Genomic DNA, 72089 nt, shown 5'->3' with positions numbered 1-72089 from the left:
CCGGAGACTTGTAAAACGTTAGGTGCCGTTTACCACGGTCGAACCCTTGAGCCACTTTCGGCTATTTGAAGTGTGAAGTCAATCAGTTTTATTCAGTACTTAAAAGGCCACAGGCCTACAGTACAATGCGTATTTACATGTAGGTGACGTGGTTGTTAACTAACAATTCTGTGATCCAATAAATGTGTAATCTCCACGTCCTGAGTCGGATCCACATCTCCCGTTCATGAGATGTAAGTTGAAAATTGAACACTAATCTAGTAAAGATCTACCAAAGGCATTAATGTTCTTATCCACAGAGTAGCGTGTTTCTTTAAAATAATCTAGTATAAAGTCGTAACGCGACTGGCAATGCTTTTCTGTTTGTTCAACTAATACATCTTCAATGAAGTCAGCCTTTGTTCCTGTGTGGGCATTAAAGTCTCCACCACAGAGAATATACATGTCATTTTCAGATGTTAAAATATTATACAGATTCTCGTGAAATATATCGATTCCATTTTTACAATCTGCTGACATCTTAGTGTACCATGTGGAACCTTCTGGATGGATGTAAGCACATGCATATAAGAAATTGTGATCCAAATCAATCATAGACTGGTCAAATACAAAGAAAATAGCATTTTATGTTATCTTAATAGAGACGAGATACTTATAAAAGATCTTTTTAATCAAAATTGTAATTCCACCAGAGAGTCTTTCTTGGTCTGCTAATATGTCTGCACTTTTATACACATACCCATATTCATATTCAGTAAATATATCTGATCAATCCTGGTCGGTGACCCAAGTTTCTGTGAGGCCAATTATATCATACTGATGTAGGCATGAAATAACGTCATTGTCCATTAACCTCTATACAAGTCGTGAAACGTTCCAAAAAATGAAACTAACAGTGGCTGTGTCATCACAGTCCTGGTTACTTTCACTGTCACTGTGAAGTGTCGTAAAATTTACCTCGACACCATTCACACCTTTGCCCTGGCCACACCCCTATTCAGTCTGTCCACTCCCGGAGCTAGCCGGTCGTGAGTGTGATCTCAGTTGTCTCCTGGTACCTCGGGAGGATTTCCAGGGCACTCGCTGCTGACTGGGTGCTGAGTTATCAGCTCTATCCTCCTCCTTCTCCTCTTGCAAGGCGCCGCGATTCGCTGTGCAGGGTTGCGTCCCTTGGGCACGCCAGAAACCTATGATTGTGGGTTCGAACCCCGGTTCGCCTCAATTATGTTTCTAGGTTTGTCAGCACCATACCCGTGCTCGTGGGTTTCCCCGTAGTGGTAAACGTCTGAGACCTGCATCACTTCGGGCTTTCCTCCCACATTAAGCTGACATGCCGTGTTATAACTTGAATACTGTTGAAAGCCGCGTTAAACCCAACTCACTCACTCCTCTTGCACTCATGTGTTTCCCTTATAGTAAAATCTGAAATTTGGTATTTCAGTTCAAAGTCTACTTAACTCATTACGCTGAAGGCACTCGTGAAGAGCAACCTCCTCGTGGTGAGTGCTGGGTAGCGCTGATATCTCTTCCCCCGTGTGGAACCGGGGCAGAATGTTTCCACAGCACCCCATTTCTGGTCGTAAAAGGCGACCGAATTGGGCAACCTGTTTGCCGTGGGTTGCGCCCCTGTGTCGGTGGAGGAAGGGATTCTGGTGGTTGAGGGCACTGGAGCCAGGAACAGCCTTCCTTTTGCCCAACACACCACTTTGACCCTGACTTCACCTAGACGGGTGTTAGAATGGGCCCGATTCTATCAATCGGCTGGTCACGCCATACCCTGTGCATGGAAAACTTGATAATTTAGATGTATCTTATCTTACAGTTTTGATCAAAATATATGATGACCTTGATTTTGTAAAATAAAATTTTGGCTAGAGTCCTATGCCAGAAGGCGGTGGCTCATGGGCCAATCTGGTGATACGGACCGCTGAATTCTGTGTTTTTATAGGAAAATGCCATGGGCCGAACCAGTCTGACATTCTTCCTTTTATTAACGACAGCTATTTATGTCTTTATTTCTGGAGTATAACACCCCTGTAGCCCTGGTGTTGCAGCCTAGTTTCAACTGTAAAACCGTCCTTGTTGACACTCCATGGTGGGTGGGGAGCAGGGTTGACGAAATTTCTTTCTCTCATTATGGATACCCCACAAGACATGTTGACTTAGATACTATTTCATCTTCTGATGATGAATCTTCTCCAACCAACTTGACTCGTGGCCAAGATTTCTAGTTGTAGAAGGCATTGATGGTGTGCCTCTCAAGATCAACCCTTTTGTAGTTTCAAAGGCAGTTCAAGGAATTTGTGGTGACGTTAAAAACGTCACTCGTCTCTGGTCTGGTTCTCTCGTGATAGAATGATCCAAGAGACAACAATTAATTTGTTAAATGCTCATCATTTTTGCCAATACCGCAATTACAGTATCTATTCATAAATCTTTAAATTCCTGCAGGGGCATTGTCCGCGACCGAGCGAAATGCCTGTCTGACATGATTGTCAGGAACTAAAATCTCAAGGTGTAACAGCTGTTAAATGCTTTACAAGAAAAGATCATGATAGTGTTGTAAACCCTCACACATATTTATTTACATTTGCTCTTTCTAAGCTCCCAACCTCAATCAAAGCTGGTTATTTTAACATCGGCGTGGATGTGTATATACCACATCAACTGCGATGTTTTAAGTGCCAACAGTTTGGCCATGGCGCCAAGTCCTGTCGTGGCTCTGCAGTCTGCTCCCGTTGCAGTAAGAATCATGACAGCTCTGATTGCACAGGTGACATCAGATGTGCGGACTGCAACGGTGAGCACATGTCCTCCTCCAAACAGTGTCCAGTCTTTAAAAGAGAAACCAAAATTATAAAGATCAAATACACAAACAATATTTCCTTTTCTGATGCAAAATAATTGGTAAAGGAACAACCTCAAAACAGTTCACGATCCAAATCTTACTCTGCCATAGTCTCCTGTCCTCAGCAAACTGTTGATCATGCTTGTCAGACAGCTATTTCCTGGGTCTCGGATAAACAGACAATGTTATATTCCACAACCGAGGAATTAATGTCATCATCTGAAACACAGACTGATATCCAATTAACCCCTCCCTCTCTGGAGCCTGAGCCTGAACCACAGCCTAAGCCTGAGATTGAGCTTGAACCTCATCTGTTAACAAGGAAAGAGAGAAAACAAATGCGTAAAAAGGAATTAAGGACCCTGAAACATCTGAAGGCGCCTTCAACAATCCCTGTCGAGGTTCACAACACCTTTGAACCTCTCGATATGGAAGTGTCTCCATCGTTGTCGTTACAGCGTAAGGGACCTTCACCCCGTTCATGTTCTCCAACTGAGCCTCCATGAGTTGCTCTCAACATTTAATACAATGGAATTGCAGAGGACTTCGTAAGAATTTTAATGAGATACAAGTACTAGTTCAAGATTTTAAGCCATCAGCTATATGTCTCCAAGAGACATATCTTAAACATACGGATACATTTGATCTGAGGCAGTACAATTGTCATCATTCTTTTTCTCCTCCGGGTGACAAAGCCACTGGAGGCTCTACTATTTTGGTCAGGCAGGACATCATAAATAGTGCTGTTCCTTTAAATATTATCTTCAAGCTGTTGCTATCCGCCTTACCTTGCACATTGCATTTACTTTGTGCTCTTTGTATATTTCACCTTCATCTGCACTTCGACTGTCTGATCTTCAGCATTTATATGATCAGCTCCCAAAGCCGTGCATCATTATGGGCGATATAAATGGGCACAACCCTCTATGGGGAAGTACGACTACAAACGATAAGGGGGAAGTTATTGAGGATTTTCTATCTGATAATAATTTATGTTTATTTAATGACGATTCCAGCGCCTATTTACATCCTGCCACAGGAACTTACTCTGCACTCGATCTGTCCCTCACTGATTCACATGGTTTACCAATGAGTGCAAACAAGCAAGGAAGTGTAGGAATAAAGCGGAAAAATATTTCCGTAAACACCCTACAGTACATAACTTGAATACTGTTAAAATTACTAGTGCCAAGACACGACGTGCTTATTAACATAATAAGCGTCAATCTTGGAGGAATTATGTCTCCAGAATTAATTCACGGACACTCATGTCCAACATGGTTAAAAAAATAAAAGGTAAAGGTTCTAAATCGTCTGTACACCATCTTAAAGACGGTGACAAATTAATAACTGATAAATCTGCCATTGTAAATAAACTTGGCGAAACTCTTGGCGAAAGTTCTTCATCATCAAATTATGTTCCCGAGTTTCAGAGATATCAGAAACAACAAGAAAAGAAAAAAGTTACTTTAAATTCAAATAATGGTGAAGACTAAAATGAAGTATTTTCATTGCAGGGCTACATACTGCTCTTGAGCAAGCTCATGATACTGCTGCAGGAGATGATAATACCCATTATCAGTTACTCAAGCATTTGCCTGAATCATGTCTTGAGACGCTTTTAGATATATTTGACCACATATGGACATCAGGGAATTTTCCTGCTTCATGGCATAATGCCCTTGTGGTACCGATACCAAAACCTGTCCAGGATCATAAAGATTCTTCAAATTACCGTCCTATATCGTTAACCAGTTGTGTTTGCAAAACCATGGAATGAATAGTAAATAATAGATTAGTATGGTATTTGGAAACCAACAATTTTCTTACCAATATTTCATGTGGTTTCCGAAAAAATCGAAGTACTATCGACCATTTGGTACGATTGGAGTCCTTTGTTAAAAATGCTATTGTAAATAAGCAACATGTAGTATCGATTTTCTTTGATCTTGAGAAAGCATGCGATACTACCTGGAAGCATGGCATTTTAAAGGATTTACATGATTTTGGTCTGAGAGGTCGTTTACCTCATTTTATAGCACAATTTTTAACAGACAGACAATTTCAAGTCCGAGTGGGTACCACCCTGTCTGACCATTATAATCAGGATCAGGGTGTCCCACAAGGCAGTATTTTGTCTGTCACCTTGTTTAGTATTAAAATAAATAGTCTGTCCAACGTTTTAAGTGATTCGGTGGATGGATCACTTTTTGTCGATGATTTTAATATTTCTTGTTGTGGTAAAAATATGCATACCATAGAGAGGCAATTACAAATCTGTCTCAATAAAATTCACAAGTGGTCTCTTGAAAACGGATTTAAATTTTCTAAATCAAAAACTAATTGTATACATTTCTGCAGAAAATATAAGACGCATAAAGACCCTGAACTATGTTTAAACGGCACCCCTATCAAAGTGGTAAAAAGGAGGCCAAGTTCTTGAGCCTTATTTTTGACAGCCATCTAACTTTCTTGAAAATGGATTTAAATTTTCTAAATCAAATCTAATTGTATACATTTCTGCAGAAAATATAAGACGCATAAAGACCCTGAACTATTTTTGAATGACACCCCTATTAGAGTGGTAAAAAGGAGGCCAAGTTCTTGGGCCTTAATTTTGACAGCCATCACAGATCACTGATCCGTTCAAAACTTGATTACGGCTCCATCGTTTATTTTGGAGCCTGTAAAAGTAATTTTAAAAAACTTGATACTATCCATCACCAAGGACTGAGGCTTTGCTTTGGAGCCTTTCGCACTTCTCCTATTCCAAGTCTGTCTGTTGAAGCGGATGAGTCTTCTCTTAAACAACGCCGTCTGAAACTATCTTTACAGTACATCACTAAATTATATTCCAATCAGTCAAATCCAGCTTTTAATTGCGTATTTAATAAACTTTACGAAGATATTTACAATAAGAAAACATCTCTTGTTCCACCACTAGGAATAAGAATTAAATAAGTCGTTTCTGCTGCGAACATTAACTTTCAGGATATAGCTCCCACACAACTTTTTTATCGCCTCCTTGGCAAATGGTAAGGCCAAATGTAGAACTTACATTAACTAGTCGTAGATATTCTAGCTATGGGCTATTTCTATATCCCTGGGAACAAGTGGAGCCATGTCTTTTGTGACTCTAGCCTAATCAAGAATATCTAATACTTTATTTTGACACTCAGATTAGGTTTCATTAGGCGACTCACTCACACCATACATTATCATGTTGTTCCGTCTGCTTCTGCGTTCTTGATCCTCACCTCCTGCGTCTAAATCCTTGTACATGGTGTCCAGTTCATCACATCTGTAACTAACAGCATCAATGTCAAGTCTGTGGACATCTAAATGGCCATTGATATCTGATACCTCATGTCTTAAATCGCGGAGTTCGGACTTGAGAGATTTTACGTCCTCCTTCATTGACTTGATTTCAGTGTAGAGGTTACTTTCTGATTCTTTTATTATATTGTAAATTTTGTCTTCTGACTCTTTTATTTGTTTTAAAATTACGTTCTTCATTTCATCAAGTTTTGTAGTCAAAGGCCCAGGATTCAACTCAACATCGCCGGATCTGATTATAAGCAACGGTATGGATACATTAGCAGTGGCAAGTGTCTCATGTTTTCGATATGTAACCAAACTGGTCCCCACGGGAGAGATCACACAGATCTCATCTGGGGTACACAAGTTTGAAGGGAGTATCAACATAGGTACAGCCTGTGGGGTCCACACTGCTGCAGCAGAGTCACAGATACACACAAGAGACCAGATGGACATACTCAACAGTAGTCTATAACCCATCTCGGTATATGGCGTCAATTGAGAATGGGACGTGTATGTATGTATAGTTTAAACTTGCCTTGTTCCTTTGGGAGGTGTAAATCGGCCAATCCGTCGTCTCCAGGCATCAATACTGACCCCCATCTTTCCACCAATGTCTTCCTTGCTCCCAATTGCTCAAAATTTCCAGTCAATATTGATAATTTTCTCGGAGCTTGGACAACCTCGTCCCTGTTAGAAGGATAGATAAGTCACATGGACTGGTATTCTACAGTTTCTTACACATGTCATTGTTATACAACTTAAACTGCCTCCGTGGTGTATTTGATAGAACATCTACCTAGACAGCGGATAGTCAGTAGTTTAATTCCGTGACTGCTGTATAATCGTTTTCAGACTCAGTATTATAGCTAAAATTGATAGAATTATCATTAAACCGGACGCATGTTATCAGAAATAAACTTGATAATGCCCTCATATTGCTTGACGACGGGCCATTATCATGCCCGTTGTTAGGTGACGTCATAGGTAGGGATAGGCGACGTACCGTTCAATAGTGACGTCATCTGGTTTGTTCTCTGACGGTTCCATATTTGTAAATGTGGGTCAGTGACATTAGTGTTGAACACACAAACAAAACACACACAAACATGATTACATTAGAATTAGCCAATACTCCAATTTACTCGCCTACTCTGACAGGAGGGAACTAAAATTATTGTGAAAAAAATTACACACTTCGAAGTTTTAAGAACCTTTACTCAATTTAACTCAATGACAAAATCAAACTATCTGTGAAAATAAGTGTGTCCCACGGGACGGAACATATTCTATTTTGTCTGCGTCCTTTCTTTACATTTCTGCATACTGGATACACATTTCTGAGTCACGTAAAACCCTCTTGGTAATTTCAATGCAAGAAAAATATAACAAATATAATTGGCATGCACGTTAATTAAATCTGCCAACGAATAGAAACATAACAAGTTACCCAAATGTCTTACCATAACTAGTTACAGCAATGAAATCAGACGGCCTGAAGTGGGAATGACACACAACACTGTGATGTGACGGTTTCCACATCTTGCCTTGGTTTGATTCGTCGCTCCTCCGAATACCAATCAACCATTGTTTCAGCAACATGGGTTCTCTCGGAAACGACAAAACACCTCGATTGCATCATCCCGGGACACAGCAGCACGTCGAAGGCATCGTAAATACTTCGTTGTAGTTGTTGGTCGTGCAAATATCTGTGAACCGCGTAATATACTGGAAGTACGCGCAGGACCGTAGCGTTTGGCGCCATCTATTGGCGAAGTAGTTAAGGGGCATAACTGAGGAATGTTGGCCATTAGTTCATGTTTTGTTCTTAGACTAACATTTCAACCATCGATTGTGTTCACATGTAGACTCAAACTGGTATATTAAAAAAATGTACACAGACAACAAAAACTGTATTAGAAACAACAAACTCTGTATTTAGGGATAGCACTTTCATAAGCATGATAGAATATTTTGGAAAACAAATTCAAGGTCAATTGCTTCAATACATCATTTTCATTGGACATGATTTCTAGTTTAAATATGTCAGTGTTAGGTTTGTATTTACAGTAAAACTTTCGGTTACACATCTACACCGTGATGATCTTTGACTTCGGCGTGCGTCCACATGTCACAGTCTTAGGAAAAGGACGGACGTCGTGTTCGATCAGGCACTGCACTTGGTGGGGTCTCATCTTTGCAATGTCGTATCTGCAGGAGTGCAAGCTGTTACCTAGGGAAAGTTCAACTGCATTAGCAATGGCAAAGATGCCACAGTCTGAACCATTTGTCTGCAACTGGCAAGGAAGAAGCTGTAAGGTTACCACTACTGTCACATTAATTTTGGAAGATCTGCTTCAACTGTTTATTGATGAGGTCGCCAACAGCTCTCTTCGTGATGTCAGCATACATCACGCCACGATGGTTGCTTGTTTACCGTCACCCAGTGGTCTCTGTCATGGAGGATCTGCACGGTATCGCGATGGATGGGCTAAAAAACTGTCTGTGCGAGAAGAGTCGACTGGTTCACTAGCCCGGTGCTGGATGTCACAAGTTTAGATGCAGCGTCAATGACTCGGTCATTTACCCACTGCCCGGACTCAATGTTATCTCTGTCTGACAATCGTAAGTTTAAGTCCTTAGCTGTAACGTCTGTAGCAGCGTCATCAGTCGTAACGGGGACTATGTCGCCTTCGGCAGGGGCATCTGTGGTGAGCGGATCATGCCATATCTTAAGGTGAGTGGCGTTGTAGTGTGACTTGAGGACTTTCTCGCCGTTGCAAAGGGATTCGTGAATGACGTATGGGCCGAATTACCGGGGAGAGAGCTTGTCTCCCATCCTTGTACATGTGTCTCGTCTCCTGTTGATGATGGTGACTCTTTGCCCGACCTGTTACACAAAGAAACTGTCAGCACCACTGATTTCTAATAACTTTATATCATAAGGATATATCTGCATTAAACAAGAATGATTTTTATTCTTAAGAAAGTAATTATTCTAAAATAACGCAGTCCAATACTTGTTTTGTTACTTTCTATTCTTTCCCAATCACTGTTTAACAGTAATCCTTCCCTCTATATATTTTGACATGTTAATTTAAGAGTTTGTAATCATTAGTTTTACACACGCTATGCTTTCTCCTAAGCTGCTACTAAGGGTTACTAAAACAGATGAGTATTTTGATATAGAGCTTAAAAATCCTACCTGGAAAACGGGCGAGCTGTGTTTAAGATCGTAGCGCCTCTTCTGTTTTGACTGCGCCTTCTCGATGTTGTTTCTAGCTGTTGCACGGCTTGAGGGCATAACGTCAGCAAGTTTCTTCATGCGGTAAGCGACGGCTTCGACGTCAACATCCCAGATAGCTTGGTCATCCTTCGCTTCTTCAAGGTCGATGGGAAGTCTTGCTTTCTGGCCGTAGAGGAGCTCAAACGGAGACGTCTTGGTAGACGCCTGGATGTTGGTCCGGTAGGCAAACGCAACGGGTTGAAGGAATTTGTCCAAGTCGTCTCCGTCCTTGTTAACATCTTCATCAGCTGGGTGATCATGGTCTGGTTGAATCTTCCGGTGAGACCATTGGACTGGGGTTGATACGGGGACGTCGTGGCTTGGTCAGTAGCTAAAATGTCACAGAGTACCTTCACAAGAAAATTGCAAAATTCCCTTCCCTGGTCGTGCAGGAGTACTTGCCTGACCCCGTTTCTGTATAGTAGCTGCATCAGAAACTGATGAATGCTGATGGCTGTCTTGTCTGGAAGTACAGCAACCTCCACCCATCTGGAAAGGTACTCGGTGGCAACGATGATATACCTGAACCCATCTACAGTTTCTTTAAGTGGTCCAATAAGGTCAAGCCCCATCGATGAAAAAGTCCTTAACAGGGACAGGGTGTAAGCTTGCCACTTGGGGTCTGTTGTTGGGGTTCGCTTTCTGGCAAGCAGGGCAACACTTACAGAACTCACGGACGGCATTACTCATACTGCGCCACGAGTACCGAAGAGACAACCACCGACAATGCTGCTGTGGAGAGTCTCTATTATCTTCATCTTCTCATCTTCACCAACGACGACCTTCTGCCTCTGACTCTGTCAGCATCTGTGAACACCTTCTGCCTCTTCACCCCATTGCCTAGATGGTAGAGAACTCTGTCAGCATCTGTGAACACCTTCTGCCTCTTTCCCCCATTGCCTAGATGGTAGAGAACTCTGTCAGCAACTGTGAACACCTTCTGCCTCTTCTCCCATTGCCTAGATGGTAGAGAACTCTGTCGGCAACTGTGAACACCTTCTGCCTCTTCACCCCATTGCCTAGATGGTAGAGAACTCTGTCAGCAACTGTGAACACCTTCTGCCTCTTCCCCCCATTGCCTTGATGGTAGAGAACTCTGTCAGCAACTGTGAACACCTTCTGCCTCTTCACCCCATTGCCTAGATGGTAGAGAACTCTGTCGGCAACTGTGAACACCTTCTGCTTCTTCTCCCCATTGCCTAGATGGTAGAGAACTCTGTCAGCAACTGTGAACACCTTCTGCCTCTTCCCCCCAATTGCCTAGATGGTAGAGAACTCTGTCAGCAACTGTGAACACCTTCTGCCTCTTCCCCCCATTGCCTAGATGGTAGAGAACTCTGTCAGCAACTGTAAAAGAGGCGGCCTTCTCACGTAGACGTCTCTTTTGATCTTTGGTGAAGTCTTCTGGGTACTTAGTAGAGGCGATGTTGTCTACAAGGCGAGATACTTCGCTGGCATCCATCACGAGAAAATATGAAGATTCGGTAACACTGAAGAACTGTATGACAATGTGTTGACGAACGATACAAGCAAAATGATAGCAATTGTTCTAACTCTTTAGGGATTTGTACACGTATTATGTGTGAGGGGCAGCAACTTGACATGCCCGTTGCCCACAACCACCCTCCCTACATGAAAACACACTGGCGTGACACGCCAGGCCCATTTTCTCAGGGTGACACCAGCAATGACACCCTCACGAAGTGACGGTTAGTCATCTACGGACATGTTGGAATAGATCGTTTGAAAATGATTTTTTTTTACTACATTCTATAAATTCATATTACGTTTATAAGCTTACTTTTCAATAATACAAGCAAACAATAGCTATATTAAAAATCCTAAATCACATATTTCAATTAAGAATAGATCTTTCTGACGTGTTTATTTTGAGTGAAAAACACTTTCATTCAGCCACGCGGTTTGGGGCCCGTTTTGGGAGGCGGTTGAAATGTAATACAAAACTCTGTATAAATTCAAACCGCTATGCAATGTTTTTTTCAAAGGAAATTAGGCCTTATTCTGTAAAATTACCATTGGCTCGGGTAGAACCGCTTGGCTAACCACGAGGTTAAAGATAATCGAGCACTGTTCGATTTTTTTTTAGCCGAGCGATCCCAACCGCGCCAATGGAAATACTACATCATAAATGAACTGTTTCGATTTGCGCGGTTTTACCAACCGCTTATCCCTAGCGGTTTGCAGTTGGTGAAACCGCGCCAAACCGCGCACTATGGAAACTAAGTCGCCGAACTTTTAAGCATAGTTTTTGTATAGCATTTCAACCGCCTCCCTAAACGTGCCCAAAACCGCGTGGCAAACCGCGCACATGGAAACTCAGCCTAAAGGGCGGCGGCTTTTACATAAGCCAGTTAAGCTTGTTTGCCAATCCCCATTCATATATTTATGTATAAAAATCTGTTGAAATAAAATACATTGTAAAGCCTGGTTTGTTTGCATTAAAATCAAAACAAAGGAATCTGTAATTAAAATGTGTAAGGTGTAAAAGCTTTTACATAAACGAACAAAATAAATGGGTGAGATTAAATACATAATTCTATATAACTTTTCTTGAATGGAGCACATTTGAAAAAAAAGATAATCCAAGCATATTCGATATTACCGTGTTTAAAGAATTTATATCAGTCATATATTTCTAACTTAGATCATCCGTATGTAACCCAGGTAAAGCATGCATATCGGGGAACATTGTAATGTTGGTACAGTTTATTGTTTCGTGCTGTAGCATTACACATTGGCTTATCATATTCCTCTAGGTTTTAATGTTAATTTGTTTATGCATTTTTTATTATTTTTTTTCGCTCCTTTAGTTTTTTGGGTTATATATTTATGTAAATGTACATTTAGTAACTTGTGTGTGTGTGTGTGTGGGGGGGGGGGGGGGTCGTTTTTTTATTTATTTATTGATTTTTTTATTGATTTTGCAGGGGTTTTTTTCTTTTCGGATGTGGGATTGTCGGGGGCAGGGTCCCCACTTTTCCTTTCGTTTTTCATAATAATACTTTTTTAAGTTTTTAACGTATGAATCCCTTCTCAGATCTCATTTCTATATGAGGTGCTATTTTACTTCTCTGTGTTGATCTTGTTTTCTCTTCAGTATGAGGTTATACTGTATCATTTTTACTATTTTTATATTTTGAAATATGTTGTGGTCATCAGTTATGCAAATCAGTTTCAGTGTGTCTTTTTATCAAGGTGTTCTTCATTAAGATTCACCGCCAGCCCGATTGTAACAATTACATGTACACTTTGCTTTGACGATGCCGGTTGATGTTGTTCAATACAGGCAGGCGGTGTGTGTTTTTGAATCTATTCTACATGCTAATCATTTCGGGAAGATGATACACATTTCTCTATATTTTGGGTTACTTTGCTTATATAATTTCCGATTATCATTCTTAGGTTTACTTTTTCACTTCTGCGGTGATATCCATCCGTATCCAGGACCTTTGCGTAGTCCAGATTTAAAGATTATACATCTAAACGGACGCAGTCTTAAAGACAAAGTAGATTTAATCAGTGCTGAATTAGATGGCTATGATGTTGTATGTTTAACAGAAACCTGGTTGCACCATGATATTCTAGCCATTGATATTACACTGATACCATTTTCAAATCGTAGCCTGTACTAAGCAATATATTTTAGATCTTAAATCAGAGTATAACGGACAGCCTGAGCTTGAGGCGCGCGTGGATACGTTGACAGTTTTTACGTAGTTAGTGTTAAAACCGAATGTTTGCGAGGATTAATGCCATTTCTGAATTCAGTTACAACAGTAACCGTACATGTTACATTAAGTCATTTCATTCAAATTTTTTCATGACCATATTTCATAATCTATTTTTTAAAGTAACCCTCCTTACATTAAAGATAACTATTTAAAGAATATAGTACTTAAAGACACTGCAACAAACCGAATACTCAGGTGGGAGACTTTATACTGAGGGGGGACGCGAAATATATCCGCCCGGGGGAGCATCTGTACCGATATAAAATATCCGGGGGGAGAATTTGTAGGGGGAGAGTTTATACCGGGACACTGGTAGTTACACATTACATTTATCTCACGTTCCCCAGTTTCACACACCCAGTAATGATACGTATATTGTCCTAACATTTTAATTGGAATGTATGTGTTTGATGTTTGACGCCACACAGCACTACTCCTGCCATACGATGGGGTTCTGAAAAGGCAGTCGAAAATACCGGTGCTAGTATCTCGTGCATCAGTTAGTCTCACTGGAAAAGGCTTGTCTGAAAGGAATAGGACAGAGTTTTAGTCTAATGTTTCGTGTCCGTCACGCCCTGCCGGAGACTTGTAAAACGTTAGGTGCCGTTTACCACGGTCGAGTCCTTGAGCAACTTTCGGCTATTTGAAGTGGGAAGTCACATGGACTGGTATTCTACAGTTTCTTACACATGTCACTTGATATACACTTTAAACCACCGTTGTGGTATATTTGATAGAACATCTACCCAGACAGCAGATAGTCTTTAGTTCAATTCCCTGACTAAACAGACTCGCGTTGCCTCCTGACGTACAAGAAGGAGCCGGTAGTTACACATTACATTTATCACACATTAAAAAAAGGTGTTTAAACACGTTCTCTGATGAAGCGTGTGTCACTGGGTGGCAACGTGGAACAGATGTTAGCACATTTCTTGGCCAATGAGTGCAGTGCAGTACAAGTCAATACAGATACATGGTAAGGGCTGAGAGTTTTCTGATACAGTTATGGAACATGTCTACTATTTCAATTTACACACATTACCTCTATAAAAGAAAGGTATACTGCGTTACCACATCATAGTGTAGTTGTAAACCACATCACTATTGAGTATCAAGAACATTGTATCAAACATGAGTCGCAGATTTACTCTCCACTCAGAGGTCAGCAGTATTTCAGAAGAGGAAGATAGCTTCAACCTTGCTGTTATTGGAGATAGCAGTGTAGGAAAGTCAACCTTGATCTGCAGACTCATCAAACACTGGACAGAACAGAGCAGCAAATCCCACAAGAAAAGTAAGAAACGTGGTAACGCTCGAGCTGATCTTGGAATCAAAGGGCGAAGTCTGACAGTCGATATTGTGGACACATCCACAACGAAAACCTGCACCTTCCCGCAGGGACTCCCCTCCATTGATGTATACGTGTTGGTGTACTCGCTGGTGTGTGATGACTCCTTTGAGTCTTTGGTAGCAGCCAGGGACCAGATCCTCCAGCAAGAGGGACCTTCAGTCCCTATAGTGTTCGTGGCCAACAAGACAGACATCGCTGGCTCTGTAGATAAGACCGAGAGAATGTCCCGAGATCTGAACATTAAATGCGAATGGGAACATGGACACGTGGAGATCTCGGCTGAGAAGGACCTTAGTGTCTTGCAGGTACTGGAACAGATTATGAACCGACATCATAAACATGTTTCTGTGACTGATGAAAAAAAGACGCACTCACGTCTTTCTAAAAAGTTGCGATCAATCAGAAATTTCTTTTCAAGGAATAGACGACGTTAAAGTCGCATTTCTATTGAGGGACGTTCAGTGTCCAAAATAACACATTAACTGAAATTGTATGCATAATATATGTTCATGTCTTTTAACAATATGTCATACTCATAGTTACATAATACCAATAAATCATTGAATATTTAAATCTGAATTTGTTTTTTTAAAAGGATGTTTGATTTGTTCAAGTAGGGTACCATGTACGATGACACGCTATAAGTCAAATCACAGAATCTGACCAGTATTTTCAGTCTGTGTAATCCACAGAGGGACAGTATGTGTCATGAGTTCATGAGAATCGGTGCAAATTGTATGGTCGATGTGGGCTAGTAGCACTTAGACACTTGAAGTCAACAAGGCTAGATAACTGCTTGGAATGGCATGAAAAAGGGTCTTTCAGGAAATGATTGCAGTTTAAAAATGAGTGATACTAGTTTAATCTCATGTTTCTTATTTGACAACATACCTACCTTTGAACCACTCATCATGAGAATAACTTCCAAAATGTTTCCTCAAAATGTATTTACTATGCCTGAAGGTCAATAGTTGAAATCAGTACCCCCAAAAATAAACACACACGTCGTCTAGTAGTATCTTTCATATTTTTCAGTGTTCCATCAGGGTTGAATAGCAACCTGCTATCTGAGAGTATTTATTTCCATTTGCTGTTTCTAGATTGGACAGTTTTTAGAGAAAGATATTTTGGGGGTTCTGAAAAGGCAGTCGAAAATACCGGTGCTAGTATCTCGTGTATCAGTAAGTCTCACTGGAAAAGGCTTGTCTGAAAGGAATAGGACAGAGTTTTAGTCTAATCTTTCGTGTCCGTCACGCCCTGCCGGAGACTTGTAAAACGTTAGGTGCCGTTTACCACGGTCGAACTCTTGAGCCATCTTCGGCTATTTGAAGTGGGAAGTCACATGGACTGGTATTCTACAGTTTCTTACACATGTCATTGTTATACACCTTAAACCGCCTGCGTGTAGTATTTGATAGAACATCTACCTAGACAGCGGATAGTCAGTAGTTCAATTCCCTGACAGCTGTATACCAAAATATATGTTAATATGTTATAATTACTTGTTACCCTTCCGGGTTTAGGGGGATTAGTCAAGAACTTGTCGGCCTGGAGTGTAACGTACCCGGATGGGGTATCAATATTAATCTGACGCACGTACGCACGAACGCACGCACGTACGCAATAGCATTTAGGTGACGTCACGTTCAATAGTGCCGTCATCTGGTTTCTTCTCTGACGTTTCCATATTTGTAAAATTGGGTCAGTGACATTTGTGTTGATTGCAGTAAATGTTTTAAAACCGATATTGTTGTTTCTTTTTATTTGATATAAAATTCCATTTTTCAGGGCATTATCATTTGCAGAAGAAGCCAGTCTTCGTCAGGCAGTTAATGGAAGACCTCGGGCTTCTGCAAATGATGATGCCCTGAAAAATAGCGTTACCCTTATAATACTAATTGGGGCAGTCGGTTAGCCTAGTGGTAAAAGCGTTCGCTCGTCACGCCAAAGACCCGGGTTCGATTCCCGACATGGGTACAATGTGTGAAGCCCATTTCTGGTGTCCCCTGCTGTGATATTGCTGGAATATTGCAAAAAGCGGCGTCAAACCATACTCATTCACTCACTCACTATAATACTAATCAACTTAACAGACTCGCGTTGCCTCCTGACGTACAAGAAGAAGCCTGTACTTACACATTACATTGATCACACATTCCCCTGTTTAACACACCCAGTAATGATACGTGCTTCACACTCTCTTAGGTGTTTCCATTGCAGCTTTATTCCAAACTGTCTCAGGTGTGTCACTTGACTCAGAGAAGTGACTCACTACTCCATCATTAGTTTTCAGGATGTGTGAAAGAATAAATATTGCTTTACGCCGCATCAGCAATATTACAGTTAGTCGCCTCGAGAACCAGTATGTGCATATAAAGAACTGTTATATAAGGATCATGTTATATAAGTCCGTGTGACAGTTTACTGATGCTGTGGCAACTGGCAAATTTGTAATTTTAGTGGTTGTTTCAGAAGGCGTTCTGGTGAATGAAGCATAGGTTTCTTTAGGTTCTGAGGTTGGCATCGACAAAACTAAGTTTTTGAATTGTATTTTGTTTATTTCCATTTGCTGCTTCTAGATTGGACAGTTTTTAGAGAAAGATATTTTGGGGGTTCTGAAAAGGCAGTCGAAAATACCGGTGCTAGTATCTCGTGCATCAGTAAGTCTCACTGGAAAAGGCTTGTCTGAAAGGAATAGGACAGAGTTTTTCGTCTAATCTTTCATGTCCGTCACGCCCTGCCGGAGACTTGTAAAACGTTAGGTGCCGTTTACCACGGTCGAACCCTTGAGCCACTTTCGGCTTTTTGAAGTGGGAAGTCACATGGACTGGTATTCTACAGTTTCTTTCACATGTCACTTGCTATACACTTTAAACCGCCTCCGTGGTGTATTTGATAGAACATCTACCAAGACAGCGGATAGTCAGTAGTTCAATTCCCTGACTAAACAGACTCGCTTTGACTCCTGAGGTACAGGCATGAGCCGGTAGTTACACATTACATTTAACACACATTCCCCTGTTTAACACACACAGTAATGATACGTGCTTCAAACACTCTCTTAGGTGTTTCGATTGCAGCTTTATTCCAAACTGTCTCAGGTGTGTCACTTGATTCAGCGAGCTTTCTAAGGTGTCACAACTTTGATTCACACATTTTAACGCGTGACGAAGATTCATCAGAAAGATGATATTTCCGGCAGCTGTCGGTAAAGTAACCAGAAATAAATGTGCAAATATGGGTCAAGAGTTGAATGTTCTTCAAGAAGCATACATGTTTTTCCCACAAAAGATGCACCATGGCTGCTTCCGTGAAACTAGCAATCGTGTCCTTGTCCAACTTCTTTCCATAAAGATTTGTAAAAATATATATTTTAAATATTACAAAATAGCAAAAGGCACCACTTCAGCATATGACTGATACATCTTTCAAGTTTCGATCAAATATGCTGAATGGCTTACGAATTCTGCCCCGAAAACGAACCCCATCCCAAATGGAGTCTAAGTCCAACTTCTGTCCCTAAAATTAAAAAAAAAATTTTTTCGAAAAATCCCATGATAGATTTTCCAAGTTTCTATCAGATACACTTAATAGTTTTCGATTTCTGCCCCAGTAAAGGAAATGATTACGGACAGACAGACGGATAGACGGACGGACGAACAGACAGACTGGCGTCTTATAGAAACAGTTAGCATGTGTGAATGGTACTAATGAAAGTGTTTTCTATCAGTTCCATAAAGTCACAACTTTTAACAATAGTGAGAAATAAACATCTGAAAGAAACACCAGAAATTGGATGAAACAATTGTTGGGATTGAATGGAAAATAAAGTAAGTCTTCTCATGGCTAAACTTCACAATGCAAGATGAGTGACTTTAATTTCGTTGATTAGTAATGCTCTACACGAGAGGAGACCATCAGGCCATATCATTTTATAAGGTATCCCAAAGTCTTACTATATAGATCAAATTTCCTCAGGTATCCCAAAGTCTAATAAGGTCATATTTCCTCGCGTATCCAAAAGAGTAATAATTGTCATATTTCCTCAGATATTTTGAATTCAAACAATTATGGGTAAATAAAGTCACGTTAAGGGATCGACCTTTATTAGATATTCAGTTATGGTGTGGTAAAATATATGAATACTTATTTTGTCACTGCTTCAAGGGGGACACAGGTGGCCAAGTCGTCTAAGGCGCCGCGATTAGCTGTGCAGAATTGCGACCCTTGGGTACGTCAGGAACCTATGATTGTTGGTTCGAAGCCAGATTCGCCCCGATCATGTTATTAGATTTGTCAGCACCATACCCATGCTCGTGGGTTTCACCGAAGTGGTATACGTCTGAGACCTGCATCACTTTGGGCTTTCCTCCCACACTAAGCTGATACGCCCTGATATAACTGGAATACTGTTAAAAGTGGCATTAAACCCAACTCACTGACTGCTTCAAGACGCAAGGCGCGAAATAGTTAAATATTAAAAAAAGGTGTTTAAACACGTTCTCTGATGAAGCGTGTGTCACTGGGTGGCAACGTGGAACAGATTTTCGCACATTTCTTGGCCAATGAGTGCAGTGCAGTACAAGTCAATACAGATACATGGTAAGGGCTGAGAGTTTTCTGATACAGTTATGGAACATGTCTACTATTTCAATTTACACACATTACCTCTATAAAAGAAAGGTATACTGCGTTACCACATCATAGTGTAGTTGTAAACCACATCACTATTGAGTATCAAGAACATTGTATCAAACATGAGTCGCAGATTTACTCTCCACTCAGAGGTCAGCAGTATTTTAGTAGAGGAAGATAGCTTCAACCTTGCTGTTATTGGAGATAGCAGTGTAGGAAAGTCAACCTTAATCTGCAGACTCATCAAACACTGGACAGAACAGAGCAGCAAATCCCACAAGAAAAGTAAGAAACGACGTAACGCTCGAGTTGATCTTGGAATCAAAGGGCGAAATCTGACAGTCGATATTGTGGACACATCCACAACGAAGACCTGCACCTTCCCACAGGGACTCCCCTCCATTGATGTATACGTGTTGGTGTACTCGCTGGTGTGTGATGACTCCTTTGAGTCTGTGGTAGCAGCCAGGGACCAGATCCTCCAGCAAGAGGGACCTTCAGTCCCTATAGTGTTCGTGGCCAACAAGACAGACATCGCTGGCTCTGTAGATAAGACCGAGAGAATGTCCCGAGATCTGAACATTAGCTGTGAATGGGAACATGGACACGTGGAGATCTCGGCTGAGAAGGACCTTAGTGTCTTACAGGTACTGGAACAGATTATGAATCGACATCATAAACATGTTTCTGTGACTGATGAAAAAAAGACCCACTCACGTCTTTCTAAAAAGTTGCGATCAATCAGAAATTTCTTTTCAAGGAATAGACGACGTTAAAGCGGCATTTCTATTGAGGGACGTTCAGTGTCCAAAATAACACATTAACTGAAATTGTATGCATAATATATGTTCATGTCTTTTAACAATATGTCATACTCATAGTCACATAATACCAATAAATCATTGAATATTTAAATTTGAATTTGTTTTTTTAAAAGGATGTTTGATTTCTTTGAGTGGCATTTGCAAGTTGGAGTGATGAAGTAAGACGAGTTCTATGGATTAACAACTTCTTTATTACAATTAGTGCGACGTTTCGGTGTAGATCCTAACACCTTTATCAAGCAAGTGATGGATAGGGCTAAACAACATAGGTATATATACACTTATTGACATCTAAGATGTTACAGTGACTAGTTGATGGACACAGAGAGGTGATTAAGCTAATTGGAAGCCAGTGGATGACTAATGAACACAGAGTATACTAGCATAGTAAACAAGCAGACTGATGGAGATGATGGAAGCCACTGTATTATTTGGATGGACAAAGGGATTTAGCAATTAGATGTTTGATTTGTTCAAGAAGGGTACCATGTACGATGACACGCTTTAAATTAAATCACAGAATCTGACCAGTATTTTCAGTCTGTGTAATCCACAGAGGGACAGTATGTATCATGAGTTCATGAGAATCGGTGCAAATTGTATTGTCGATGTGGGCTAGTAGCGATTAGACACTTGATGTCAACAAGGCTGGATAAATGCTTGGCATGGCATGAAAAAGGGTCTTTCAGGAAATGATTGCAGTTTAAAAATGAGTGATACAAGTTTAGTCTCATGTTTCTCATTTGACAACATACCTATCTTTGAACCACTCATCATGAGAATAACTTCCAAAATGTTTCCTCAAAATGAATTTCCTATGCCTGAATGGTTTCTGTTCGTAGTACATTACATTGAAACCTATAAAGGGTGTATTTGTAAGTGGCCATGTCAATAGTTGAAATCTGTACCCAAAAAAATAAACACACGCGTCGTCTAGAAGTATCTTTCATATTTTTCAGTGTTCCATCAGGGTTGAATAGCAACCTGCTATCTGAGAGTATTTATTTCCATTTGCTGTTTCTAGATTGGACAGTTTTTAGAGAAAGATATTTTGGGGGTTCTGAAAAGGCAGTCGAAAATACCGGTGCTAGTATCTCGTGCATCAGTGAGTCTCACTGGAAAAGGCTTGTCTGAAAGGAATAGGACAGAGTTTTAGTCTAATCTTTCGTGTCCGTCACGCCCTGCCGGAGACTTGTAAAACGTTAGGTGCCGTTTACCACGGTCGAACACTTGAGCCACTTTCGGCTATTTGAAGTGGGAAGTCACATGGACTGGTATTCTACAGTTTCTTACTCATGTCACTTGCTATACACTTTAAACCACCTCCGTGGTGTATTTGATAGAACATCTACCTAAACAGCGGATAGTCAGTAGTTCAATTCCCTGACAGCTGTATACCAAAATATATGTAAAAATGTTATAATTACTTGTTACCCTTCCGGGTTTAGGGGGATTAGTCAAGAACTCGTCGGCCTGGAGTATAACGTACCCGGGTGGAGTATCAATGTTAATCTGACGCATGAACGCACGAACGCACGCACGCACGCAATAGCATTTAGGTGACGTCATAGGGGATAGGTGACGTCACGTTCAATAGTGACGTCATCTGGTTTGTTCTCTGACGTTTCCATATTTGTAAAAGTGGGTCAGTGACATTTGTGTTGATTGCAGTAAATGTTTTAAAACCGATATTGTTGTTTCTTTTTATTTGATAACAAATTCCATTTTTCGGGGCATTATCATTTGCAGAAGAAGCCAGTCTTCGTCGGGCAGTTAATTGAAGACCTCAGGCTTCTGCAAATGATGATGCCCCGTAAAATAGCGTTACCCTTATAATACTAATTGGGGCGGTCGGGTAGCCTAGTGGTTAAAGCGTTCGCTCGTCACGCCAAAGACCCTGGTTCGATTCCCGACATGGGTACAATGTGTGAAGCCAATTTCTGGTGTCCCCCGCTGTGAAATTGCTGGAATATTGCAAAAAGCTGCGTAAAACCATACTCACTCACTCACGCACTCACTACAATACTAATCAACTTAACAGACTCGCGTTGCCTCCTGACGTACAGGCATGAGCCGGTAGTTACACTTTACATTTATCACACATTCCCCTGTTTAACACACCCAGTAATGATACGTGCTTCACACTCTGTTAGGTGTTTCGATTGCAGCTTTATTCCAAACTGTCTCAGGTGTGTCACTTGACTCAGAGAAGTGACTCACTACCCCTCATTAGTTTTCAGGATGTGTGAAAGAATAAATATTGCTTTACGCCGCATCAGCAATATTACAGTTAGTCGCCTCGAGAACCAGTATGTGCATATAAAGAACTGTTATATAAGGATGATGTTATATAAGTCCGTGTGACAGTTTACTGATGCTGTGGCAACTGGCAAATTTGTAATTTTAGTGGTTGTTTCAGAAGGCGCTTGGTGATTGAAGCATAGGTTTCTTAAGGTTCTGAGGTTGGCATCGACAAAACTAAGTTTGTGAATTGTATTTTGTTTATTTCCATTTGCTGTTTCTAGATTGGACAGTTTTTAGAGAAAGATGGGTGAAAACCTCAGCAGTTCATGCCTTTTTTTATAAATGCTGTCGCAATCTTCCGTTACGTGTGTTTTCTCCCAATGTGCAAGTACTTACGTGATGTCCACACTTTTGACATTTGAAGCACCTCAAAGGGTTAGGAATGAAGATGCAAACCTTATGAATGCAATAGTCTGGTTTCACTGATTTCTATGCAGTAAGGGCAGAAAACGAAAAGATGTATGTGTTTGTTTCAACAGTCTCGTTGTCTTTTCGCATTGTGAATCGTTTGGCATATGCCACTCCTTGATCTTTCATTTCAGAAGCAATATCAATAATATCAGCAAACAATCGATCCCAGTCTCTTACAATACCTTTGCTGGTGTTCAGTGTTCTGTGAGGAGAGACCAGAACAGGGACTGCAACAAATCTATTGCCAACGGATTAGTTGCTTGTTGTTTTCCATTACATTCAAGTGATAGGGACCTTGTGTGCAAGCGTTTAATGTTCTTAACTTCTCCTGGAGTGTCATGAAGACGAAGCCAATGACAACTTGATCTTTGACTTGCAGCACCAAGAATATCCGGATGACATTCACATTGAGAAAAGTCAAAAGATAACTTTTTAACCAGATCGGCCTATACGCCACAGCCTTCTGGCACTGACATTTAGGTAATTTTTGCATTTAAGAAGTAGAGTTAAAATAAATGAACATGAATAATCAAACATTTCCATTTTACATATACACTTCCAAGTCAAATAGTGATAGAACAAGAAGAGTAAGGTGTCCATAGCATGACCAGCCAATTGATAGGTCGGGGCCTATCCTAACAACCGTCTAGGCAACATAAGGGTCACGTACAAGGGTGTATTGCGTAAAGGGACCAGTACCTCAACTACCAGAATCCCATCCTCCACCGAGGACTTCGTGTGAAAAACTTAGCAATTTTGGGGGTGAGAAACTATAGAAACTTAGGTTAATCTTTCGTTGATTGGTAATACCCTACACTGGATGAGTTCACCAGTTAACGATCGTAACGATCACATTGCCCTCGGTATCCAAAAGTACGATAGTGGCCATATTGGCGCAGGTATCAAAATGGCTCTAGTATCCTTAAGTCTGATACTGGAGATATTTCCTCACGTATCCCAAAGTCTCATAATTGTCCTATTACCTCAGATGTCTTGAAGTCTGATACTGGTCAATGACCATATTGAGCAACGCGTTGCTCTCCCTATTCGAACTTTGACCAGAGTAGCGTGGGCACTAGTGGCAGAAAGCTCACTATCTCAGCTTTCTAAGGTGTCAAAACTCTGATTCACACCTTTTAACGCGTAACGAAGATTCATCAGAAAGATGATATTTCCGGCAGCTGTCGGAAAAGTAATCAGAAATAAATGTGCAATTCTGGGTCAAGAGCTGAATGTTCTTAAAGAAGCATACATGTTTTTCCCACAAAAGATGCAAAATGGTCGCTTCCGTCAAACTAGCAATCGTGTCCTTGTCCAACTTCTTTCCATAAAGATTTGTAAAAATATATATTTTAAATATTACAAAATAGCAAAAGGCACCACTTCATCATATGACTGATACATCTTTCAAGTTTCGATCAAATATACTGAATGGCTTACGAATTCTGCCCCGGAAACGAGCCCCTTCCCCATTGGAGTCTAAGTCCAACTTCTGTCCCTAAATTTTTTAATTTTTTTAAAATTCGAAAAATCCCACGATAGATTTTCCAAGTTTCTATCAAATACACTTAATAATTTTCGATTTCTGCCCCAGTAAAGGAAATGATTTCGGACGGACGGACGGACGAACAGACAGACTGGCGTCTTATAGAAACAGTTAGCATGTGTGAATGGTACTAATGAAAGTGTATTCTATCAGTTCCATAAAGTCACAACTTTTAACAATAGTGAGAAATAAACATCTGAAAGAAACACCAGAAATTGGATGAAACAATTGTTGGGATTGAATGGAAAATAAAGTAAGTCTTCTCATGGCTAAACTTCATAATGCAAGATGAGTGACTTTAATTTCGTTGATTAGTAATGCTCTACACGAGAGGAGACCATCAGGCCATATCATTTTATAAGGTATCCCAAAGTCTTACTATATAGATCAAATTTCCTCAGGTATCCCAAAGTCTAATAAGGTCATATTTCCTCGCGTATCCAAAAGAGTAATAATTGTCATATTTCCTCAGATATTTTGAATTCAAACAATTATGGGTAAATAAAGTCACGTTAAGGGATCGACCTTATAATAAATTCAGTGATGGTGTGGTAAAATACATGAATATTTATTTTGTCACTGCTTCAAGGGGGACACAGGTGGCCAAGTCGTCTAAGGCGAAGCGATTAGCTGTGCAGAATTGCGACCCTTGGGTAATTCAGGAACCTATGATTGTTGGTTCGAAGCCCGGTTCACCCCGATCATGTTATTAGATTTGTCAGCACCATACCCGTGCTCGTGGGTTTCACCGAAGTGGTAAACGTCTGAGACCTGCATCACTTTGGGCTTTCCTCCCACGCTAAGCTGATACGCCGTGATATAACTGGAATACTGTTAAAAGTGGCATTAAAGCCAACTCACTGACTCCTTCAAGATGCAAGGCGCGAAATAGTTAAATATTAAAAAAAGGTGTTTAAACACGTTCTCTGATGAAGCGTGTGTTACTGGGTGGCAACGTGGAACAGATGTTCGCACATTTCTTGGCCAATGAGTGCAGTGCAGTACAAGTCAATACAGATACATGGTAAGGGCTGAGAGTTTTCTGATACAGTTATGGAACATGTCTACTATTTCAATTTACACACATTACCTCTATAAAAGAAAGGTATACTGCGTTACCACATCATAGTGTAGTTGTAAACCACATCACTATTGAGTATCAAGAACATTGTATCAAACATGAGTCGCAGATTTACTCTCCACTCCGAGGCCAGCAGTATTTTAGAAGAGGAAGATAGCTTCAACCTTGCTGTTATTGGAGATAGCAGTGTAGGAAAGTTAACCTTAATCTGCAGACTCATCAAACACTGGACAGAACGGAGCAGCAAATCCCACAAGAAAAGTAAGAAACGTGGTAACGCTCGAGCTGATCTTGGAATCAAAGGGCGAAGTCTGACAGTCGATATTGTGGACACATCCACAACGAAGAGCTGCACTTCCCCACAAGGACTCCCCTCCTTTGATGTATACGTGTTGGTGTACTCGCTGGTGTGTGATGACTCCTTTGAGTCTGTGGTAGCAGCCAGGGACCAGATCCTCCAGCAAGAGGGACCTTCAGTCCCTATAGTGTTTGTGGCCAACAAGACAGACATCGCTGGCTCTGTAGATAAGACCGAGAGAATGGCCCGAGATCTGAACATTAACTGTGAATGGGAACATGGACACGTGGAGATCTCGGCTGAGAAGGACCTTAGTGTCATACAGGTACTGGAACAGATTATGAAGCGACATCATAAACATGTTTCTGTGACTGATGAAAAAATGACCCACTCACGTCTTTCTAAAAAGTTGCAATCAATCAGAAATTTCTTTTCAAGGAATAGACGACGTTAAAGTGATATTTCTATTGAGGAACTTTCAGTGTCAAAAATACACATTAACTGAAATTGTATGCATAATATATGTTCATGACTTTTAACAATATGTCATACTCATAGTCACATAATACCAATAAATCATTGAATATTTAAATCTGAGTTTGTTTTTTAAAAGGATGTTTGATTTGTTCAAGAAGGGTACCATGTACGATGACACGCTTTAAGTCAAATCACAGAATCTGACCAGTATTTTCAGTCGGCGTGATCCAGAGGGACTGTCGTGTCACGAGTTCATGAGTATCGGTGCAAATTGTATGGTCGATGTGGGCTAGTAACACTTAGACACTTGATGTCAACAAGGCTATATAACTGCTTGCAATGGCATGAAAAAAGTTCTTTCAGGAAATGATTCCAGTTTAAAAATGAGTGAAACTGGTTTAATGACATGTTTCTCATTTGACAACATACCTATCTTTGAACCACTCATCATGAGAATAACGTCCAAAATGTTTCCTCAAAATGTGTTTACTATGCCTGAAGGCGTGTCTGTTCGCAGTACATTACATTGAAACCTATAAAGGATGTGTTTGTAAGTGGCCTTGTCAATAGTTGAAATCAGTACAATAAAAATGAACACACGCGTCGTCTTGTAGTATCTTTCATATTTTTCGGAGTTCCATCAGGGTTTAAATGCAACCTGCTATCTGAGAGTATATTGTCCTAACATTTTAATTGGAATGTATGTGTTTGATGTTTGATGCCACACAACACTACTCCTGCCATACGATGGGGTTCTGAAAAGGCAGTCGAAAATACCAGTGTTAGTATCTCGTGCATCAGTTAGTCTCACTGGAAAAGGCTTGTCTGAAAGGAATAGGACAGAGTTTTAGTCTAATGTTTCGTGTCCGTCACGCCCTGCCGGAGACTTGTAAAACGTTAGGTCCCGTTTACCACGGTCAAACCCTTGAGCCACTTTCGGCTATTTAAAGTGTGAAGTCAATCAGTTTTATTCAATACTTAAAAGGCCACAGGACAATAAGTACAATGCGTATTTACATGTAGGTGACGTGGTTGTTAACTAACAATTCTGTTTCTATGTGACATAGCGTGATAACCATTTGTTGACATAACATAGTATCATTAGATGAAGTTAAAAGATCTACAGGGGGCACGGGTGGCCCAGTCGTCTTAGGCGCCGCGATTCGCTCTACAGAGTTGCGTCCCTTGGGCACGCCAGAAAACTATGACTGTGGGTTCGAATCCCGGTTCGCCCCGATTATGTTTCTAGGTTTGTCAGCACCATACCCGTGCTCGTGCGTTTCACCGAAGTGGTAAACGTCTGAGACCTGCATCACTTCGGGCTTTCCTCCCACATTAAGCTGACACGCCGTGATATGACTGGAATACTGTTAAAAGCGGCGTTAAACCCAACTCACTCACTAAAAGATCTACAAACTTATGGACATTCGGGTGTACAGAATAGAAAGATGACAAATATTTATCACGTAAATGTTTGTAAGCTTGACTTACCCGGAGAAAGTGAATGAGCATATTCATATTCTGTCTCTTCTATCAGTGTGATAATAGCTACCAGTCTCTATATACAGGTTGTGAGAGGAATATCTAAATCGTGCTAGTGCAATTCTATTTTTTTTAAACTCAAGTTTACAGAGGTACGCCTCAATTTCAATATTACTTTTCATGATTCTATAATAGAAAAATTTATTTGATTTGGACAATAATTCTAACCATTACTGCAAATAGATATATTTTAGTTTCTTGGTGAAGGACATTAAAAAGAGCGGTTCTGATTCTACACACTGATTATACCACACATAATTAAAACCCGTAATAAATAATAATTATTTTACGTTTGTTACCCAATTTCGTCTTCCAGTACTGTCGTAGAGTTTGAACATATCATAGCATTTCCTAGGGTTTCTATCATTAGTCATGTTTATCAAGCGAAGCAAGTATTTAATAACTTTTAAGTAGGATTGAATATTCTGCGGATATCGTCCCGTTTCACCATATACCATTATGCTTGGACGTACTATTTTAACTCCTAAATATTTCTTGCAAACAAACAGATGTACTTTTTCATTTTGATCATGAATTTTATACCCCAGATTTCATCACCATAGTATAGTATTGGAATTATCTTTGTATCAAACATTTTAAAATATGATCTAAATGAGATGTCTCGTAGAAATGGAGACTGTCTAAATATACCAGTCCAACCCTTTTTAGCTTTGAATAGCAGCTTTATTGACGTACAGTCAAGTCTCGTTAATCCGACACTCGTTAATCCGACACTCGGCTTTATCCGACACAAATGATGGGAACCGATTGATTCAGTGCTATTTAGTCCCGTTAATCCGACATTCTCGCACTCCGACTCCGACACACCTAATTTGCAACGAATTACCGAAATCACTCATTAATCGGTCTCGTTAATCCGACACAGTGGTCAGCGTACTCCGTGGTCATCTGACCGCGAGTACACAACCCCGTGTTTTGACACGCACTGACAGACTATTTTAAGTAGATGAAGCAAGTTGTTAAGACAGTAGCACTTGCCTTTACACGAGGAAACGTGTGTCGTTGATCATGTGATAAATTCAGTGAGTAATGTCTCTATTGTTATGTATAAATGGGAAAATTATTATTAATTTTGCATAGTCATTAATTATAAATTAAGGAATGAATGAATAAACAACATAACAATATTAATATTTCGTTTTTAATGATTTTATTACAAGGTACACACGGTTATTATCTATCGTGAAGACGTCCGATTTTCGATCACAAATCACCTAATTTCGTTAATCCGACATACTCGTTAATCCGACACAATCATGTGCAACCAACGATGTCGGATTAACGAGACTTGACTGTACATTGTGAAACCATTTTTCAGTTGATGCTAGTTTTTCCCCATTTTTAAAGACTATAACTTTTGTTTTTTCTCTATTTAAAACTAACTTTGATTCTTCACAGAATTTTTCAAGTACATTAATTTCATTTTGCAAACCGATCACTGTCGTGGAGAAATGTATGACATCATCTTCGAACAGCAACAGAAATAATTCCGTAAGATCTGGATGTAACGGTATACCATGGGAGCAATTTTCTTGTATTTGAGTAGCTAATTCATTAATGAAAAAAGAAAATAGAAACGGACTCATTATACAGCCTTGTCTTAAACCTAAAGCAATAATAAAACTTTCTGACAGTTCGTTATTATTTCTCGAGCAGGCTTTGACATTGGTGTATGTACTTCTCAAAAGATTACTCATTTTCAAGCTAATTCCGTGCGATTCTAACAGTGTCCATAGTTTTGTTCTATCTACTCTGTCAAACGCCTTTGAAAAATCAACGAAAAGAGCATAAAAGTTTCCACCTCTTTTACTAAGACATTTCTCTATTAGACTCTGTAGTATAAAAATATCATCGATGGCAGAATATCCCTGCCGCAAACCAGCTTGTGCTTCACTAATTGTCCCCATTATATCTGCCCAATTCTGTAATCTTTTATTTATAATGTATATGAACAATTTACTAAAGACGCTTAAAAGTGTAATACCTCGGTAGTTATTGGTATTGTTAATATCACCATGTTTATGGGTGGGGACAATTATGCCAACCGTCCATGATTCGGGGAAATTTCCACCCTGTAGATTATGATTAAAAACAAGTGATAAATATGGCATTATGATATCTGCACAGTGTTTGAAGAATTCCGGTAGCATTTTGTCAATTCCTGGCGATTTATTGTTTTTCAAATTATCTATGCTATTCATTATTTCCTGAGAAGAAATTGAATCTAAAATGTCAGTTACGACATCATCGGTTTCATGAATTTGGTCAGACTCTGTAGTAAGTACATGGTCCATATCCATATCATTACTATTTGATTCGAAAAGAGTTTTAAAGTGAGAAACCCATTCACCTGTGCTGATATCATTGCCTTCGGAATATTTTCCTCTAAATTTTCTTAATATTGACCAGAACTGGGTTGGGTAATCTATACTGTTTGCTAAGAGTATCCTTTGTTTTGGGAAGTAGTTATTTCGTTTTTGTCTACAAATGGCATTGTACTTATTTCTTGCTGCATTATAAAGTTGTAATGATCCCTGTCTTTCAGTTGTCTAAACCTATTTAGGTACTTACACCTCTGTCGTTTCAATTCTTCACATTCTCTACCGAACCACTTATTAACCCATTCCGAGTAAATTGAACTTTTAACTTTTCTTTTCATTTCACAGGCAGCTTTTGAGATTGCCTCAACTATACAATCGATGCTCTTATTAATATTAACGGACACTTCTTCCTGTGACATGTTAAACACAGTCTGTACCTCATCTGTAAGGAAAATTTCTCTCAAAGTTTCACAGTGCTAAACAACCCAAACAAACCTATAACCAGAAACAGGGGCGGTCGGGTAGCCTAGGGGTTAAAGCGATCGCTCGTCACGCCGAAGACCCGGGTTCGATTCCCGACATGGGTACAATGTGTGAAGCGCATTTCTGGTGTCCCCCACCGTGATATTGCTGGAATATTGCTAAAAGCGGCGTAAAACCATACTCACTCACTATAATCAGAAACGCTTTCACTATGAGAACTATTGTTGCTACATGGGTGAGGATGAAACGTCCGTAAAGTCACAGAAACTGGAAGATGTGGAGAGTCAGCACGTGATGAAATCTCGAAGTCAGCTACATAGTCAAAAATAAAAGATGATGCAATTACACAATCTACAAGACTGGCACCGAGTGATCCAATAAATGTGTAATCTCTACGTCCTGAGTCGGATCCACATCTCCCATTCACGATACGTACATTGAAAATTGAACACTAATCTTGTAAAGATCTACCAAAGGCATTAATGTTCTTATCCACAGAGTAGCGTGTTTCTTTAAAATAATCTAGTATAAAGTCGTAACTCGACTGGCAATGCTTTTCTGTTTGTTCAACTAATACATCTTCAATGAAGTCAGCCTTTGTTCCTGTGCGGGCATTAAAGTCTCCGCCACAGAGAATATACAAGCATTTTCAGATGTTAAAATATTATACAGATTCTCGTGAAATATATCGATTCCGTTTTTACAATCTGCTGACATCTTAGTGTACCATGTGGAACCTTCTGGATGGATGTAAGCACATGCATATAGGAAATTGTGATCCAAACCAAACATACACTTGTCAAATACAAAGAAAATAGCATTTTATGTTATCTTAATAGAGATGAGATACTTATAAAACTTCTTTTTAATCAAAATTGTAGTTCCACCAGAGAGTCTTCCATGGTCTGCTAATTTGTCTGCACTTTTATACACATACTCATATTCAGTAAATATATCTGATAAATCAAGGTCAGTGACCCAAGTTTCTGTGAGGCCAATTATATCATACTGATGTAGGCATGGAATAACGTCATTGTCCATTAACCTCTATACAGTGGCTGTGTCATCACAGTCCTGGTTACTTTCACTGTCACTGTGAAATGTCGTAAAATTTACCTCGACACCATTCACACCTTTACCCTGGACACCATTCACACCTTTACCCTGGCCACACCCCTATTCAGTCTGTCCACTCCCGGAGCTAGCCGGTTGTGAGTGTGATCTCAGTTGTCTCCTGGTACCTCGGGAGGATTTCCGGGGCACTCGCTGCTGACTGGGTGCTGAGTTATCAGCTCTATCATCCTCCTTCTCCTCTTGCAAGGCGCCGCGATTCGCTGTGCAGAGTTGCGTCCCTTGGGCACGCCAGAAAACTATGATTGTGGGTTCGAATCCCGGTTCGCCTCAATTATGGTTCTAGGTTTGTCGGCACCATACCCGTGCTCGTGGGTTTCACCATAGTGGTAAACGTCTGAGACCTGCATCACTTCGGGCTTTCCTCCCACATTAAGCTGACACGCCGTGTTATAACTGGAATACTGTTGAAAGCGGCGTTAAACCCAACTCACTCACTCACTCACTCACTCCTTTTGCACTAATTTGTTTCCCTTATAGTAAAATCTGAAATTTGGTCTTTCAGTTCTAAGTCTACTTTACTCATTACGCTGAAGGCACTCGTGAAGAGCAACCTCCTCGTGGTGAGTGCTGGGTACCGCTAATAATAGCTCTTCCCCCGTGTGGAACCGGGGCAGACTGTTTCCACAGCACCCCATTGCTGGTCGTAAAAGGCGACCTGTTTGCCGTGGGTTGCGCCCCTGTGTCGGTGGAGGAAGGGATTCTGGTGGTCGAGGGCACTGGAGCCAGGAACAGTGTTCCTTTTGCCCAACACACCACTTTGACCCTGACTTCATCTAGACGGGTGGTAGAATGGGCCCGATTCTATCAATCGGCTGGTCACGCCATGCCCTGTGCATGGAATACTTGATAATTCAGGTGTATCTTATCTTACAGTTTTGATCAAAATATATGATGACCTTGATTGTGTAAAATAAAATTTTGCCTAGAGTCCTATGCCAGAAGGCGGTGGCTCATGGGCCAATCTGGTGATACGGACCGCTGAATTATGTGTTTTTATAGGAAAATGCCATGGGCCGAACCAGTCTGACATTCTTCCTTTTATTAACGACAGCTATTCATGTCTTTATTTCTGGAGTATAACACCCCTGCAGGGTTGTCGAGTGCCAACAGTTTGGCCATGGCGCCAAGTCCTGTCGTGGCTCTGCAGTCTGCTCCCGTTGCAGTAAGAATCATGACAGCTCTGATTTGCACAGGTGACATCAGATGTGCGAACTGCAACGGTGAGCACATGTCCTCCTCCAAACAGTGTCCAGTCTTTGAAAGAGAAACCAAAATTATAAAGATCAAATACACAAACAATATTTCCTTTTCTGATGCCAAAAAATTGGTAAAGGAACAACCTCAAAACAGTTCACGATCCAAATCTTACTCTGTCATAGTCTCCTCTCCTGAGCAAACTGTTGATCATGCTTGTCAGACAGCTATTTCCTGGGTCTCGGATAAACAGACAATGTTATATTCCACAACAGAGGAATTAACGTCATCATCTGAAACACAGACTGATATCCAATTAACCCCTCCCTCTCTGGAGCCTGAGCCGAACCACAGCCTAAGCCTGAGACTGAGCTTGAACCTCATCTGTTAAAAAGGAAAGAGAGAAAACAAATGCGTAAAAAGGAATTAAGGACCCTGAAACATCTGAAGGCGCCTTCAACAATCCCTGTCGAGGTTCACAACACCTTTGAACCTCTCGATATGGAAGTGTCTCCATCGTTGTCGTTACAGCGTAAGGGACCTTCACCCCGTTCATGTTCTCCAACTGAGCCTCCATGAGTTGCTCTCAACATTTAATACAATGGAATTGCAGAGGACTTCGAAAGAATTTTAATGAGACACAAGCACTAGTTCAAGATTTTAAGCCATCAGCTATATGTCTCCAAGAGACATATCTTAAACATACGGATACATTTGATCTGAGGCAGTATAATTGTCATCATTCTTTTTCTCCTCCGGGTGACAAAGCCACTGGAGGCTCTACTATTTTGGTCAGGCAGGACATCATACATAGTGCTGTTCCTTTAAATACTAATCTTCAAGCTGTTGCTATCCGCCTTACCTTGCACATTGCATTTACTTTGTGCTCTTTGTATATTCCACCTTCATCTGCACTTTGACAGTCTGACCTTCAGCATTTATATGATCAGCTCCCAAAGCCGTGCATCATCATGGGCGATTTAAATGGGCACAATCCTCTATGGGGAAGTACGACTACAAACAATAAGGGGAAAGTTATTGAGAATTTTCTATCTGATAATAATTTATGTTTATTTAATGACGATTCCAGCACCTATTTACATCCTGCCACAGGAACTTACTCTGCACTCGATCTGTCCCTCACTGAATCAGAAGGTTTACCAATGAGTGCATTAACATGATTTTGGTTTGAGAGGTCGTTTACCTCATTTTATAGCACAATTTTAAACAGACAGACAATTTCAAGTCCGAGTGGGTACCACCCTGTCTGACCATTATAATCAGGATCAGGGTGTCCCACAAGGCAGTATTTTATCTGTCACCTTGTTTAGTATTAAAATAAATAGTCTGTCCAACGTTTTAAGTGATTCGGTGGTTGGATCACTTTTTGTCGATGATTTTAATATTTCTTGTTGTGGTAAAAATATGCATACCATAGAGAGGCAGTTACAAATCTGTCTCAATAAAATTCACAAGTGGTCTCTTGAAAATGGATTTAATTTTTCTAAATCAAAAACTAATTGTATACATTTCTGCAGAAAATATAAGACGCATAAAGACCCTGAACTATTTTTGAATGGCACCCCTATCAAAGTGGTAAAGGAGGCCAAGTTCTTGGGCCTTATTTTTGACAGCCATCTAAATTTCTTTCCGCATATAAAATACCTTAAAGCTTAATGTCTGAAGGCACTCAATTTATTGAAAGTAGTTTCTAATTCTAAGTGGGGAGAGGATCAGACAACCCTCTTACACTTGTATAGATCACTGATCCGTTCAAAACTTGATTACGGCTCCATCGTCTATGTTGGAGCCTGTAAAAGTATTTTTTTTAAAACTTGATACCATCCATCACCAAGGACTGAGGCTTTGCCTTGGAGCCATTCGCACTTCTCCTATTCCAAGTCTGTCTGTTGAAGCGGATGAGCCTTCTCTTAAACCACGCCGTCTGAAACTATCTTTACAGTACATCACTAAATTATATTCCAATCAGTCAAATCCAGCTTTTAATTGCGTATTTAATCCACTTTACGAAGATATTTACAATAAGAAAACATCTCTTGTTCCACCACTAGGAATAAGAATTAAATCAGTCGTTTCTGCTGCGAACATTAACTTTCAGGATATAGCTCCCACACAACCTTTTTCATCGCCTCCTTGGCAAATGGTAAGGCCAAATGTAGAACTCACATTAACTAGTCTGAAGAAATCTGAAACGAATCCACTAATTTATAAACAAGAATACAATCAATTACGAAACACTTATAACCCTTATAAATCTATATTTACAGATGGATCCACCGTCATTGGATCCAGAACAATATCACCAAGAATACCAGATAATAGTTCAATCTTCACTGCTGAAGCAAACGCAATTTTAACAGCACTAAAATATATTAAAAATCAATCCAAATATAAAGAATTCATTATTTTTACAGATTCACTATCGTGCCTTCAGGCTATTAAAAATATGTCTTGCAAACATCCATTTTTAAATATCGCCAGTGACTGAAGGGATGATATAAGTACAGCCAGGATCCATGCAGGAAGCAAAGGCACTGTAAGTCCCCATGGTCCCTTGTATGGTGATCTCCCTTTAGTTACTGACGATCTCTAGCCCATTTTTATATTGTGTTGTTAATTCTTTCTGCTTTTATATGTTCCTCAACTAGTTTTACTACACTCTGTCATATTCTAGTTATTGTACTGTCCTTTGATGACAGGTTTTTATAAAGTATATATACTTATATGTTATTAATGTATGAATTCTCGTCACGATATGGCTGAAATATTGCCGATGTGACGTTAAATATTAACTCACTCACTCACTCATTACGCTGAAACAGTGTAAGATCATTAGCGATCCCAATGCCTTGTTCTTTCAGCGCTGACCTAAGTTTTACAGATCGCCACTTATCTTCCCACTGACACATTTTAACTATGACGGGGCTTATTTTGTCAGTTCGCTTCGTAGATATTCTAGCTATGGGCTATTTCGATATCCCTGGGAACAAGTGGAGCCATGTCTTTTGTGACTCTAGCCTAATTAAGAATATCTAATACTTTATTTTGACACTCAGATTAGGTTTCATTAGGCGACTCACTCACACCATACATCACCATGTTGTTCCGTCTGCTTCTGCGTTCTTGATCCTCACCTCCTGCGTCTAAATCCTTGTACGTGCTGACCAGTTCATCACATCTGTAACTAACAGCATCAGTGTCAAGTCTGTGGACATCTAAATGGCCATTGATATCTGATACCTCATGTCTTAAATCGCGGAGTTCGGACTTGAGAGATTTTACGTCCTCCTTCATTGACTTGATTTCAGTGTAGAGTTTACTTTCTGATTCTTTTATTTTATTGTAGATTTTGTCTTCTGACTATTTTTTTTGTTTTAAAATTACGTTCTTCATTTTATCAAGTTCTGTAGTCAAAGGCCCAGGATTCATCTCAACATCGCCGGATCTGATTATAAGCAACGGTATGGATACATTAGCAGTGGCAAGTGTCTCATGTTTTCGATATGTAACCAAACTGGTTCCCATGGGGGTGGGGGGTGGGGGGGGGGGGGGGGGGGGGGGGGACACACAGACCTCATCTGGGGTACACAAGTTTGAAGGGAGTATCAACATAGGTACAGCCTGTGGGGTCCACACTGCTGCAGCAGAGTCACATATACACACAAGAGACCAGATGGACATACTCAACAGTAGTCTATATCCCATCTCGGTATAGAGCGTCCATTGAGAATGGGGCGTGTACGTATGTATAGTTTCAACTTGCCTTGTTCTTTGGGAGGTGTAAATCGGCCAATCCGTCGTCTCCAGGCATCAATACTGACCCCCATCTTTCCACCAATGTCTTCCTTGCTCCCAATTACTCAAAATTTCAAGTCAATATTGATAATTTTCTCGGAGCTTGGACAACCGCGTCCCTGTTAGAAGGATAGATAAGTCACATGGACTGGTATTCTACAGTTTCTTACACATGTCACTTGCTATACACTTTGAACCACCTCCGTGGTGTATTTGATAGAACATCTACCCAGACAGCGGATAGTCAGTAGTTCAATTCCCTGACCGCTGTATACCAAAATATATGTAAATATGTTATAATTACTTGTTACCCTTCCGGGTTTAGGGGGATTAGTCAAGAACTTGTCGGCCTGGAGTATAACGTACCCTGGTGGGTTATCACGAACGCACGCACGCACGCAATAGCATTTAGGTGACATCATAGGGGATAGGTGACGTCACGTTCAATAGTGTCGTCATCTGGTTTGTTCTCTGACGTTTCCATATTTGTAAAAGTGGGTCAGTGATATTTGTGTTGATTGCAGTAAATGTTTTAAAACCGATATTGTTGTTTCTTTTTATTTGATAACAAATTCCATTTTTCAGGGCATTATCATTTGCAGAAGAAGCCAGTCTTTGTCGGGGAGTTAATGGAAGACATCGGGCTTCTGCAAATGATGATGCCCTGAAAAATAGCGTTACCCTTATAATACTAATTGGGGCTGGGTAGCCTAGTGGTTAAAGCGTTCGCTCGTCACGCCGAAGACCCGGGCTCGATTCCCGACATGGGTACAATGTGTGAAGCCCATTTCTGATGTCCCCCGCTGTGATATTGCTCGAATATTGCTAAAAGTGGCGTAAAACCATACTCACTCACTCACTCACTCACTCACTATAATACTAATCAACTAAACAGACTCGCGTTGCGTCCTGACGTACAGGCATGAGCCGGTAGTTACACTTTACATTTATCACACATTCCCTAATTTTAACACACCAAGTAATGATACGTGCTTCACACTCTCTTAGGTGTTTCGATTGCAGCTTTATTCCAAACTGTCTCAGTGTGTCACTTGACTCAGAGAAGTGACTCACTACTCCATAATAGTTTTCAGGATATGTGAAAGAATAAATATTGCTTTACGCCGCATCAGCAATATTACAGTTAGACGCGTCAAGAACCAGTATGTGCATATAAAGAACTGTTATATAAGGATGATGTTATATAAGTCCGTGTGACAGTTTACTAATGCTGTGGCAACTGGCAAATTTTTAATTTTAGTGGTTGTTTCAGAAGGCGTTCTGGTGATTGAAGCATAGGTTTCTTTAGGTTCTGAGGTTGGCATCGACAAAACTAAGTTTGTGAGTTGTATTTTGTTTATTTCCATTTGCTGTTTCTAGATTGGACAGCTTTTAGAGAAAGATGGGTGATAACCTCAGCAGTTCATGCCTTTTTTAAATGCTGTCGCAATCTTCCGTTACGTGTGTTTTCCTCCAATGTGCAAGTATTCACGTGATGTCCATACTTTTGTCATTTGAAGCACCTCAAAGGGTTAGGAATGAAGATACAAACCTTATGAATGCCATAGCCTGGTTTGACTGATTTGTGTGCAATAGGAGCAGTCTCTTTGTCTTTTCGCATTGTGAATCGTTTGGCATATGCCACTCATTGATTTTTCATTTCAGGAACAATATCAATAATATCAGCAAACAATCGATCCCAGTCTCTTACAATACCTTTGCTGGTGTTCAGTGTTCTGTGAGGAGAGACCAGAACAGGGACTGCAACAAATCTATTGCCAACAGATTAGTTGCTTGTTGTTTTCCATTATATTCAAGTGATAGGGACCTTGTGTGCAAGCGTTTAATGTTCTTAACTTCTTCTGGAGTGTCATGAAGACGAAGCCAATGACAACTTGATCTTGGACTTGCACTACCAAGGATATCCGGATGACATTCACATTGAGAAAAGTCAAAAGATAACTTTTTAACCAGATCGGCCTATGCGCCACAGCCTTCTGGCACTGACATCTAGGTAATTTTTCCATTTAAGAGGTAGAGTTAAAATAAATGAACATGAATAATCAAACATTTCCATTTTGCATATACACTTCCAAGTCAAATAGTGATAGAACAAGAAGAGTAAGGTGTCCATAGCATGACCAGCCAATTGATAGGGCGGGCCCTATCCTAACAACCGTCTAGGCAACATAAGGGTCACGTACTGGGGTGTATTGCGTAAAGGGACCAGTACCTCAACTTCCAGAATCCCATCCTCTACCGAGGACTTCGTGTGAAAAACTTAGCAATTTTGGGGGTGAGAAACTATAGAAACTTAGGTTAATCTTTCGTTGATTGGTAATACCCTACACTGGATGAGTTCACCAGTTAACGATCACAACGATCACATTGCCCTCGGTATCCAAAAGTATGATACTGGTCATATTGGCGCAGGTATCAAAATGGCTCTAGTATCCTTAAGTCTGATACTGGAGATATTTCCTTACGTATCCCAAAGTCTCATAATTGTCCTATTACCTCAGATGTCTTGAAGTCTGATACTGGTCAATGACCATATTGAGCAACGCGTTGCTCTCCCTATTCGAACTTTGACCAGAGTAGCGTGGGCACTAGTGGCGGAAAGCTCAATATCTCAGCTTTCTAAGGTGTCACAACTCTGATTCACACCTTTTAACGCGTAACGAAGATTCATCAGAAAGATGATATTTCCGGCAGCTGGCGGTAAAGTAACCAGAAATAAATGTGCAATTCTGGGTCAAGAGTTGAATGTTCTTGAAGAAGCATACATGTTTTTCCCACAAAAGATGCACCATGGTCGCTTCCGTGAAACTAGCAATCGTGTCCTTGTCCAACTTCTTTCCATAAGGATTTGTAAAAATATATATTTTAAATATTACAAAATAGCAAAAGACACCACTTCAGCATATGACTAATACATCTTTCAAGTTTCAATCAAATATACTGAATGGCTTACGAATTCTTCCCCGGAAATGAACCCCATCCCCAATGGAGTCTATGTCCAACTTCTGTCCCTAAAAATTAAAAAAATTAAAAAATTTGATAAATCCCATGATAGATTTTCCAAGTTTCTATCAGATACACTTAATAGTTATTCGATTTCTGCCCAAATAAAGGAAATGATTACGGACAGACAGACAGACAAACGGACGGACGAATAGACAGACACAGTTAGCATGTGTGAATGGTACTAATGAAAGTGTATTCTATCAGTTCCATAAAGTCACAACTTTTAACAATAGTGAGAAATAAACATCTGAAAGAAACACCAGAAATTGGATTAAACAATTGTTGGGATTGAATGGAAAATAAAGTAAGTCTTCTAATGGCCCAAACTTCACAATGCAAGATGAGTGACTTTAATTTCGTTGATTAGTAATGCTCTACACGAGAGGAGACCATCAGGCCATATCATTTTATAAGGTATCCCAAAGTCTTACTATATAGATCAAATTTCCTCAGGTATCCCAAAGTCTAATAAGGTCATATTTCCTCGCGTATCCAAAAGAGTAATAATTGTCATATTTCCTCAGATATTTTGAATTCAAACAATTATGGGTAAATAAAGTCACGTTAAGGGATCGACCTTATAATATATTCAGTTATGGTGTGGTAAAATATATTAATATTTATTTTGTCACTGCTTCAAGGGGGACACAGGTGGCCAAGTCGTCTAAGGCGCCGCGATTAGCTGTGCGGAATTGCGACCCTTGGGTAATTCAGGAACCTATGATTGTTGGTTCGAAGCCCGGTTCGCCCCGATCATGTTATTAGATTTGTCAGCACCATACCCGTGCTCGTGGGTTTCACCGAAGTGGTAAACGTCTGAGACCTGCATCACTTTGGGCTTTCCTCCCACACTAAGCTGATACGCCGTGATATAACTGGAATACTGTTAAAAGCGGCATTAAACCCAACTCACTGACTGCTTCAAGACGCAAGGCGCGAAATAGTTAAATATTAAAAAAAGGTGTTTAAACACGTTCTCTGATGAAGCGTGTGTCACTGGATGGCAACGTGGAACAGATATTTGCACATTTCTTGGCCAATGAGTGCAGTGCAGTACAAGTCAATACAGATACATGGTAAGGGCTGAGAGTTTTCTGATAGAGTTATGGAAACAAGTTATGTCTACCATTTCAATTTACACACATTACCTCTATAAAAGAAAGGTATACTGGTATACCACATCATAGTGTAGTTGTAAACCACATCACTATTGAGTATCAAGAACATTGTATCAAACATGAGTCGCAGATTTACTCTCCACTCAGAGGTCAGCAGTATTTCAGAAGAGGAAGATAGCTTCAACCTTGCTGTAATTGGAGATAGCAGTGAAGGAAAGTTAACCTTAATCTGCAGACTCATCAAACACTGGACAGAACAGAGCAGCAAATCCCACAAGAAAAGTAAGAAACGTGGTAACGCTCCAGCTGATCTTGGAATCAAAGGGCGAAGTCTGACAGTCGATATTGTGGACACATCCACAACGAAGAGCTGCACCTTCCCGCAGGGACTCCCCTCCTTTGATGTATACGTGTTGGTGTACTCGCTGGTGTGTGATGGCTCCTTTGAGTCTGTGGTAGCAGCCAGGGACCAGATCCTCCAGCAAGAGGGACCTTCAGTCCCAAACGTGTTCGTGGCCAACAAGACAGACATCGTTGGCTCTGTAGATAAGACCGAGAGAATGTCCCGAGATCTGAACATTAGCTGTGAATGGGAACATGGACACGTGGAGATCTCGGCTGAGAAGGACCTTAGTGTCATACAGGTACTGGAAGAGATTATGAAGCGACGTCATAAACATGTTTCTGTGACTGATGAAAAAAAGACCCACTCACAGCTTTCTAAAAAGTTGCGATCAATCAGAAATTTCTTTTTAAGGAATAGACGACGCTTAAGTGGCATTTCTATTGAGGGACGTTCAGTGTCCAAAATAACACATTAACTGAAATTGTATGCATAATATATGTTCATGTCTTTTAACAATATGTCATACTCATAGTCACATAATACCAATAAATCATTGAATATTTAAATTTGAATTTGTTTTTTAAAAGGATGTTTGATTTGTTCAAGAAGGGTGCCATGTACGATGACACGCTTTAAGTCAAATCACAGAATCTGACCAGTATTTTCAGTCTGTGTAATCCAGAGGGACTGTCGTGTCACGAGTTCTTGAGTATCGGTGCAAATTGTATGGTCGATGTGGGCTAGTAACACTCAGACACTTGATGTCAACAAGGCTAGATAACTGCTTGCAATGGCATGAAAAAAGTTCTTTCAGGAAATGATTCCAGTTTAAAAATGAGTGATACTGGTTTAATGATATGTTTCTCATATGACAACGTACCTATCTTTGAACCACTCATCATGAGAATAACGTCCAAAATGTTTCCTCAAAATGTGTTTACTATGCCTAAAGGCGTGTCTGTTCGTAGTACATTACACTGAAACCTATAAAGGGTGTATTTGTAAGTGGCCTTGTCAATAGTTGAAATCAGTACAATAAAAATGAACACACGCGTCGTCTTGTAGTATCTTTCATATTTTTCGGAGTTCCATCAGGGTTGAAATGCAACCGGCTATCTGAGAGTATATTGGCCTAACATTTTAATTGGAATGTATGTGTTTGATGTTTGATGCCACACAGCACTACTCCTGCCATACGATGGGGTTCTATGAAGGCAGTCGAAAATACCAGTGCTAGTATCTCGTGCATCAGTTAGTGTCACTGGAAAAGGCTTGTCTGAAATGAATAGGACGGAGTTTTAGTCTAATCTTTCGTGTCCGTCACGCCTTGTCGGATACTTGTAAAACGTTAGGTGCCGTTTACCACGGTCGAACCCTTGAGCCACTTTTGGCTATTTGAAGTGTGAAGTCAATCAGTTTTATTCAGTACTTAAAAGGCCACAGGCCTACAGTACAATGCGTATTTACATGTAGGTGACGTGGTTGTTAACTAACAATTCTGTGATCCAATAAATGTGTTATCTCCACGTCCTGAGTCTGATCCAAATCTCCCATTCATGATATGTACGTTGAAAATTGAACACGAATCCAGTAAAGATCTACCAAAGGCATTAATGTTCTTATCCACAGAGTAGCTTGTTTCTTTAAAATAATCTAGTATAAAGTCGTTACTCGACTGGCAATGCTTTTCTGTTTGTTCAACTAATACATCTTCAATGAAGTCAGCCTTTGTTCCTGTGCGGGCATTAAAGTCTCCGCATACACATACTTATATTCAGTAAATATATCTGATAAATCATGGTCAGTGACCCAAGTTTCCGTGAGGCCAATTATATCATACTGATGTAGGCATGAAATAACGTCATTGTCCATTAACCTCTATACAAGTCGTGAAACGTTCCAAAAAATGAATCTAACAGTGGCTGTGTCATCACAGTCCTGGTTACTTTCACTGTCATTGTGAAGTGTCGTAAAATTTACCTGGACACCATTCACACCTTTGCCCTGGCCACACCCCTATTCAGTCTGTCCATTCCCGGAGCTAGCCGGTTGTGAGTGTGATCTCAGTTGTCTCCTGGTACCTCGGGAGGATTTTCGGGGCACTCGCTGCTGACTGGGTGCTGAGTTATCAGCTTTATCCTCCTCCTTCTCCTCTTGCAAGGCGCCGCGATTCGCTGTGCAGAGTTGCGTCCCTTGCGCACGCCAGAAACCTATGATTGTGGGTTCGAATCCCGGTTCGCCTCAATTATGTTTCTAGGTTTGTCAGCACCATACCCGTGCTCGTGGGTTTCACCGTAGTGGTAAACGTCTGAGACCTGCATCACTTGGGACTTTCCTCCCACATTAACCTGACATGCCGTGTTATAACTGGCATACTGTTGAAAGCGGCATTAAACCCAACTCACTCACTCACTCCCTCATTCCTCTTGCACTAATTTGTTTCCCTTATAGTAAAATCTGAAATTTGGTCTTTCAGTTCTTAGTCTACTTGGCACTCGTGAAGAGCAACCTCCTCGTGGTGAGTGCTTCGTAGCGCTGATAGCTCTTCCCCCGTGTGGAACCGGGGCAGAATATTTCCACAGCACCCCATTGCTGGTCGTAAGAGGCGACCAAAGTGGGCAGCCCGTTTGCCGTGGGTTGCGTCCCTGTGTCGGCGGAGGACGGGAGTCTGGTAGTTGAGGGCCCTGGTTCCTGGAACTGTGTTCCTTTGCCCAACACACTACTTCGACCCTTACTTCGCCTAGACGGGTGGTAAGATGGGCCCGGTCTTATCAATCGGCTGGTTATGCCAGGCCCTTTGCGTAATATTGCATATGCACACCTGTGTTGTATTTTACTGTATATTTTGGTCTTGGCCGTGCATAACTTGTGTGAATACTCAATTTTTGATTGAATAAATTGCCTAGAGTCTTACGCCAGAAGGCGGTGGCTCATGGGCCAATCTGGTGATGTTGACCTCTGTATTCTGTATGTCTCCAATTTCTTGTCATGGACTGAACCTGCCTGGCACTACATCTGGTAGATAAATATAGCTATTCAAGTCATATTTGCTGGAGTATAACATCCCTGTATCCCTGGTGTTTGCATCCTGGATATCCGGTGCAATATAACACTGTCCTTGTTGACACTCGATGTCGGGTGGGGAACAGGGGTGCTGAATTATATTCTTTTCATCATGGCTCAACAACAATCTGGTTCTTCTCAAAATGATAAAAAAGAGACGTCTAGAGGAAATTGAAATTACAACTGTAAATGTTTCTCAAAATATTGATTCCTGGGCCCGATTCCTGGTTATTGAGGCTTCTGACAAACTACCCATCAAATTGAATCCTTTTGCCATTATCTAAGGCTGTGTCTGGGATTTGCGGTGAGGTCAAGAACGTCACCCGTCTCCGTAGTGGTTCGCTTCTGGTGGAGTGTGCACGGAGACAGCAATCTCTCAATCTTTTATCTATCTCTACCTTTGCCAATATTGAGGTTGCTGTGTCTGTGCACAGAACATTAAATTCTTGTCGAGGCATTGTTCGTGACAGGGCTCGTGGTCTGTCCGACATGTCTGAAGAAGAAATCGTTACAGAGTTGGGAGACCAGGCCGTTACTGAAGTTAAACGTTTCACAATGAAGAAAGACGGTGTCATCACAAACACTAATACTTATCTCATAACGTTTGCCCTTACATCCCTTCCACAGTCAATTAAAGCAGGTTATTTCCACATCGGAGTGGATGTGTATATCCCCAATCCGCTCCGCTGCTACAAGTGCCAACATTTCGGTAACGGTTCCAAATCCTGTCGTAACTCTGTGGTATGTCATCGCTGTGGTGACAGCCATGAGAGCTCTGACTGTAATCATGATTTGAAATGTGCAAACTGTTCTGGCCCACATGTTGCTTCGTCAAAATCTTGCCCTGTGTGGCAAATGGAATCTAAAGTGTTATTTTATTTAAAATATATTTTGACGGTGTACCTAAGAGTTATTCCCCTTAGACCGCAAATTTGCATTCTTTGTTCCAAGTGGCTCAGAGTTATCTCCCCCTAGTTATTAGAGGGCGCAGCTGGCAATGCATGGCGTCACGTAAGGCAGAACGACACAGCACGCTTGTTTAGTTTCGTTATCAATAATGGCGCAATCTAATCCCGATGTGAAACCCAAACGAAAAACGGCCGGTAAACGAATGCCTGAGATCATGGAGGCTTTGAACAGTCCTATGACCGAGAGTTTTCGTAGGTATGACTCGCCACGTGAAGAATTTAGATCAAGGCCTAGTCTACCGAGTGAGTTGGAAGGTGCTACTGGCGGGAGACCGGTGGATGACGGGTTTGAGGCAAGTGCACTGAAGTTACAGTCGGAATGTGGTCAGTTAGAGGCAGAACTGGCTCGCTTGAGTCTTGAGAAGAAACGGAGGGATCTAAAATTGCAGATTGAAAATCTACAATCGGAATTACAAGGGACGGCAGATCGAGGTCACGTGACAAGAATTCCCGCCACAGCTCAACAAAATGGCGTACGAGGTAAACAAAGAGATTTCATGGACTATTTATGGGTTGACTCCCTTGATACTCCTAGGCAAACAGTAGATATTTGTGAAGGTGTAAGCATCGATTTGGGACGTAAACTGCCTAATCTATCCAAAGTTACCACTGAAATGTGGGCATACGCAAACATGGGACTGTTAATGGATGGGATCAAGTCAGGAGATATGAATTCACAAGAAATCCTTGACTACCTGAAATATATGCAAGACGTTTGCCGCTATTCATCAAAGTACATATGGGCCAGCGTTCTGTTGTACGATAGAGAATATCGAATCAAGAAGCATGAAGAAGGTTTCCGATGGGGAACACCTTCCCAGGACATCAGGGAATTTCAGCTCATCCCAAAACAGATGTCGCAGACAGCACTAGTGATAAAACAGATGGAAGACAGTCCATACAAAAAGAAAGTACCGCAAGGTCAACGAACTAGGGGACCATTTACACCGGATGGTTTGGAAATCTGCAGACGCTACAACCAAGGTTTCTGCTCCTTAGAAAACTGTAAAATGGCACATGTTTGCCTTACCTGTTTCAGGCGAGGACACAACCACCTACAGCATGTTCAAACTGATGATCGTACTCAGTCTACGGCAACTAGGACTGAGTCAAAAAACGCCTAACGCATTCATGCAATTCGCTAAATCCTGTGGCTTGGGAACTTATATTACCGGCGGAAGATCGGGATAGGGACTTCATTCTAGAAGGGGTTCATAATGGGTTTAAATTGGCGGATATTGACAATGTGACTATTGAGCATCAGTATACAAAAAATCACAGATCCGCCTTTCACCACAGAGAGCAAACAGAAGCTCAGATTACCGAAGAAATTGAACTTGGAAACTACATTGTTACTAATAGCAGACCAACTATTGTTAGTGCTTTAGGAGCTATCCCAAAATCTTCGACAAAAGTTCGACTTATTCACGACGGAAGTTTGCCGTCTGTTAGTGGAATGAACAGTTTTATGTGTTCTTGTGAAACTAGCTATATGGACCTTAGACATACAATGAAACACATAAAGAGAGGTAGTTACTTAGCCAAAGTGGATTTGAAAAATGCTTATCGCTCTGTTAGGATACACCCAAGCAATTTCCAACTTACAGGTTTAGCATGGCTTTTTGAAAGCAAGGCAGACATCACATACATGTATGATTCCAAGTTGCCGTTTGGGGCATCAAAAAGTATTTCAGTGTTTGAGCAGCGCTGTATGCAGAATTATGTTGAAGCGGTATGGAGTGACAGTGCTTGCATATTTAGATGATTTTTTGATCGTGTGTGATACAGCTGAGTCATGTGCTTTGGCCTTGCGCCAGCTCTTGCAAGTTTTGCGTTTTCTTGGATTCAATGTTAATTGGTCAAAAGTAGATGGCCCAAGCCAGAAGATGGTTTTTCTGGGTATACTCATTGACACAGAAGTTTGTACACTCTCCTTGCCAAATGATAAGCTTCAACATTTCCATGAATTACTGCAAGAATTCAAAAACAGGAAAAGGGCCAGCAAAAAACAACTTGAGAGCCTCATAGGGAAACTTAATTGGGCTTCTATGGTTGTTCAGGGAGGAAGGACATTTTTAAGACGTGTGATAGATTTGAAAAACCAACTTGTGTCATCTGGAGATAAAGCTGTATTAGATAGTGAGTTCAAGAAAGATATAATGTGGTGGAACACTTTTCTTGATACATTCAACGGCTCAAGGTCTTTCCTCGATTCTGCACCAATCAGGACAGTTGAAACAGATGCATGTCTTGTGGGTGCAGGTGCTGCATATAATGGAGACTTTGTGTATGTCAACTGGGAATTTGACATGCCTACAGCCATAAACCAGCACATTAATTCAAAGGAAGTTCTAGCGGTTGTTATTGCAGCTGTTAGATGGTGTTTTGCTGGCAGAATAAAACTGTCATTGTTAAAACAGACAATATGACGACGAAAGCTGTGATTAATAAAGGGACATCTAGGTCTCCTTTTGTGATGCAGTATTTGCGCTATGTGTGTTGGCTCCAAGCCCAGTACAACTTTGTGTTGAAAGCTATCCATGTGCCTGGCAAGTGTAACTTTCTTGCAGATTCTATTTCTAGAATACATGAGTCTGGACAATTATCTAAAGTGTATGAGATGTTACCGCATTTGCAGTTGTCTGTTTTTAGCAGAGAATCTCTTTATTGGCATATGTCGGATAAATTCATTTCTTACAGATGGGGTAGCAGATCCCATAAAGAGCAACCTGAAGGAAGCAGCAAATCGTCTGGCAAGCAAGGGCTGGGCAGACTCAACAAAAGGGACGTATGGAAGCCACCTTAAGTGTTACTTGGAGTTCTGTGAGAAGACAAAGTTCAACCCAGTCCCAGCTACAAATGAGTGTCTTTCTTGTTTTGTGGCATACATGGTTGATATAAAGCATTTTAAGTACAGTACTGTGAGACAATATTTGTGCATTGTGTCTAATATTCACAAAATGAATGATCTTGATGATCCATTGAAGGATAACTGGCATGTGCAGAACCTGCTCAGGGGTGTACGAAGAGAGCTAGGTGATGCTCAAAAGTGTGCAGCACCCATTACTCCCCATCACTTATTGATGATTCGTTCTAAGCTGAACTTAACAAGTTTATTGGGTGCGTCCATCTGGACTGCATGTTTAACAGGATTTTTTGGTATGCTTAGATCTAGCAACTTTTTGTGTAAAGGTGTGTTTGATGCCAGCAAGCACATGTGTGTTGCAGATGTCTCCCTGAGCGATGGAGCATTTGTGATAGACTTGAAATGGACAAAAACTGTACAGTTTCGGGAGAGAATTCTGCAGGTGCTTCTCCCTAACATCGAGGGGCATTCCCTCAATCCGTTTGAAGCTATGTCGTCTTTGCTGCTGCTGCATGTAGATACTGGGCGTCTACAACCGCTGTTGTGTGACAATAATCTATGTGCATTATCTCATGACAGATTTATTAGTACAGTTCAGTACATTTTAGCATTATGTGGTTCAAATGTTGTAGTTACAGGGCACTCATTTCGACGTGGTGGTGCATCGTGGGCCTTTAGTACAGGCCAACCCGGTGAGATAATCCAACATATTGGATTCTGGAAAAGTCAAGCTTATTTACGCTACCTAAATGTCAGCACGGCTTCTAGACTGGAGGCCCTTAAGGTATTTGGAAGATCTCTTCCATCCAAGTGATATGTACTATATATTGCAGTTTAACCATTTTGTCCATCTTAATCAGATAACCTACTTAACATCAACAGTATCTTTCCCTTCCACATCATTTCGGGGGTCTGGGAGTTTATTTACTCAATTACTCAACTTTGGCAAATTGATCACTGCTGTTTGATCAAGCTTTGTATTTTTGTGAATGCATATTAAAGCTTCCAGACTTTTGAAAGTGTTGCGTTTATGCTGTTCATTTTAGCATCTTGATTAGCATTACTCGGGTTCAAGTTAAAGTGTTATTTTATTTAAAATATATTTTGACGGTGTACCTAAGAGTTATTCCCCTTAGACCGCAAATTTGCATTCTTTGTTCCAAGTGGCTCAGAGTTATCTCCCCCTAGTTATTAGAGGGCGCAGCTGGCAATGCATGGCGTCACGTAAGGCAGAACGACACAGCACGCTTGTTTATTTCCCACCCACCCTCCCAGTAGTATTATTGGTAAGCGGTGTTATACAATGTGAGAGGAGTTTATTTACTCAATTACTCAACTTTGGCAAATTGATCACTGCTGTTTGATCAAGCTTTGTATTTTTGTGAATGCATCTTAAAGCTTCCGGACTTTTGAAAGTGTTGCGTTTATGCTGTTCATTTTAGCATCTTGATTAGCATTACTCGGGTTCAAGTTAAAATAATGAAACTCAAATGTGAACGAGACATATCCTACCTGGATGCCAAAAAACTATTTAAAGATCAGACCACGACTCCATCTACCATTTCCTACTCTGCTGCAGTCTCTCGCTCTGTAGCAACATCCTCTATTTCGTGCCAGTCTGACTTGACATGGGTCAAGTCAGAACAACCTGTTGCTACTATTCAACTCACTGAACATATTCCTGCCACTCACTCTAGTTCAGGATCTCAAACTGAGATTCAGCCTGAGAAACATTATCAAACGTCTATGAAAGAACCTGTTTATCAGTCGAAAAAAGGGAAAAAGAAATTGAATAGAAAACAAGCACCGATCGTCCCTTCACATTCAGAGGTTCCTTTACAGAACTCATTTGGGCCTCTGGATATGGAGGTTACTCTGTCCTCACCGGACAGGCGCAGGAGTAGTTCCTCCTCACATTCACGTGAGCGATCTCCAATTGAGCCACCATGACTCAATTGTCCAACATAATACAGTGGAATTGCAGAGGACTTAGGCATACTTTTAATGGGATACAATTATTAATACAGGATTTTCAACCGTCAGCATTGTGTCTTCAGGAAACATACATGAAAATTACAGATCAGTTCACCTTATGACAGTACAATGACTATCATTCATTTTCTCCCCCAGGAGATAAAGCAACGGGAGGCTCTACTATCTCTTAATACCAATCTTCAAACTGTTGCTGTTCGTCTGCCTCTGCACATTGCTTTTACGCTGTGCTCTTTGTATATCCCTCCTTCTTCTGATCTTCGACAGTCTGATCTTCAAAGTCTGTATGACCAGCTCCCAAAGCCCTGCATCATCATGGGTGATCTGAACGGACACAACCCACTTTGGGGAAGTGCAAATACAAGTTCTAAAGGAAAAATCATTGAGGAATTTATTTCTGACAACAACCTGTGTATTTTTAATGATGATTCTGCCACATATTTACATCCAGCCACTGGAACTTATTCTGCCCTCGATCTGTCACTCACAGACTCTAACTTGTATAATGAATTTTCATGGTCAGTCCATGATGACCTCTGCGGGAGTGATAATTTTCCCACAATACTTAAAACTGTTAATCCTACTGATGAGCCACCATCATGCAGGTGGAACTTTACCAAGGCTTATTGGTCCTTATATGAGGTACTGTGTACTGACACAATAAAACATCACATTTTCCAGAATATTCCAGATCCGATACAGTTGTTTTCGGATTTACTGAATGACATTGCTGACCAAACCATTCCTAAGTCCTCTGCGAATCCCCATATTCGTAAACCATGGTTTACAAATGACTGCAAACAGGCCAGAAAGTGTAGGAAGAAAGCAGAAAAATATTTTCGCCGACATGCTACAGTCCATAATTTGGATAAGGTTAAAATTACAAATGCCAAGGCACGACGTGCTTTTAAACGAAATAAGCAACAATCTTGGAGGAACTATGTCTCTAAAATAAATTCCCGTACACCAATGTCCAAGGTGTGGAACATGGTTCAGAAAATAAAAGGCAAAGGCTCAAAATCTTCTGTTCATCATCTTAAGGATGGTGATCAGTTATTAACTAATAAAAATGAAATTGCAAATAAGCTTGGAGAAACGTTAGCAAAACATTCTTCAACATCTAATTATGTTCCGAAGTTTCAAAAAATTAAGAAACAACAGGAAAAGATAAAAGTAAATTTCACTTCTGATAATGGTGAAGACTATAATGAAGTCTTCTCATTACATGAGCTACATATCGCCCTTGGGCAAGCTCATGATACTGCTGCAGGGGATGATAATATCCACTAACAGCTTTTAAAACATTTACCTGAATCATGTCTGGAGACACTTTTAGATATATTTGATCAAATATGGACCTCAGGGAATTTTCCTCCTTCATGGCATAATGCCATTGTAGTCCCAATACCAAAGCCTGGCCGGGATCATACAGATCCCTCTAACTATCGACCTATATCCTTAACAAGTTGCGTATGTAAAACCATGGAACGAATGGTGAATAATAGATTAATTTGGTATTTGGAAACCAATAATCTCATTACAAATATCCAATGTGGTTTCCGGAAAAATCGAAGTACTATCGACCATTTAGTACGATTAGAATCCTTTGTGAAAAATGCTATTGTAAATAAACAACACGTAGTATCAATTTTCTTTGATCTTGAGAAAGCATACGATACTACTTGGAAACATGGCATTTTAAAGGATTTACATGATTTTGGTTTGAGAGGTCGTTTACCTCCTTTTAAATCCCAATTTTTAACAGACAGACAATTTCAAGTCCGAGTGGGTACCACCCTGTCTGACCATTATAATCAGGATCAGGGTGTCCCACAAGGCAGTATTTTGTCTGTTACCTTGTTTAGTATTAAAATAAATAGTCTGTCCAAGGTTTTAAGTGATTCAGTGGATGGTTCACTGTTCGTGGATGATTTTAATGTATCTTGTTGTGGTAAAAATATGCATACCATAGAGAGGCAGTTACAAATCTGTCTCAATAAAATTCATAAGTGGTCTCTCGAAAACGGGTTCAAATTTTCCAAATCCAAAACCAACTGTATACACTTCTGCAGAAAATATAAACCGCATAAGGACCCTGAAATATTTTTGAATGGCACCCCTATCAAAGTTGTAAAAGAGGCCAAATTCTTGGGACTCATCTTTGATAGCCATTTAACTTTCTTACCACACATTAAATCACTTCAAGCTAAATGCCTGAAAGCACTCGATTTATTGAAAGTTGTATCAAATTCAAAGTGGGGAGGGGATCAGACAACCCTCCTACACTTATACAGGTCACTGATCCGTTCAAAACTTGATTATGGCTCCATCGTCTATGGTGGAGCCTGTAAAAGTAATTTAAAAAAACTTGATACTATCCATCACCAAGGACTGAGGCTTTGCCTAGGAGCCTTTCGCACTTCTCCTATTCCAAGTCTGTCTGTTGAAGCGGATGAGCCTTCTCTTAAACAACGCCATCTGAAACTATCTTTACAGTACATCACTAAATTATATTCTAATCAGTCAATTCCAGCTTTTAATTGCATATTTAATCCTCTTTACGAAGATATTTACAATAAGAAAACATCTCTTGTTCCACCCCTAGGAATAAGAATTAAATAAGTCGTTTCTGCTGCGAACATTAACTTTCAGGTTATAGCTCCCACACAACTTTTTCCATCGCCTCCTTGGCAAATGGTAAGGCCAAATGTAGACCTCACATTAACTAGATTTAAGAAATCTGATACAAATCCTCTTATTTATAAACAAGAATACAATCAATTAAGAAACACTTATGACACTTATAAATCTATATTTACAGATGGATACAAGGATGGTGGCGCCGTTGGTAGTGCCACCGTCATTGGATCCAGAACAGTATCTTTACGATTACCCGATAATAGTTCCATATTCACAGCAGAAGCACACGCAATTTTAACAGCACTAAAATATAACAAGAATAAATCCAAAAATAAAGACTTCATTATTTTTTCTGATTCACTTTCGTGCCTTCAGGCTATTAAAAATATGTCATGTAAACATTCATTTTTAATTGAAATTCTTGAGTTATTTAATGATCTTGCGACTGGCTAATATGACATCGTCTTTTGTTGGTTACCAAGCCATGTTGGTATCACTGGTAACACAATGGCTGATGCTGATGCAAAAGCAGCACTCGACAAATCTGTGACACCACTTCTTTTACCATACAGTGATTATAAACCTATAATTAGATCTTACATCCGTGATCTGATGCAAAAGAAGTGGGACACCCCAGTAGGTACCAATAAATTACATGAAATAAAACCAAATACTGGTTACACCTACTTGGGCTGTCAGTCCAGATTTGAAGAGGTTGTATTAAGACGATGTCGTATTGGTCACTCACGTTATACTCATGAATATTTACTTAAAGGTGAGGATCCTCCATTCTGTATCCCTTGTGATGAAAGAATCACGGTCAAGCATGTCCTGCTTGACTGTATTGATTTTTCCATCACAAGGGATCAATATTTCAAAGTATCATGTATCAAGGATCTTTTTTATCAGGTAAGTAGTCATTTCATTATTGTTTTTTTAAAGGAAATCGAATTACTACATAAATTTTGATTGCTATATTTTGTAAATAAATAAATAACTTTTATGATTGGTTGAATTATTCAATAACTGAGATTGTTAGTGGCTATATCCTCGTAGGGGGTTAAAGTAGTGTAAAATTATTGTCCCCCTGAGGGGGTATGTAAGACCACGTCTTTCAAAGTATGTTTATTTCTGCTCGTTTTTAGCCGTAGTATATATGTTCATTTATTCTTGCTAGATTTGTCCTTAATCGCCAACAGCGGAAGGGATGATGTAAATCGGCCTGGGGTCCATGCAGGTAGCAAAAGTACTGTAAGTCCCCATGGACCCTAGCATGGTGATCTACCTTCAGCTGCTGGCGATCTATAGCCCTTTTTTATATTGTACCGTTATATATAGTGATATGTTTTATAGTTGTATGCTAGTTTTAAATATTAATCTGTGATATTCTAGTAATTTTACTGTCCATCGATGACAGGTTTTAATTTAGTTTAAACATATGTATTAATAACTGAAATTTCTCGTCACGATATGGCTGAAATATTGCCGATGTGACGTAAAGGTTTAACTCACTCACTCTAAGTCTACTTAACTTATTACGCTGAAGGCACTCGTGAAGAGCAACCTCCTCGTGGTGAGTGCTGGGTAGCGCTGATAGCTCTTCCCCCGTGTGGAACCGGGGCAGAATGTTTCCACAGCACCCCATTGCTGGTCGTAAAAGGCGACCGAATTGGGCAACCTGTTTGCCGTGGGTTTGCGCCCCTGTGTCGGTGGAGGACGGGATTTTGGTGGTCAAGGGCACTGGTTCTAGGAATAGTGTTCCTTTGTCCAATACACCACTTTGACCATGACTTCACCTAGACGGGTGGTAGAATGGGCCCGATTCTATCAATCGGCTGATCATGCCATGCCCTGTGCATGGAATACTTGATAATTTAGATGTATCTTATCTTACAGTTTTGATCAAAATATATGATGACCTTGAGTGTGTAAACAATTTTTTTGCCTAGAGTCCTATGCCAGAAGGCGGTGGCTCATGGGCCAATCTGGTGATACGGACCGCTGAATTCTGTGTTTTTATAGGAAAATGACATGGGCCGAACAAGTCTGACATTCTTCCTTTTATTAACGGCAGCAACTTATGTCTTTATTTCTGGAGTATAGCACCCCTGTAGCCCTGGTGTTGCAGCCTGGCTTCCACTGTGGCACCCTCCTTGTTTTACACTCCATGGTGGGTGGGGAGCAGGGTTGTCAAAATTTCTTTCTCTCATTATGGATACCCCACAAGACATGTTGACGTGATACTATTTCATTTTCTGATGATGAATCTTCTCCAACCAATATTGACTCGTGGCCAAGATTTCTAGTTGTAGAAGGCATTGATGGTGTGCCTCTCAAGATCAACCCTTTTGTAGTTTCAAAGGCAGTTCAAAGAATTTGTGGTGACGTTAAAAACGTCACTCGTCTCTGGTCTGGTTCTCTCTTGATAGAATGTTCCAGGAGACAACAATCCATTAATTTCTTAAATGCTCATCATTTTGCCAATACTGCAATTACAGTATCTATTCATAAATCTTTAAATTCCTGCAGGGGCATTGTCCGCGACCGAGCGAAATGCCTGTCTGACATGTCAGAAGAGGAGATTGCTCAGGAACTAAAATCTCAAGGTGTAACAGCTGTTAAACGCTTTACAAGAAAAGATCATGACAGTGTTGTAAACACTAACACCTATTTATTTACATCTGCTCTTTCTAAGCTTCCAACCTCAATCAAAGCTGGTTATTTTAACATCGGCGTGGATGTGTATATACCACATCAACTGCGATGTTTCAAGTGCCAACAGTTTGGCCATGGCGCCAAGTCCTGTCGTGGCTCTGCAGTCTGCTCCTGTTGCAGTAAGAATCATGACAGCTCTGATTGCACAGGTGACATCAGATGTGCAAACTGCAACGGTGAGCACATGTCCTTCTCCAAACAGTGTCCAGTCTTTGAAAGAGAAACCAAAATTATAAAGATCAAATACACAAGCAATATTTCCTTTTGTGATGCAATATAATCGGTAAAGGAACAACCTCAAAACAGTTCACAATCCAAATCTTACTCTGCCATAGTCTCCTCTCCTAAGCAAACTGTTGATCATGCTTGTCAGACAGCTATTTCCTGGGTCTCGGATAAACAGACAATGTTATATTCCACAACCGAGGAATTAACGTCATCATCTGAAACACAGACAGATATCCAATTAACCCCTCCCTCTCCACAGCCTGAGTCTGAGACTGAGCTTGAACCTCATCTGTTAACAAGGAAAGAGAGAAAACAAATGCGTAAAAAGGAATTAAGGACCCTGAAACATCTGAAGGCGCCTTCAACAATCACCTTTGAACCTCTCGATATGGAAGTGTCTCCATCGTTGTCGTTACAGCGTAAGGGACCTTCACCCCGTTCACGTTCTCCAATTGAGCCTCCATGAGTTGCTCTCAACAATGAATACAATTGAATTGCAGAGGACTTCGTACGAATTTTAATGAGATACAAGTACTAGTTCAAGATTTCAAGCCGTCAGCTATATGTCTCCAAGAGACATATCTTAAACATACGGATACATTTGATCTGAGGCAGAATAATTGCCATAATTCTTTTTCTCCTCCGGGTGACAAAGCCACTGGAGGCTCTACTATTTTGGTCAGGCAGGACATCATACATAGTGCTGTTCCTTTAAATATTATCTTCAAGCTGTTGCTATCCGCCTTACCTTGCACATTGCATTTACTTTGTGCTCTTTGAATATTCCACCTTCATCTGCACTTCGACAGTCTGATCTTCAGCATTTATAGCTCCCAAAGCCGTGCATCATCATGGGCGATATAAATGGGCACAATCCTCTATGGGGAAGTACGACTACAAACAATAAGGGGAAAGTTATTGAGGATTTTCTATCTGATAATAATTTATGTTTATTTAATGACGATTCCAGCACCTATTTACATCCTGCGACAAGAACTTAGTCTGCACTCGATCTGTCCCTCACTGATTCACATGGTTTACCAATGAGTGCAAACAAGCAAGGAAGTGTAGGAAGAAAGCGGGAAAATATTTCCGTAAACACCCTACAGTGCATAACTTGAATACTGTTAAAATTACTAGTGCCAAGGCACGACGTGCTTATAAACATAATGAGCATCAATCTTAGAGGAATTATGTCTCCAGAATTAATTCACGGACACCCATGTCCAAGGAGTGGAACATGGTTCAAAAAATAAAAGGTAAAGGTTCTAAATCGTCTGTACACCATCTTAAAGACGATGACAAATTAATAACTGATAAATCTGCCAATGTAAATACACTTGGCGAAACTCTTGGCAAAAATTCTTCATCATCAAATTATGTTCCCGAGTTTCAGAGATATCAGAAACAACAGGAAAAGAAAAAAGTTCCTTTTGATTCAAATAATGGTAAAGACTACAATGAAGTATTTTCATTGCATGAGCTACATACTGCTCTTGAGCAAGCTCGTGATACTGCTGCAGGGGATGATAATATTCATTATCAGTTACTTTAGCATTTGCCTGAATCATGTCTTGAGACGCTTTTAGATATATTTGACCACATATAGACATCAGGGAATTTTCCTGCTTCATGGCATAATGCCCTTGTGGTAACGATACCAAAACCTGGCCGGGATCATGTAGATCCCTCAAATTACCGTCCTATAACGTTAACCAGTTGTGTTTGCAAAACCATGGAATGAATAGTAAATAATAGATAAGTATAGTATTTGGAAACCAACAATCTTCTCACCAATATTCAATGTGGTTTCCGAAAAAATCGAAGAACTATCGACCATTTGGTACGATTGGAATCTTTGGTTAAAAAAGGCTATTGTAAATAGTATCAATTTTCTTTGATCTTAAGAAAGCATACGATACTACCTGGAAGCATGGCATTTTAAAGGATTTACATGATTTTGGTTTGCGAGGTCGTTTAGCTCATTTTATATCACAATTTTTAACGGCAGACAATTTCAAGTCCGAGTGGGTACCACCCTGCCTGACCATTATAATCAGGATCAGGGTGCCCCACAAGGCAGTATTGTTTAGTATTAAAATACATAGTCTGTTCAAGGTTTTAAGTGATTCGGTGGATGGATCGCTTTTTGTCGAAGATTTTAATATTTCTTGTTGTGGTAAAAATATGCATACCATAGAGAGGCAATTACAAATCTGTCTCAATAAAATTCACAAGTGGTCTCTTGAAAATGGATTTAAATTTTCTAAATCAAAAACTAATTGTATACATTTCTGCAGAAAATATAAGACGCATAAAGACCCTGAACTATTTTTGAATGGCACCCCTATCAAAGTGGTAAAAAGGAGGCCAAGTTCTTGGGCCTTATTTTTGACAGCCATCTAACTTTCTTTCCGCATATAAAATACCTTAAAGCTAAATGTCTGAAGGCACTCAATTTTTTTAAAGTAGTTTCTAATTCTAAGTGGGGAGAGGATCAGACAACCCTCTTACACTTGTATAGATCACTGATCCGTTCAAAACTTGATTACGGCTCCATCGTCTATGGTGGAGCCTGTAAAAGTAATTTAAAAAAACTTGATACTATCCATCACCAAGGACTGAGGCTTTGCCTTGGAGCCTTTCGCACTTCTCCTATTCCAAGTATGTCTGTTGAAGCGGATGAGCCTTCTCTTAAACAACGCCATCTGAAACTATTTTTACAGTACATCACTAAATTATATTCCAATCAGTCAAATCCAGCTTTTAATTGCGTATTTTATCCTCTTTACGAAGATATTTACAATAAGAAAACATCTCTTGTTCTACCACTAGGACGAAGAATTAAATCAGTAGTTTTTGCTGCGAACATTAACTTTCAGGATATAGCTCCCACACAACTTTTTTCATCGCCTACTGAACAAATGGCAAGGCCAAATGTAGAACTCACATTAACTTGTCTGAAGAAATCTGAAACGAATCCACTAATTTATAAACAAGAATACAATCAATTACGAAACACTTATGACACTTATAAATCTATATTTACAGATGGATCCAAGGATGGTGGCGCAGTTGCTAGTGCCACTGTCATTGGATCCAGAACAATATCATCAAGAATACCAGATAATAATTCAATCTTCACTGCTGAAGCAAACGCAATTTTAACAGCACTAAAATTTATTAAAAATCAATCCAAATATAAAGAATTCATTATTTTTTCAGATTCACTTTCGTGCCTTCAGGCTATCAAAAAAATGTCTTGCAAACATCCATTTTTAATTGAAATTCTTGAGTTATTTAATGATCTTGCTACCTGCCATTATGACATCGTCTCTTGTTGGTTACCAAGCCATGTTGGTATCTCTGGTAACACAAAGGCCGATGCTGCTGCTAGGGCAACACTCAACAAATCTGTGACACCACTTCTTATCCCATACAGTGATTATAAACCTGTTATTAGATCTTACATTCGTCATCTAATGCAAAAGAAGTGGGACACCCAAGTAGGTATAAATAAGTTACATGAAATTAACCAATTATCGGATATACCTTCTTGGGCTGTCAGTCCAGATTTGAAGAGGTCATTATGCGACGATGTCGTATTGGCCACAGCAGACATACCCATGTATATTTATTAAAAGGTTTTGCATCCCTTGTGATGAAAAAATCACAGTCAAGCATGTTCTGCTTGATTGTATTGATTTTTCCATCACAAGGGATAAATATTATAGTGTGAAAACAGTCAAGGACCTTTTTAGTCATGTCAACCTCTCATTTAGTATTGTGCTTTTTAAAGGAATTTGAACTCATTCATAAATTTTGATGTACATAAAATATTTTTTTATATATTGGTAGTGCTAATAAATAACTAAGATTGTAAGTGGCTGTACCCTCGATGGGTGTTGAAGTAGCGTAAAATTATTGTCCACCCTAAGAGGGCATGTCAGTATCACACCATTCAATGTATTGTTATGCATACCGGAATTTTAAAACGTAGTATTTTTGTCATTTTAATATAAGGCTTAACTGGTAAACTATCGCCAGTGACTGAAGGGATGATATAAATCCAGCCAGGGTCCATACAGGAAGCAAAGGCACTGTAAGTCCCCATGGTCCCTGGTATAGTGATCTCCCTTTAGTTAATGTCGACCTCTAGCCCATTTTTATATTGTGTTGTTAATTCTTTCTGCTTTTATATGTTCCTCACTAGTTTTAATACAATCTGTGATATTCTAGTTATTGTACTGTCCTTTGATGACAGGTTTTTATAAAGTATATATACTTATATGTTATTAATGTATGAATTTTCGTCACGAAATGGCTGAAATATTGCCGATGTGACGTTAAATATTAACTCACGCACTCACTCATTACGCTGAATCAGTGTAAGATCATTAGCGCCCCAATGCCTTGTTCTTTCAGCGCTGACCTAAGTTTTACAGATCGCCACTGATCTTCCCAGTGACACATTTTAACTATGACGGGGCTTATTTCGTCAGTTCGCTTCGTAGATATTCTAGCTATGGGCTATTTCAATAACCCTGGGAACAAGTGGAGCCATGTCTTTTGTGACTCTAGCCTAATCAAGAATATCTAATACTTTATTTTGACACTCAGATTAGGTTTCATTAGGCGACTCACTCACACCATACATCATCATGTTGTTCCGTCTGCTTCTGCGTTCTTGATCCTCACCTCCTGCGTCTAAACAGCATCAATGTCAAGTCTGTGGACATCTAAATGGCCATTGATATCTGATACCTCATGTCTTAAATCGCGGAGTTCGGACTTGAGAGATTTTACGTCCTCCTTCATTGACTTGATTTCAGTGTAGAGGTTACTTTCTGATTCTTTTATTTTATTGTAGATTTTATCTTCTGACTCTTTTATTTGTTTTAAAATTACGTTCTTCATTTCATCAAGTTCTGTAGTCAAAGGCCCAGGATTCAACTCAACATCGCCGGATCTGATTATAAGCAACGGTATGGATACATTAGCAGTGGCAAGTGTCTCATGTTTTCGATATGTAACCAAACTGGTCCCCACGGGAGAGATCACACAGATCTCATCTGGGGTACACAAGTTTGAAGGGAGTATCAACATAGGTACAGCCTGTGGGGTCCACACTGCTGCAGCAGAGTCACAGATACACACAAGAGACCAGATGGACATACTCAACAGTAGTCTATATCCCATCTCGGTATAGAGCGTCCATTGAGAATGGGGCGTGTACGTATGTATAGTTTCAACTTGCCTTGTTCCTTTGGGAGGTGTAAATCGGCCAATCCGTCGTCTCCAGGCATCAATACTGACCCCCATCTTTCCACCAATGTCTTCCTTGCTCCCAATTACTCAAAATTTCCAGTCAATATTGATAATTTTCTCGGAGCTTGGACAACCTCGTCCCTGTTAGAAGGATAGATAAGTCACATGGACTGGTATTCTACAGTTTCTTACACATGTCATTGTTATACAACTTAAACTGCCTCCGTGGTGTATTTGATAGAACATCTACCTAGACAGCGGATAGTCAATAGTTCAATTCCGTGACTGCTGTATAATCGTTTTCAGACTCAGTATTATAGCTAAAATTGATAGAATTATCATGTTATCAGAAATCAACTTGATAATGCCCTCATATTGCTTGACGACGGGCCATTATCACGCCCGTTGTTAGGTGACGTCATAGGTAGGGATAGGCGACGTACCGTTCAATAGTGACGTCATCTGGTTTGTTCTCTGACGTTTCCATATTTGTAAATGTGGGTCAGTGACATTAGTGTTGAACACACAAACAAAACACACACAAACATGATTACATTAGAATAAGCCAATACTCCAATTTACTCGCCTACTCTGACAGGAGGAAACTAAAATTATTGTGAAAAAAATCACACACTTCGAAGTTTTAAGAACCTTTACTCAATTTACCTTAATGACAAAATCAAACTATCTGTGAAAATAAGTGTGTCCCACGGGACGAACATATTCTATTGTGTCTGCGTCCTTTCTTTACATTTCTGCATACTGGATACACATTTCTGAGTCACGTAAAACCCTCTTCGTAATTTCAATGCAAGAAAAATATAACAAATATAATTGGCATGCACGTTAATTATATCTGCCAACGATTAGAAACATAACAAGTTACCCAAATGTCCTACCATAACTAGTTACAGCAATGAAATCAGACGGCCTGAAGTGGGAATGACACACAACACTGCGAGGTGACGGTTTCCACATCTTGCCTTGGTTTGATTCGTCGCTCCTCCGAATACCAATCAACCATTGTTTCAGGAACATGGGTTCTCTCGGAAACGACAAACCACCTCGATTGCATCATCCCGGGACACAGCAGCACGTCGAAGGCATCGTAAATACTTCGTTGTAGTTGTTGGTCGTGCAAATATCTATGAACCGCGTAATATACTGGAAGTACGCGCAGGACCGTAGCGTTTGGCGCCATCTATTGGCGAAGTAGTAAAGGGGCATAACTGAGGAATGTTGGCCATTAGTTCATGTTTTGTTCTTAGACTAACATTTCAACCATCGATTGTGTTCACATGTAGACTCAAACTGGTATATTAAAAATGTGTACACAGACAACAAAAACTGTATTAGAAACAACAAACTCTGTATTTAGGGATAGCACTTTCATAAGCATGATAGCATATTTTGGAAAACAAATTCAAGGTCAATTGCTTCAATACATCATTTTCATTGGACATGATTGCTAGTTTAAATATGTCAGTGTTAGGTTTGTATTTACAGTAAAACTTTCGGTTACACATCAACACCGTGATGATCTTTGACTTCGGCGTGCGTCCACATGTCACAGTCTTAGGAAAAGGACGGACGTCGTGTTCGATCAGGCACTGCACTAGGTGGGGTCTCATCTTTGCAATGCCGTATCTGCAGGAGTGCAAGCTGTTACCTAGGGAAAGTTCAACTGCATTAGCAATGGCAAAGATGCCACAGTCTGAACAATTTGTCTGCAACTGGCAAGGAAGAAGCTGTAAGGTTACCACTACTGTCACATTAATTTTGGAAGATCTGCTTCAACTGTTTATTGATGAGGTCGCTAACAGCTCTCTTCGTGATGTCAGCATACATCACGCCACGATGGTTGCTTGATACCGTCACCCAGTGGTCTCTGTCATGGAGGATCTGCACGGTATCGCGATGGATGGGCTACAAAACTGTCTGTGCAAGAAGTGACGACTGGTTCACTAGCCCGGTGCTGGATGTCACAAGTTTAGATGCAGCGTCAATGACTCTGTCATTCACCCACTGCCCGGACTCAATGTTATCTCTGTCTGACAATCGTAAGTTTAAGTCCTTCACTCAGAACGTATCTGCAGAGTCCACCTTAGCTGTAACGTCTGTAGCAGCGTCATCAGTCGTAACGGGGACTATGTCGCCTTCGGCAGGGGCATCTGTGGTGAGCGGATCATGCCATATCTTAAGGTGAGTGGCGTTGTAGTGTGACTTGAGGACTTTCTCGCCGTTTCTAAGTAGATACACCCCCTTGCAAAGGGATTCGTGAATGACGTATGGGCCGAATTACCGGGGAGCGAGCTTGTCTCCCATCCTTGTACATGTGTCTCGTCTCCTGTTGATGATGGTGACTCTTTGCTCAAACTGTAACACAAAGAAACTGTCAGCACCACTGATTTCTAATAACCTTATATCATAAGGATATATCTGCATTAAACAAGAATGATTTTTATTCTTAAGAAAGTAATTATTCTAAAATAACGCAGTCCAATACTTGTTTTGTTACTTTCTATTCTTTCCCAATCACTGTTTAACAGTAATCCTTCCCTCTATATATTTTGACATGTTAATTTAAGAGTTTGTAAATCATTAGTTTTACACACGCTATGCTTTCTCCTAAGCTGCTACTAAGGGTTACTAAAACAGATGAGTATTTTGATATAGAGCTTAAAAATCCTACCTGGAAAACGGGCGAGCTGTGTTTAAGATCGTAGCGCCTCTTCTGTTTTGACTGCGCCTTCTCGATGTTGTTTCTAGCTGTTGCACGGCTTGAGGGCATCACGTCAGCAAGTTTCTTCATGCGGTAAGCGACGGCTTCGACGTCAACATCCCAGATAGCTTGGTCATCCTTCGCTTCTTCAAGGTCGATGGGAAGTCTTGCATTCTGGCCGTAGAGGAGCTCAAACGGAGACGTCTTGGTAGACGTCTGGATGTTGGTCCGGTAGGCAAACGCAACGGGTTGAAGGAATTTGTCCCAGTCGTCTCGTCCTTGTTAACATCTTCATCAGCTGGGTGATCATGGTCTGGTTGAATCTTCCGGTGAGACCATTGGACTTGGGGTGATACGGGGACGTCGTGGCTTGGTCAGTAGCTAAAATGTCACAGAGTACCTTCACAAGAAAATTGCAAAATTCCCTTCCCTGGTCGTGCAGGAGTACTTGCCTGGCCCTGTTTCTGTTTAGTAGCTGCATCAGAAACTGATGAATGCTGATGGCTGTCTTGTCTGGAAGTACAGCAACCTCCACCCATCTGGAAAGGTACTCGGTGGCAACGATGATATACCTGAACCCATCTACAGTTTCTTTAAGTGGTCCAATAAGGTCAAGCCCCATCGATGAAAAAGTCCTTAACAGGGACAGGGTGTAAGCTTGCCACTTGGGGTCTGTTGTTGGGGTTCGCTTTCTGGCAAGCAGGGCAACACTTACAGAACTCACGGACGGCATTACTCATACTGCGCCACGAGTACCGAAGTGACAACCACCGACAATGCTGCTGTGGAGAGTCTCTATTATCTTCATCTTCTCATCTTCACCAACGACGACCTTCTGCCTCTGACTCTGTCAGCATCTGTGAACACCTTCTGCCTCTTCACCCCATTGCCTAGATGGTAGAGAACTCTGTCAGCATCTGTGAACACCTTCTGCCTCTTCCCCCCATTGCCTAGATGGTAGAGAACTCTGTCAGCAACTGTGAACACCTTCTGCCTCTTCCCCCCATTGCCTAGATGGTAGAGAACTCTGTCAGCAACTGTGAACACCTTCTGCCTCTTCCCCCCATTGCCTAGATGGTAGAGAACTCTGTCAGCAACTGTGAACACCTTCTGCCTCTTCCCCCCATTGCCTAGATGATAGAGAACTCTGTCGGCAACTGTGAACACCTTCTGCTTCTTCTCCCCATTGCCTAGATGGTAGAGAATTCTGTCAGCAACTGTGAACACCTTCTGCCTCTTCCCCCCATTGCCTAGATGGTAGAGAACTCTGTCAGCAACTGTGAACACTTTCTGCCTCTTCCCCCCATTGCCTAGATGGTAGAGAACTCTGTCAGCAACTGTAAAAGAGGCGGCCTTCTCACGTAGACGTCTCTTTTGATCTTTGGTGAAGTCTTCTGGGTACTTAGTAGAGGCGATGTAGTCTACAAGGCGAGATACTTCGCTGGCATCCATCACGAGAAAATATGAAGATTCGGTAACACTGAAGAACTGTATGACAATGTGTTGACGAACGATACAAGCAAAATGATAGCAATTGTTCTAACTCTTTAGGGATTTGTACACGTATTATGTGTGAGGGGCAGCAACTTGACATGCCCGTTGCCCACAACCACCCTCCCTACATGAAAACACACTGGCGTGACACGCCAGGCCCATTTTCTCAGGGTGACACCAGCAATGACACCCTCACGAAGTGACGGCTAGTCATCTACGGACACGTTGGAATAGATCGTTTGAAAATGAATTTTTTTGTACTACATTCTATAAATTCATATTACGTTTATAAGCTTACTTTTCAATAATACAAGCAAACAATAGCTATATTAAAAATCCTAAATCACATATTTCAATTAAGAATAGATCTTTCTGACGTGTTTATTTTGAGTGAAAAACACTTTCATTCAGCCACGCGGTTTGGGGCCCGTTTTGGGAGGCGGTTGAAATGTAATACAAAACTCTGTATAAATTCAAACCGCTATGCAATGTTTTTTTCAAAGGAAATTAGGCCTTATTCTGTAAAATTACCATTGGCTCGGGTAGAACCGCTTGGCTAACCACGAGGTTAAAGATAATCGAGCACTGTTCGATTTTTTTTTAGCCGAGCGATCCCAACCGCGCCAATGGAAATACTACATCATAAATGAACTGTTTCGATTTGCGCGGTTTAACCAACCGCTTATCCCTAGCGGTTTGCAGTTGGTGAAACCGCGCCAAACCGCGCACTATGGAAACTAAGTCGCCGAACTTTTAAGCATAGTTTTTGTATAGCATTTCAACCGCCTCCCTAAACGTGCCCAAAACCGCGTGGCAAACCGCGCACATGGAAACTCAGCCTAAAGGGCGGCGGCTTTTACATAAGCCAGTTAAGCTTGTTTGCCAATCCCCATTCATATATTTATGTATAAAAATCTGTTGAAATAAAATACATTGTAAAGCCTGGTTTGTTTGCATTAAAATCAAAACAAAGGAATCTGTAATTAAAATGTGTAAGGTGTAAAAAGCTTTTACATAAAAGAACAAAATACATGCGGGAGAGTAAATACATAATTCTATATAACTTTTCTTGAATGGAGCACATTTGAAAAAAAAGATAATCCAAGCATATTCGATATTACCGTGTTTAAAGAATTTATATCAGTCATATATTTCTAACTTAGATCATCCGTATGTAACCCAGGTAAAGCATGCATATCGGGGAACATTGTAATGTTGGTACAGTTTATCGTTTCGTGCTGTAGCATTACACATTGGCTTATCATATTCCTCTAGGTTTTAATGTTAATTTGTTTATGCATTTTTTATTATTTTTTTTCGCTCCTTTAGTTTTTTGGGTTATATATTTATGTAAATGTACATTTAGTAACTTGTGTGTGTGTGTGGGGGGGGGGGGGGGGGGTCGTTTTTTTATTTATTTATTGATTTTTTTATTGATTTTGCAGGGTTTTTTTTCTTTTCGGATGTGGGATTGTCGGGGGCAGGGTCCCCACTTTTCCTTTCGTTTTTCATAATAATACTTTTTTAAGTTTTTAACGTATGAATCCCTTCTCAGATCTCATTTCTATATGACGTGCTATTTTACTTCTCTGTGTTGATCTTGTTTTCGCTTCAGTATGAGGTTATACTGTATCATTTTTACTATTTTTAGATTTTGAAATATGTTGTGGTCATCAGTTATGCAAATCAGTTTCAGTGTGTCTTTTTATCAAGGTGTTCTTCATTAAGATTCACCGCCAGCCCGATTGTTACAATTACATGTACACTTTGCTTTGACGATGCCGGTTGATGTTGTTCAATACAGGCTGGCGGTTGGTGTTTTTGAATCTATTCTACATGCTAATCATTTCGGGAAGATGATACACATTTCTCTATATTTTGGGTTACTTTGCTTATATAATTTCCGATTATCATTCTTAGGTTTACTTTTTCACTTCTGCAGTGGTATCCATCCGTATCCAGGACCTTTGCGTAGTCCAGATTTAAAGATTATACATCTAAACGGACGCAGTCTTAAAGACAAAGTAGATTTAATCAGTGCTGAATTAGATGGCTATGATGTTGTATGTTTAACAGAAACCTGGTTGCACCATGATATTCTAGCCATTGATATTACACTGATACCATTTTCAAATCGTAGCCTGTACTAAGGAATATATTTTAGATCTTAAATCAGAGTATAACTGACAGCCTGAGCTTGAGGCGCGCGTGGATACGTTGACAGTTTTTACGTAGTTAGTGTTAAAACCGAACGTTTGCGAGGATTAATGCCATTTCTGAATTCAGTTACAACAGTAACCGTACATGTTACATTAAGTCATTTCATTCAAATTTTTTCATGACCATATTTCATAATCTATTTTTTAAAGTAACCCTCCTTACATTAAAGATAACTATTTAAAGAATATAGTACTTAAAGACATTGCAACAAACCGAATACTCAGGTGGGAGACTTTATACTGAGGGGGGACGCGAAATATATCCGCCCGGGGGAGCATCTGTACCAATATAAAATATCCGGGGGGAGAATTTGTAGGGGGAGAGTTTATACCGGGACACTGGTAGTTACACATTACATTTATCTCACGTTCCCCAGTTTCACACACCCAGTAATGATACGTATATTGTCCTAACATTTTAATTGGAATGTATGTGTTTGATGTTTGACGCCACACAGCACTACTCCTGCCATACGATGGGGTTCTGAAAAGGCAGTCGAAAATACCGGTGCTAGTATCTCGTGCATCAGTTAGTCTCACTGGAAAAGGCTTGTCTGAAAGGAATAGGACAGAGTTTTAGTCTAATGTTTCGTGTCCGTCACGCCCTGCCGGAGACTTGTAAAACGTTAGGTGCCGTTTACCACGGTCGAGTCCTTGAGCAACTTTCGGCTATTTAAAGTGGGAAGTCACATGGACTGGTATTCTACAGTTTCTTACACATGTCACTTGATATACACTTTAAACCACCGTTGTGGTATATTTGATAGAACATCTACCCAGACAGCAGATAGTCTTTAGTTCAATTCCCTGACTAAACAGACTCGCGTTGCCTCCTGACGTGCAAGAAGGAGCCGGTAGTTACACATTACATTTATCACACATTAAAAAAAGGTGTTTAAACACGTTCTCTGATGAAGCGTGTGTCACTGGGTGGCAACGTGGAACAGATGTTAGCACATTTCTTGGCCAATGAGTGCAGTGCAGTACAAGTCAATACAGATACATGGTAAGGGCTGAGAGTTATCTGATACAGTTATGGAACATGTCTACTATTTCAATTTACACACATTACCTCTATAAAAGAAAGGTATACTGCGTTACCACATCATAGTGTAGTTGTAAACCACATCACTATTGAGTATCAAGAACATTGTATCAAACATGAGTCGCAGATTTACTCTCCACTCAGAGGTCAGCAGTATTTCAGAAGAGGAAGATAGCTTCAACCTTGCTGTTATTGGAGATAGCAGTGTAGGAAAGTCAACCTTAATCTGCAGACTCATCAAACACTGGACAGAACAGAGCAGCAAATCCCACAAGAAAAGTAAGAAACGTGGTAACGCTCGAGCTGATCTTGGAATCAAAGGGCGAAGTCTGACAGTCGATATTGTGGACACATCCACAACGAAAACCTGCACCTTCCCGCAGGGACTCCCCTCCATTGATGTATACGTGTTGGTGTACTCGCTGGTGTGTGATGACTCCTTTGAGTCTGTGGTAGCAGCCAGGGACCAGATCCTCCAGCAAGAGGGACCTTCAGTCCCAATAGTGTTCGTGGCCAACAAGACAGACATCGCTGGCTCTGTAGATAAGACCGAGAGAATGTCCCGAGATCTGAACATTAACTGCGAATGGGAACATGGACACGTGGAGATCTCGGCTGAGAAGGACCTTAGTGTCTTGAAGGTACTGGAACAGATTATGAACCGACATCATAAACATGTTTCTGTGACTGATGAAAAAAAGACGCACTCACGTCTTTCTAAAAAGTTGCGATCAATCAGAAATTTCTTTTCAAGGAATAGACGACGTTAAAGTGGCATTTCTATTGAGGGACGTTCAGTGTCCAAAATAACACATTAACTGAAATTGTATGCATAATATATGTTCATGTCTTTTAACAATATGTCATACTCATAGTTACATAATACCAATAAATCATTGAATATTTAAATCTGAATTTGTTTTTTTAAAAGGATGTTTGATTTGTTCAAGTAGGGTACCATGTACGATGACACGCTATAAATCAAATCACAGAATCTGACCAGTATTTTCAGTCTGTGTAATCCACAGAGGGACAGTATGTGTCATGAGTTCATGAGAATCGGTGCAAATTGTATGGTCGATGTGGGCTAGTAGCACTTAGACACTTGAAGTCAACAAGGCTAGATAACTGCTTGGAATGGCATGAAAAAGGGTCTTTCAGGAAATGATTGCAGTTTAAAAATGAGTGATACTAGTTTAATCTCATGTTTCTTATTTGACAACATACCTACCTTTGAACCACTCATCATGAGAATAACTTCCAAAATGTTTCCTCAAAATGTATTTACTATGCCTGAAGGTCAATAGTTGAAATCAGTACCCCCAAAAATAAACACACACGTCGTCTAGTAGTATCTTTCATATTTTTCAGTGTTCCATCAGGGTTGAATAGCAACCTGCTATCTGAGAGTATTTATTTCCATTTGCTGTTTCTAGATTGGACAGTTTTTAGAGAAAGATATTTTGGGGGTTCTGAAAAGGCAGTCGAAAATACCGGTGCTAGTATCTCGTGCATCAGTAAGTCTCACTGGAAAAGGCTTGTCTGAAAGGAATAGGACAGAGTTTTAGTCTAATCTTTCGTGTCCGTCACGCCCTGCCGGAGACTTGTAAAACGTTAGGTGCCGTTTACCACGGTCGAACTCTTGAGCCATCTTCGGCTATTTGAAGTGGGAAGTCACATGGACTGGTATTCTACAGTTTCTTACACATGTCATTGTTATACACCTTAAACCGCCTGCGTGTAGTATTTGATAGAACATCTACCTAGACAGCGGATAGTCAGTAGTTCAATTCCCTGACAGCTGTATACCAAAATATATGTTAATATGTTATAATTACTTGTTACCCTTCCGGGTTTAGGGGGATTAGTCAAGAACTTGTCGGCCTGGAGTGTAACGTACCCGGGTGGGGTATCAATGTTAATCTGACGCACGCACGCACGAACGCACGCACGAACGCACGCACGTACGCAATAGCATTTAGGTGACGTCACGTTCAATAGTGCCGTCATCTGGTTTCTTCTCTGACGTTTCCATATTTGTAAAATTGGGTCAGTGACATTTGTGTTGATTGCAGTAAATGTTTTAAAACCGATATTGTTGTTTCTTTTTATTTGATATAAAATTCCATTTTTCAGGGCATTATCATTTGCAGAAGAAGCCAGTCTTCGTCAGGCAGTTAATGGAAGACCTCGGACTTCTGCAAATGATGATGCCCTGAAAAATAGCGTTACCCTTATAATACTAATTGGGGCAGTCGGTTAGCCTAGTGGTAAAAGCGTTCGCTCGTCACGCCAAAGACCCGGGTTCGATTCCCGACATGGGTACAATGTGTGAAGCCCATTTCTGGTGTCCCCTGCTGTGATATTGCTGGACTATTGCTAAAAGCGGCGTAAAACCATACTCACTCACTCACTCACTAATCAACTTAACAGACTCGCGTTGCCTCCTGACGTACAGGCATGAGCCGGTAGTTACACATTACATTTATCACACATTCCCCAGTTTAACACACCCGGTAATAATACGTGCTTCACACTCTCTTATTCCAAACTGTCTAAGTGTGTCACTTGACTCAGAGAAGTGACTCACTACTCCATCATTAGTTTTCAGGATGGGTGAAAGAATAAATATTGCTTTACGCCGCATCAGCAATATTACAGGCGTTCTGGTGATTGAAGCATAGGTACCTTTAGGTTCTGAGGTTGGCATCGACAAAATTAAGTTTGTGAGTTGTATTTTGTTTATTTCCATTTGCTGTTTCTAGATTGGACAGTTTTTAGAGAAAGATATTTTTGGGGTTCTGAAAAGGCAGTCGAAAATACCGGTGCTAGTATCTCGTGCATCAGTAAGTCTCACTGGAAAAGGCTTGTCTGAAAGGAATAGGACAGAGTTTTAGTCTAATCTTTCATGTCCGTCACGCCCTGCCGGAGACTTGTAAAACGTTAGGTGCCGTTTACCACTGTCGAACCCTTGAGCCACTTTCGGCTTTTTGAAGTGGGAAGTCACATGGACTGGTATTCTACAGTTTCTTTCACATGTCACTTGCTATACACTTTTAACCACCTCCGTGGTGTATTTGATAGAACATCTACCCAGACAGCGGATAGTCAGTAGTTCAATTCCCTGACTGAACAGACTCGCTTTGCCTCCTGACGTACAGGCATGAGCCGGTAGTTACACATTACATTTAACACACATTTCCCTGTTTAACACACCCAGAAATGATACGTGCTTCAAACACTCTCTTAGGTGTTTCGATTGCAGCTTTATTCCAAACTGTCTCAGTGTGTCACTTAATCCAGCGAGCTTTCTAAGGTGTCACAACTTTGATTCACACATTTTAACGCGTGACGAAGATTCATCAGAAAGATGATATTTCCGGCAGCTGTCGGTAAAGTAACGGGAAATAAATGTGCAAATATGGGTCAAGAGTTGAATGTTCTTGAAGAAGCATACATGTTTTTCCCACAAAAGATGCACCATGGTTGCTTCCGTGAAACTAGCAATCGTGTCCTTGTCCAACTTCTTTCCATAAAGATTTTTTGAAAATATATATTTTAAATATTACAAAATAGCAAAAGGCACCACTTCAGCATATGACTGATACATCTTTCAAGTTTCGATCAAATATACTGAATGGCTTACAAATTCTGCCCCGAAAACGAACCCAATCCCCAATAGAGTCTAAGTCGAACTTCTGTCCCTAAAATTAAAAAAAAATTAAAAATCGAAAAA

General features: G+C 40.4%; 5 protein-coding genes across 5 annotated transcripts in view; all 5 read left to right on the top strand.

The window, feature by feature from the left end:
• Nucleotides 1-1828, top strand: part of LOC124133003 (GTP-binding protein rhb1-like) — a 3387-nt gene extending 1559 nt beyond the window's left edge. The window contains exon 2 of the mRNA XM_046497189.2: nucleotides 1823-1828. Coding sequence (XP_046353145.2) covers nucleotides 1823-1828 — 6 coding nt within the window. The remainder of the gene's footprint in view (nucleotides 1-1822) is intronic.
• Nucleotides 1829-14335: 12507 nt separating this feature from the next.
• On the top strand, nucleotides 14336-16388 carry LOC124133005 (GTP-binding protein rhb1-like). Its single transcript, XM_048397977.1, has 3 exons — nucleotides 14336-14860; nucleotides 15656-15736; nucleotides 16344-16388. The coding sequence occupies exons 1-3, from the start codon at nucleotides 14336-14338 to the stop codon at nucleotides 16386-16388; spliced, it is 651 nt and encodes a 216-aa protein (XP_048253934.1).
• A 2924-nt stretch (nucleotides 16389-19312) lies between these two features.
• LOC124133002 (GTP-binding protein rhb1-like) lies at nucleotides 19313-22569 on the top strand. The gene is made up of 2 exons (XM_048397976.1): nucleotides 19313-19837; nucleotides 22540-22569. Exons 1-2 carry the CDS (start codon nucleotides 19313-19315, stop codon nucleotides 22567-22569), a joined length of 555 nt encoding a protein of 184 aa, XP_048253933.1.
• A 2885-nt stretch (nucleotides 22570-25454) lies between these two features.
• On the top strand, nucleotides 25455-38052 carry LOC124133001 (GTP-binding protein rhb1-like). Its single transcript, XM_046497187.2, has 2 exons — nucleotides 25455-25979; nucleotides 38023-38052. Exons 1-2 carry the CDS (start codon nucleotides 25455-25457, stop codon nucleotides 38050-38052), a joined length of 555 nt encoding a protein of 184 aa, XP_046353143.2.
• A 2854-nt stretch (nucleotides 38053-40906) lies between these two features.
• On the top strand, nucleotides 40907-43666 carry LOC124133000 (ras-like protein family member 10B). The gene is made up of 2 exons (XM_046497186.2): nucleotides 40907-41431; nucleotides 43610-43666. The coding sequence occupies exons 1-2, from the start codon at nucleotides 40907-40909 to the stop codon at nucleotides 43664-43666; spliced, it is 582 nt and encodes a 193-aa protein (XP_046353142.2).
• Nucleotides 43667-72089: the final 28423 nt, after the last annotated feature.

Source organism: Haliotis rufescens, unplaced genomic scaffold, assembly GCF_023055435.1.
Source record: "Haliotis rufescens isolate VD_foot unplaced genomic scaffold, xgHalRufe1.0.p SCAF_18, whole genome shotgun sequence".
NCBI classification, from domain to species: Eukaryota; Metazoa; Mollusca; class Gastropoda; order Lepetellida; family Haliotidae; genus Haliotis; species Haliotis rufescens.
Note: the sequence above shows the minus strand (reverse complement) of the source record. Positions and strands in the feature narration are given on the sequence as shown.

Coding starts and splice junctions, on each gene's coding strand:
- LOC124133005 (XM_048397977.1), top strand. CDS start 14,336: ATGAGTCGCAGATTTACTCTCCACTCAGAGGTCAGCAGTATTTCAGAA. Junction 14,861..15,655: donor AGGACCTTAGTGTCTTGCAG/GTACTGGAACAG, acceptor TGCTGTTTCTAG/ATTGGACAGTTTTTAGAGAA. Junction 15,737..16,343: donor TGCTAGTATCTCGTGTATCA/GTAAGTCTCACT, acceptor TCCATTTTTCAG/GGCATTATCATTTGCAGAAG.
- LOC124133001 (XM_046497187.2), top strand. CDS start 25,455: ATGAGTCGCAGATTTACTCTCCACTCCGAGGCCAGCAGTATTTTAGAA. Junction 25,980..38,022: donor AGGACCTTAGTGTCATACAG/GTACTGGAACAG, acceptor TGCTGTTTCTAG/ATTGGACAGCTTTTAGAGAA.
- LOC124133002 (XM_048397976.1), top strand. CDS start 19,313: ATGAGTCGCAGATTTACTCTCCACTCAGAGGTCAGCAGTATTTTAGTA. Junction 19,838..22,539: donor AGGACCTTAGTGTCTTACAG/GTACTGGAACAG, acceptor TGCTGTTTCTAG/ATTGGACAGTTTTTAGAGAA.
- LOC124133000 (XM_046497186.2), top strand. CDS start 40,907: ATGAGTCGCAGATTTACTCTCCACTCAGAGGTCAGCAGTATTTCAGAA. Junction 41,432..43,609: donor AGGACCTTAGTGTCATACAG/GTACTGGAAGAG, acceptor TTGGTCTTTCAG/TTCTTAGTCTACTTGGCACT.